A 72089-nucleotide genomic window follows, 5' to 3' on the forward strand; every position below is an offset into this window, starting at 1 on the left:
CTTTCTGGTCTTACCTTTCAGGAGTTCTCCCTCCAATTCAACAATTGATCGAGTGGAGTGATCCTACGTTAGCATTTGCACCAAAGAATCGAGCAATGTTGGGTTGGGTAGCAAACTACGGACTGTGAAGAAACTCTTGAAGGGCTTCACAGTCTATAAGAGCACCCATGAAACTGACTTCAACGATGAGACTTACCTAAGGCAAATAATGGACGGTGAAGTTGCCGTAAAGAGCACCAAAGTCCATCAATCAGCCCGTGAAGGTGACTTGGGACCCTCGATATTCATACCTGAGGTTCACGAAAGGCTAGAAGGTTCATACAAGATGTGATGGACTGTGAACCCATCCGTAAACCTTTTTCAGCCAATTTTCAGTAGCCTCATCACTCGATCCTCAAGTTGATGGACCGTGAATGTCCCCGTGAAGGGCACCATGGTCCGTAAGGTTCAACTTGGACCAGTTTCTGCAATTTACCTAATTCCTCCTACACACATAAGCACATAATGACTCCATAAAACAAATAAACATAAGAAAAAAATTGGAAATACCTAATACAATTACACCTTGGGTTGCCTCCAAGCAGGGCACAATTTAACGTCGCGACACATGTTACTTGACTACTCAGACTTCATCAAGTTTGCATTTCTCCACAATCTTCACCTCTTTTGGACACCCAAATATGCCTTGATTATCTAGCCATTAGCTTTGAATCTCTCACCTTTCTCATTTTCTAACGCAATATCCCAGATTGGAATACGTGACTTTAAAAGGTCAAGACCATTTAGACCTCACTTTTCTCAAAAACAGACGCAGTTTAGACTTGAAAAGTAACACCAAGTCACCAAGAGTTAAGATTCTTTTCTCAATATGCTTATCATGATATAACTTCATCATCTCTTTATAAAATGTTGAACTCTCATAATCTCTCAGAGAGAACTCATCCATCTCATTTAGCTGATCTAACCTCAAGTTAGTTGTTTCACTCCAGATGAGGTTTAGTTTCTTTAATGCTTAGAGTGATCGATGCTCAAGCTTAATAGGCAATTGAAATTCTTTTCCAAACACCAATATATATGGATACATACAAATAGTTATATCGAAAGATGCCCAATATGCCCACTAAGAATCATCTAGCTTTCTTGCCCAATCTGTCATGTTGGCATTTACTGTCCTTGCCAAGATTGCTTTGATCTCCCTGTTGGAGACCTCCACTTGTCCACTGGTCTATGGGTGATAAGTTGTTGTCACCTTGAACTGAACACCTTGTTGCCTAAGTGACAACCGCCATCACTGATAATATATATAGGTGTTCCAAACTTTGAGAACATGTTCTTTTTCAGGAACGCAACAACACTCTTTCCATCATTCTTGTGTAATGCGACAGCTTCAACCTATTTGGACACATGGTTCACTAAAACCAGTATATATTTCTGCCCATGAAAACTCACAAAAGGGCCCATGAAATCAATACCCCACACGTCAAATAGCTCCACCTCCAAAAAGAGTGTCATAGGCAACTCATGGCGTCTAGAGATGGTTATTTGCCTCTGGCACACATCACAACTTCTTACTATGTCAATTGCATCTTGATGAATTGTTAGCCAGTAGCACTTATACTAAAGTATATTATGGGTTGTTCAAGATCCATTATGATGACTATCAACTAGAGATGAGTAACAGGCCTATAAAATGTGTAACATTTCAGTTTCTTGAACACATCACCTAATTATGTTGTCAGTGCACACCCTATACAAATACAACTCATCCCAAAAGTGCTTGCCAACATCATGTAAGAACTTTTTCTTTTGTTGATATGTCAGACCCTCAGGCATCAAATCACTAACAAAAAAATTGGCATATCAACAAACCAAGAAATAAGATCAAGAGTGGTAGCTAAAGCCTTATCATCTGGGAATGTATCATCAATATCAAGCTCAACTACTTCTTTCTCTGCAGCATCCGACCTATATAAGTGATCAGCTACTTGCTTCTAACAGTCTGTCCTATCTTTCACTTCAAAATCCAACTCTAAGAGAAGCATCACTCATCGGATCAACCTAGGCTTAGCATCTTTCTTAGACATAAGATATCTCAGGGCAGCATGGTCTGTATGAATTTTCACCTTAGTTCCCAAGCTCTGAACTTTTCAAAAGCATACACGACAGCCAATAGTTCCTGCTTAGTGATTGTGTAGTTTTGATATGCCCAATTTTGCGACTTACAAGCATAGTAAATTGGATGGAACATGTTGTTCCACTTCTGTCCCAACACAGCTCGTAACGTCGTCCCACTAGAATCACACATCACCTCAAATGGCTCCGCCCTGCCTGGGCCAATATCATTGGTGTTGATATCAGCTTCTCTTTTAAGCACTAAAAAATTTTTAGGCATGCCTCATCAAAAACGAATTTCAGCTCCTTCTCTAAAAGCTTGCACATGGGGTATGCAATTTTTTAGAAGTCCTTATGAAACTCCTATAGAATCTGGCATGTCCTATGAAGCTTTGAACACCCTTAACACATATCGTCGGGGGTAATTTTCAATCACTTCAATATTGGCCTTGTCGACATCAATTCCTTTATGTGTTACCTTGTGTCCATGGACTATATACCTTCTTTTACCATAAAGTCGCACTTCTCCCAATTTAACACTAAGTTTGCCCCTCCTCACATCTTTGTAAAGCCCTGCTAATATTATATAAACAATCATCAAATTTGTCACCTACTATTAAAAAATTATATATAAGTACCTCTAGAGTATCCTCAACCTTGTCTGAAAAGATGGACATTATGCACCTTCAGAATGTTGCTGGTGCATTACACAATCCAAATGGCATGCGTTTAAACCTGAAGGTGTCCTAAGGACATATGAAGGTGGTTTTTTTCTGATCTTCAGGAGCAATTGATATCTGGTTGTAACTAGAATATCCATCTATGAAACAATACCAACCTTTACCTGCCAACCTATCAAGCATCTAATCCATGAAAGGCATGGGGAAATGGTCCCTCAAAGTCCACTTGTTTATCTTCTTGTAGTCCATGCATAATCGCGATCTAGTGATTGGTCTCTGTGGGACTAGTTCATTTTTGGCCTTTTCCACCAAATTCATCCCACCGTTTTTTGGTACATATTGCAGTGGACTAACCTAATGGCAATCAGAAATGGGGTAGACCAACCCAACATCTGACCATTTGATTATCTCTTACTGAACCACCTCCTTCATAGGTGGGTTCAACCTCCATTTGTGTTCAATACTTGAACTGCAATCTTCCTCAAGCTGAATCTTGTGGGCAAATACCTTGAGGTATTCCAATTATATCAGATCTTTACCTCTTCAACACCTTGATCACCTCTTGTACCTTTTCGTCATCTAAATCTACATCCAAAATCACATGTAAAGTGTTATTAGTACCTAAGAATCCATACCTTATATGTCTGGGTAATTGTTTCAGTTCCAGCACTGGTGGCTCTTCAATGGATGGCTTTGATTGAGGTCTTAATGTATTTTTCAAATACAGGTCCAATTTATTGGGAGTGTAAGAATGAGATCTAATTCCATAAAATGCATTCACAGTTTTTAAATAATTAGATAAAAAATTAGCATCAAAGTTCATCAACATTGCCTCTAATGTTTCAACTGACATTCTATCTTCTATGGTAACCGTCATGTATTTATCAACAATTACCTCTATTGCAGATACCAGACTCATGTCATTAAGTTGATTCATTGACCTGTAAATATTGAATTTTACCTTATCCTTGTTCAATCTGAACTTCAGTTCTCCTTTTGGTACTTCAAAGTCTACTTCACAATTCAATATCACAAAGTAAACTAGAAAAATGAAAGTGTCCACCTTCACAAGTACATCAGATAATACTTCCACAGGTCACTTAACTGATCTATCAGCCATCACTAAACTCATTGTTGTGGGTTTCGAAACCCCCAACCCCAATCTTTTTGTAAATGGCTAATGGAATAAAATTGATGTTGGCTCCTAAATCACACTACGCTTTTGCAAAGCTGATTGACCCAATAGTGCATGGGATAGTGAATGCATCTAGGCCTTACTTTTTCTGAACCAGAGATATGGTGGCAATAAACCTGCAATGGTGAACTTCATCAGTGAAACCAAGACTTACAACTTTTTCCTTTGTAACCAAGTCCTTCATAAACTTAGCATATTGGTATCTTCTCCAAGGATTTTACCAGTGGAATATTTACTGACAGCTAATTCAACATGGTGATGAATTTTGTGAACTTTCCATCTTCAGCTTTCTTTCTCAGCCTTTGAGGAAAATGAGGAGGTGGTTGAGGAATATGATGTAAAGGTAGTTTTTCCTTGACCTCTTTCTATTTTCCTCTCGCATGTTATGATTTATGATGATGTTCTTTCGGATCATTTACCTGCACTGTTTCTTTCTCATCTATGCCAACTTTCTACAAAACCTATTCATGTTTAGTGCCTGCACAAATAAGGCAAGAAAGAACTTTACCACTTCTTGTGGCAATGGGGCTATACAGTATCCATCCTTCTTGGGATTTTAAATGGTATCACTTGGAAGTGATTAATTCTTTCTCTGATTATGTGAGTCCAGGAGTTGCCCCAACTGCTGCTCTATTTGTTTAATAAAGGTGGTGTGAGAATCTATCAACTTACTCATGCTTGAAAAGTCACCTCTCATTTCTTTAACCCTTGCATTAGTTGATTCAACTTTCTAAAGTATCTTATCTATCATGTTCTCAAGTTTATACCCTCTAGAACTACCACTCACTCGATCGCTATTATCAGGAGGTACATATACATAACTGTGATCATTCTTATACCCATCTTTGTTTTGCTAGTTTCCTTCATCTCTATTTGTTGGCCTTTAATATTGACCATCCCTAGCATAGCTCGACCTGTATTTCTAGAATTTTAGCCATGATTTTGTGAGTTATAGTTCTTGAAACCTCCTTGATTACATATGTAGTTAGATTCCTCATCGAGTTCAAGATCTTAATCTTCATATTGTTTTTATGTCCTACAACATTAACCTTTTCATACTTGGCAACAATATGTTTTGTGAGTAGATATATTTCAGTTCGCATACGTGCCATGTCTTAGTCCCTTTCTTCTCCTCTCTTCCTTTGTTCAACTGAAAGCTTAATTGTATACCCAAGCTCTCCTACTTTTTCATCTCTATTGTATCATGCTCTGTTATTCTTGGAGACCTCATCCAATAGGTGCATGCTTTATCCAAATGACTTCCTCATAAAATAGCATCCACAAACTGCATCAACAACATGTTTAGTAATATAAAGGCTTGATTAAGATGTCTTAGGTAAGATCATGGTTGGGGCAACTTTTAATTGAATCTCCACCAAGTGTCATGCATTTCATCTCCTGGTAACTGTTTATGTGTAACACCCTAAAAATGGTCTACGTTAAACTAGAGATTAACAGATGTGTCATGATTTTATAAGGTCTAAAAATTGTGAATCATCGTGTTAGAAATCAGTGTGTTAGTCTTGGAAGCGAAACGTCAAAGAACGATCAAGACGTTCAATAGTTTGTCTTGGTGCATGTTTGTGTGTTCTAGTGTGCCTTTGCATGTTTTACGTGTTGTTTGGAGTTCAAATTGATAGGACAACCTTCTAACATCTAGACTAACATGTTTGGAGTTGAAATGTCCAGGAACAACTCCCCAAGGACCACCTTAGCGGTCCTTGAGGAGGACCCAAACTTTGGCTTTAAACTACCTAAGACAATCCCTATCGACGACCCTATGACTACGCCCTGTCGTACTACCTACGCCCCATTGATGGGAGGCCATTTCTCCACACTTAGGTGTGAGAGCATACGACCCCAAGTGAGCAGCCTCTAACCAAAACAACGGCTTGCCAGTACAGCCTGTCGTCTGGTCGATGCTCCATTGCTGTGCTTCGTTGATTGACACCTGCAACTTTCTTCTAGTGTCTCGGTCAAGCGGAGGGAATTATGGGAAATTAACCTTGCATCATACTAGAACTTATATTAGAGTTCATTATTGAAAATTAAAACCCCAAGACCCATAATAGAACTCTCTACACTCCATTAAAGCTAGGAGCAAGGTTGAATCTAGGAGCTTGATTTCTCCATTTAATCTTCATCATTTTCTTGGATAATCTTAATTAAATGTATGGTGCTTCATCCTTGAATCCTCTTCCATTCAATAAGTCAAATTCCATATTCTTTTCAAAGAATTTCTCATAGCATGTACTTCTATTTTGACCTCTAGCCATGGGTTTTTGCATGAAATGATTTGAATAGACGTTTTATGTTATAATTGATATTAATTGAATATTTTAAATCAAAAACTCTATGAACCCATGCTTTTTGTGAATTCCTGTTTTTGTCTCTACTGTAGGTAATTTGATCATGACATGATATTAGTGAATTCTTGTGTAGATTATATTGGGCTGTTGAATTATCTATAGATCATAATAGAATTGTATATAGGCTTCCTTAATTTGATGATATTCATATTTTATCTTGTTGACTCATTGTTATGGTTTGATTTTTTTTTTAGAATTATGTGTTTGGCTATTGGTTAGAGCCTCGGTGAAGTGAAATCATTGAAAAGGATTATGGATGGTCGTGTTAATGATATAAGGGTGGCGAGTTTACCTAATCTTTTCAATATTGTGTAGAATTGGTAGTGAATTGTATTGATTGGTATGGTCCACTTATGATGGCAGTGTTTATGTGTTATACTTTAGAATAATATGGTCTTGCCAACATCATTATGTGAATTGTGATGTTATCATGTTATAGCTTGTATAGGTGATCAATGTGAAGTTTTATGTGTATATGTGTATGTGATGTAAAAGCATGATATCTCCTAATTGGTTATATGCTGATAGGATAGACTAAGGGAATGTCTTTATAGTATATATTGTTAGGTAGAATTAGTAGTTTCCTACATGGTACTTGAATGTGTTAAAAGTGTGATATGATGATGATGTGTATGTCTTGATTAGTTGACCTATGTCCCTCTACTTGATACATGCAAGTAAAGTGAATGTGAACTCTTTACTTAGTAGGTTTAAGCACCTTTGTCATGTATGTGTATGATTGAATGTTGAGTGAAAGTCTAGGATCAGTAGACCTAAGATGGTACCCTTCTAGGTAGAATATGACCTTTATCATGTAAAGGAGGTCAATTACTTGGCACCTCTAATATAGAAAGAAGGTTATGATATCTTTGAAGTTCAAAGTGATAATAGTATCCTTCTTGTGTGAATAATGTACATAGGGATTGGTTGGCTGGAACGGCATGAAACCATATCTAAAAAATTCATTGAGCTATCCTTATTGACCTTGAGTGGCAGCCCTACTGGACCCATCCTCGGTAGGGGTACTATGATTTTGTAGTGACTAAAATATGGTACCTTCTCATATGCCCTTATGGGATTGAACTTATTTTATGAGAACATGGCTAGCACTGACTGAATATTCTCGTGGTAATGACTATACTTAAGATGAAACTAGAGTATCAAAATCCCTTGATATTCTTTAACCATGTGCCAACATGGGATGTGTCCTGGTTCTACCCTTGGAAAGTAGAAAACCCTCCTTGGAGTAGGGTAGACTCCGGATTCCATGCCTAGCTAGTATGGTCTATGTCGGTTAATGCTTCATCTCATCATGTGGGATGCATTTAGTGTCGGAGAAGTTCTACAACATGTAGATAGTGGAATGGGAAATTATCTATACATGGCATGAGCAGGCTTTGGATATGCTAGGATTAGGGTTTCATAGGTCCTCCAAGACAATTTTGTGAAGTCCTCTAAATGCTTAATTGTATCATACTTGGCTTGATGAATGATAATGACTTAAGTTAATGCATATGAATTAAAAAGTTCTTATCTAAGGTAGCTTTGAAGATTGCTTAGGTTGGTTTGAAGAGGCTGTATGGTTGGTATCTTCATGTCTTACTCAAGTGAGGATTAGAGTAACCTTAGGTAGGGAGTCTAAAGATGAAAAGGGAAGAATCTTACTTTAGGAAGTCTTGAGGATCACTTAGGTGTGTGTGAAGGAGTTGTATGGGTGGCCACTTCATATCTTACTTAAGTGGTATGAGGATCACATGAATATATTGTGAAATTTTTTAATTGTGCATTAATTTATGTGTGTGTGTGTGTGTGTGTGTGTATATATATATATATATATATATATATATATATATATATATATATATATATATATATATATATATATATATATGCTATGAATGATGTCTAAGGGATTGTGCAAGACCTCCGAGAGGTCGAGTAGACCGTGTGGCGACTTCAGGATGCCCTAACATATAGGGTGTACTTTGGGTCATGACAAACTTGGTATGAGAGAATAACATTATGAAGTAGTATTTAGGAATCCTAAATTTTATTATAGACACGTATAGTAGAGTCTTGTTCATCGGCATGAGTCATGACACATCTATGAGCGAGCGACTATAGAAAAATAGAGTTTCACATTCTTCATTACTCTTGTGTCGTGCCATAGAGTTGAGGTTATAAGTGTCTTTTTCTGATCTCTTCTCTTGTGTTTATAGTATATCACTACAAGAAGGATGACCGCAAGAAGAGTGGAAGAATATGGGGTGAATGAGAAAGTTCCTCCACAAGTTGGGAAAGTTCAACAAGGTGTTCAAGTTTCTCAAGTTAAACAAGTCCCTATAGTTGGTCAAGGAAATGAGGTTCCGGTTGTTCCCCGGAACATGAATAATAGGAGATTAGACAGGCTCTTCTTTCTCTAGCCCGAGCCATGACAACTTAAGTGAATAGAGACATTGGGCCTAGGGTGAATGCTTATGAGAGTACCGTGACCTCTAGTTTGAAGGACTTTGTGAGGATAAATCCTCCTATCTTCCTTGGTTCTAAGGTGGGAGAGGATACCCAAGAGTTTCTATATGGTTTCTATAAAGTATTGAGTGCTATGAGGTTAACTTCTAGGGAGAAAGCAGAGTTGGCCTCAAGTATGGTACACTCAATGGAAAGACAATCACTCAGTTGAGTCGGGTACTACAGAGTAGGATGATTTCAAGGAAGTTTTCTTAGGAAAGTATTTTCCCCTGAGAGGAGGGAGGTGAAGGTTAAGGAGTTTATAAACCTTAGCCAAGGTAATATGAGTGTTGAAGAGTATTCTTTGAAGTTTATCTATTGTCTAGGTATGATACAACCTTGGTGTCTAACCCTACGGATGAGATTAGTAGGTTTGGGACCGGTGTTGTCAACCTTGGGAAAAAAGATTATCGTACGACCATGCTTCATAATGACTTGAAAATTTCTAGACTTATGGTGTATGCACAATCCATTGAAGAGTCCAAACTTAGTAGGATTTCAAGGAATTTGAAGAGGGGTAGATCCGATGATCCAAAATGACCTAGGTTTAAGAAAAGGGATCCAAATCAAGACAGGTCTAGTGCTCCTAAGGTCAAGATTGAAAGTGTTAGTGGTTCTCAAGTTGTTAAGCCTATTTGACTACTTGTGGGAAGAGTACTAAGGGAAGTGTCTAGACAGTACCAGTGAGTGCTTTGGTTGTGGTAAGGATGGTCAAAAGGTGAGAGATTATTCTACTATTGCGGCTAGATGAAGAGTGCCAATCAAGTTCCTACTAATGCTCCAGATGTTGGTGCACCAAAGAGGAATCACTTATATGTTCTCCAAGCTAAAGCAAATTCAGATGAGGATGGCAGTAAGTTATAGTTTTCTCTGTTTAGTTGTAATGGGTTCCTTCTAAGTGGGGGAGTATGGTGAATAGATGGGTTGTGATTTTTTGTTTTTTCTCTTCTATTCTATTCAAGTTTAAGAGTTAGAATATTATAGAAGCATGTTGCGTGTTGTTTAGGAGTCTAAGTGAAAATGAATTTCATTTATCTCCTTGCATTGTGCATTTCATGAGGTTATGTTTATATGGTAAAATGAGTTTATATGATTTTTTTTCTCTCATATTTTCATGCTTTTATAATAAATTGCTTAAGAGTTGCATTAGTGAACTAATGAGCATGCTTTACTATAAGGTACTTGAATCTTTTTCTTAATTATGTTTTCATGATAAATGGTTATAAGGCGCTTAGAAAGTATGTATATGATCATAATGATATGTGGAGAAGGAAGTTACTCCTATGTGAAAGTTTCTACTTTCTTATTGTGTTTTGAGTCTCTTTATTATGTGGAGTTGATGTTCCTCCTACATATGTGTATTATATATGGTGTGGTATGTTTATGAGCTGCTATTCTTGAGTCTTTATACCTTGATAGTAATGAAAGTGTTTTAGTGTCATTCGAGGATAAATATTGTCCAAGTGGAGGAGAATATAACACCTAAAATTGAGATAGCTTAAAATAGAGCTTAAAATGTGTGTCATAAGTTTATAAGGTATTAATATGGTGAATTTTAGTGTTAGAAGTTAGTGTGTGGGTTTGGAAGTGAAACATCAAAGAACGACCAGGATAAGCGAAAGTTTGTCTTAGTGTGTGCTTGTGTGTTCTAGTGTGGCTTTACATGTTTTACGTGTTGTTTGGAGTTCAAATCGATTAGAGAAGTTCCTAAATTATAGACGAACATGTTTGGAGTTGACACGTTTGGGAAGGATTCCCCAAGGACCACCTCAAGGGTCATTGAGGAGGACCCAAACTTTGGCTTGAAACTCCCTAAGGCAGTCCCTATCGGCGACCCTAAGACTAAGCCCCGTCGATGGGGTCCGTTGCTCCACACTTAGGTTTGGGATCTTAAGACCCCAAGTGAGCATCCTCTGACAAAAACAACGGCTTTCAGTATGGCCCTTCGTCTAGTTAATGCTCCGTTGGTGTGCTTCGTCAATTAACACTTGCAACTTTTTGCAGGTGTCTCGGCCAAGTAGAGGGCATCATGGGAAATTCACCTAGCATCAAATAAAGTCTTGGTCGGTTATTTTATGGGTTTTTGGGTATTTTAAGTTATCTTATAATCCCAGAACCTAGATTAGAGTTCATTACTCAAAATCAAAACCCCAAGACCACAAATAGAACTCTCTACACTCCATTGAAGCTAGGAGCAAGGTTGAAGCTAGGAGATTGATTTCTACATTTTATCTTCATAATTTTCGTGGATAATACTCATAAAAGGTATGGTGTTTCAACCTTGAATCCTATTCCGCTAAAGCATTCGAATTCCAAATAATGTTCTAAGACTTTCTCAAAACATAAACTTCTATTTTGACCTCTAGACATGGGTTCTTGAATGAAATAATTTGAATCAACATTTTATGTAATAATTTATGTTAATTGAATGTTTTTAGATAAAAAAAAAACTCTATGAACCCATGTTTTTTGTATATTTCCTATTTTTTGCTCTAATGTGGGTGAATTGATCAAGACTTGATATTAGTGAGTTCTTGTGTAGATTGTATTGGGCTATTGAATTTTTTATGGATCATGATAGAATTGTATATAGGCATCCTTAATTTGATGATATTTATATTGTATCTTTTTGGATCATCAGTATGGTTTGGTTGTTAGTTTAGAAATGTGTATATGGCTATTGGTAAGAGCCTTGGTGAAGTGAATTGATTGAAAAGACTAATGGATAGTACTGCTGATGATGGAAGGGTGGTGAGTTGCCCTAATATATTCTATATTGTATAGAATTGGTTGTGAATTGTATTGATTGGTATGATCCACTTATGGTGGTGTTGTTTATGTGTACTTTAGAAGAATATGGTCTTGTCGACATTATTATGTGAATTGTGATGTTATCATATCATAGCTTGTATAGGTAATCAATGTGAAGAATTATGTGTATATGTGTATGTGATGTGAAAGCATGATTTCTCATAATTGGTCATATGTGGATAGTATAGACTGTGGCAATGTCTCTATTGATGATGCTAGTGTATCTTATTAGGTAGACTTAGTAGTTTTCTACATGGTACTTTAATGTGTTGAACTTGTGATATGATGATGATGTGTGTGCCTTGATTGGTAGACATGTGTTCCTCTACTTGATATATGCAAGTTATGTGAATGCGAACACTTGACTTAGTAGGCTTAAACACCTTTGTCATGTAAGTGCGTGAATGAATGTTGAATGAAAGTCTAGGATAGGTAGACCTAAGATGGTACCCTTCTAACTATGACTAGAAATGACCTTGAACGTGTAATAGAGGTCAATAACTTGGAACCTTCAAAATAAAAATAAGGTTATGATATCCTTGAAGTTGAAAGTCGTAATGGTATATTTCTTGTGTGGATAATGGACGTAGGGATAGGTTGCAGAAATGGCATGAAACCATCACTAAGGATGTCATTGAACTATCCTTATTGACCTTGAGTGATAGCTCTAGTGGACCCATCCTTGGTAGGGGTACTATGATTTAGAAGTGACTAAAATATGGTACCTTCTCATATGCCCTTATGTGATTGAACTTACTCTATGAGAAAATGGCTAGCACCGAGTGAATATGCTTGTGGTAGTGACTCTACTTAAGATGAGAGTAGAGTACCAAGAAACCCTTGATGTTCCTTAACCATGTGCCAACATGGGATGTGTCCTAGTTCTATCCTTGGCAAGTAGAATACCCTCCTCAGAGTAGGGTAGACTCTGAATTCAATGCCTAGCTAGTATGGTTTATCTCGTTTAGTGCCTATTCTTATCATGTGGGATGATTTCTAGTGTTGGAGAAGTTCTACAATATGTATGTAGTGGAAAGGGGCGTTATCTATACATGGCACAAGTAGGCTTTAAAGGAAATAATCTTAATTTAGGAAGTCTTGAGGATCACTTTGGTGTGTGAAGGAATTGTATGGGCGGCCGCTTCATTTCTTACTTAAGTGGGTCTTAGGATGACCTTTGGTAGGGGGCATATGTGTTTATATGATTTATAAGTGATGAAAGTTGTATATTTTAGATCACTTAAGATATGTATTATATGTGAATGTTGTCTTGAAAGTGATTCTTATACTTAAATTGGAATATTTACATCAAAAAAGCATGAAAGCATACTTTGAAGCAAATATTCGTTTTAGCATGGTTTTATTGCATGTCATCATACTTAGTGCATTCAATGTTCTATGTTTTTAATCTATAAACGTGTAGGTGGCATGTGAGGAGTCTATTCAAGTGAAGCTTGGGGATAACATCCTCTCAAGCAAATCTGGGTATGTCCTCACATGATTCGAGAACATAGTTATGCTTAGCTTTCCTTTTCGAAAAACTTTGTATTAGGCTTTGATATTTCTATTTGTTAATATATGGGTTGTAACCCAAGAAATTCATGTGTCTAAGATGGCTACAAAGAGACTTAGTTTTTCATATGTTCTATAAAAGAGATTTGAGCAATTGTTCTTTTGTTGGGAAAAGTTTTAATTCTACACTACTTTTCAACTACATATATACATACATACATACATACATACATATATATATATATATATATATATATATATATGAGATGTTTAAGGCCTTTTGCAAGACCTCCGAGAGGTCAAGTGTTGTGTGGCAACTTAAGGATGCCCTAACTTCTAGGGTGTACTTTGGGTCGTGACATTATATGTATTGATCTCATCTTTTATGTGGAACTTTTTTTATTCTGGGAAGAATTGTTCTAGGAAAGCTTTTTTCAACCCGCTCCAAGTTTGGATGGATTCATCCGGTATCTCGTTCAATCTATTAGTCGTCTCTCCACTAAGAAACAACGGAAACAGGCGCAACCTTATTGTTGTTTGGTTGAATCCTAGAATCTCCTGTCACTTGCAAGTTCCCAAAGTTCATCAGCTCCTGATTGTAATAATCATTAGCTGCACCCCTAAACATCCCATTTAGGGTAAACAATTGGATCATAGTGCTGGTGATTGTGAACTTCACACCTGGAGGTAATGCAGGTAATGTTATATCTCCAGTAGCTCCAGCTCTATCCAAGTCAACATCATATTCTCCGTACATCATGTGAGCTGGATTCTGAGCTCTACCCGTTTGGGCTATTGGCTGGCGGTGAGGTGGGAGTAATCCTTCTACCCCTCTATTATCCTCTACTACCCGAGGTTGGTTTATCCCGCATGTTTAGGGATACTTGGCCTAGGTTGGTTCATTCCAGCCATCTGTTGAGTATTCCTTGTAGCATTTCTTTCTGTCTCTAAGCCCAGTCTGTGTCTCTAAACCTCTAGTTCATGTGAATCAGCCATCTTGCAAAGATTTTTCTAAAATCCAAGGTCGTAAGAAAGCAATTGGACATCTTTACTTCTAGTATTGGACATGCACAAACAAACTTACTTGAAAGAGACACAAACACAAATAAAAGTAAAATTATGAAATATAACTACTAGTCGAATAAAAGCTAGTAAAATACTTTTGAATTGAAATTCTCCAGCAGTAACGCCAAAATTTGATACGTACGAACTTAAACTTCAAATAAGAAGTACAAATGGTCGTTTTCAATTTATAGATTTCAACTACAGTTGAGTTCAATCCCACAGAGAATTTTCTTACGTATAAGGTTTCACTATCGTGTTTATTCAAATATGGTTATGACCTCCTAAGAAAATAATAACTAAAAGTAAATGCAGCTTAGTTGAAATATTCTCTTTACCAATACTTAGCTTACTGTAAAACTTCAGATTTTGCAGTTACCAAACAATCTTGTTGTGAATTCAATAGAATGAATTTATGTTAAAAGTTGTAACATACAGGTTGTAAATAAAGATTGTCTTTTACTCGTTTTATAGAATCACAACTAGAATATTTTTAAGATCTCATACCCCAAATTAAAGTGTTTAGCCACTCATGCTTTCATGTAAAGAATAAATAATGGATAATGAAAATATGTTAATACATTTACAAAAATAATTGGTAATTCAACAACCATTTTGATAATTTGAAAATCGAAATCCCCACTTTAACTGATAACAAAATATTTGTATTCAAAAGCTAAAACTTAAAGTGATACCGTCTTCACCTTCTAAATTATAAGATAATCAATATTAATCCCGAAAAGGACCTACCCTTCACGGGCTTCATGGTCCATGAAGCCCTCTGTAGTCTTCACTTAGAGCGTCTCAAAAGTGGATCTTCAATCGGGGTAACTAGAATCTCCATCACGAGCTGGGGACCACAGACCTTCATAGGGACCACGGCACATGAATACATCCATGGTCTTTACTTGGAACTTCCAAAAATTTTGGGTCTTCAATGCTGCAAACCGGAACAAGGTCACGAATTGGACCATGAACCGTCATAGAGTCCACGACCCGTGAAGACGCACATAGTCTTTACTTATAGCTTCCCAAATATTTCTCTAAAAAAACTTGGCTACTGGAAAATACACCACGAGAGATACCACGGTCCATAGTGAGGACCACGTCTCATGAAGTAGTTTGTGGTCTTCATTTGTGATTCAACTGTCTTCTACTCTTCAATGTCTTCATACTGATTAGTTTCACGGGCTCAACGACGGACCGTTATGAAAGTCACGACCTGTGAAGTTAGTTGTGAACTTCACTTTATCATCATCATTCTCTGCTTCTTTTACCACTTTTTTGGATATGTCAAATCATGCCTATACCATTAACAAACATAAAAAGTATACAACAATACACTTAAGTCTAGTATTAGTTCCTCATTTTTAAGTATCAAATGTGCCAAGATTTCGCAGCACATCAAAGGATAAAATATGTAAATTGAGAAAGTCCTTGTGTGGACTTAAACAAGCACATAAGCAATGGTATGAAAAATTTAATATCACATTAGTGGATAATGCCTTTGTTGTAAATTCATCTAATAGATTTTTTAAATCTAAGATGATAGGTTCAGATTGTGTCATTATATGTTTATATGTAGATTACATATTAATCTTTGAACCTCATGTAAATGTTGTTAATGAGACTAAGAACTTTTGGTCTTAAAAATTTAAAATGAAAGACCTTGGTGAAACATATGTCATTTTGGGAGTTAGAATCAAATGAACTGTTAATGATTTCTCTTTGTGTCAGTCTCTTTACATTGAAAAATACTGAAAAAGTTTGATCGTTTTGATGTAGTTCTAGTTAAAGCTCCTTATGATCCTAGCATACACTAGAAGAATAATAAAGATCTAGTGTTTCTCAAATTCAATATGCTTAAATAATTGGGAGTGTAATGTTTCTCATGAACTATAATCGACCTGATATAGCTTATGTTGTTAGTAGATTGAGTAGATATACTCATAATCCCAGTAGTGAACATAAAATGTTCTTCATCGGTTGCTAAGGTATTTGGGAGGTACTATGAATTGGTGTTAGCATTTTAACAAATTTCCTTTTGTTTTAGAAGGTTTTTATGATGAAAATTGGGTAACTAACAATGATGATGTTAGCTCCACCGGTGGCTATGTGTTTACTTTTGTGTTATTTCGTGGAAGTCTTCCAAATAGACTTGTATAGCACGCTCTACCATGGAATTTGAATTCATTAATCTCAAGTTGGAAGGGAAAGAAGTCGAGTATCTAAGAGATCTGTTGACGGATATGCATTTGTGGGGAAGACAAGCTTCACCGGTCTCTCTTCATTATGACTTACACACAGTAATTGGAATCGCCAAAAATAGTGTGTACAATGAAAAAAATGTGACATTCACATCACACATGGTGTGGTCAAACAGTTGTTGAAACTGGGTGTTATTTCCTTGGAATATGTAAGGTCCAAATAAATTTTGGTGGATCCTATGACTAAGGGATTGATAAGAAAAATAATCCTTGAAATGTCGAGGGGGATGGAGCTGAAGCCCATTGATTGAGGTAATGTGGTGGACCTGTTAGGCCTCAATATACACCACATTTTTTATCCCTATGGTGTGATGCAGTGTTTTATATGGTTGAGCTAATTTGTCTCTTAATGATTAATATAGCCTTAAGGTGGTCTATTTGATATAGACTTGATGGAATCAACTACATGAGTGTAAAGGTGTGTTAACCTTTTATTGAAGACTTTGGTCCTCTTTCTAGAGCACTCATAAGACTCAAGGTGTGTGTGCATGAACTTAAAAGCACTTTGTATCACGGAGGTTAAGGATATGGTATGTGTTATGAGGGCCTCAATTAATATCCGCTCGGCTCAAGAGTACTTCACTGTGTGGATAGTAAATTGTTGCATCATATCACTACGTGTTCATTCAAATCGAAAGATATTGACACTTAAGTACATTATCTTTCCTTTTGTCCAAAATTTGTTCTTATCCTTTGTCTTTGCATTAGTGGGGGATTGTTGAGTTTATTCTACTGATGACTTAATTATTCTAACTAATTAACTAAATGTAATGCAAAGAGAAAAATGCAAAATACGTTACAAAGGTGAAGATATATATATTCCAAAAACAATAGTGATTTAATAGAATTTAATGTCATTAACCTTGACAATATGTTTCTAAAAATTAAATTCTCCTACTACAACTCCTTTCTTGCAATCCTATATATGAAGAGGCTTTGGTGAGCATGATATATATCACTACCAACATAAACAAAAAGAAGAGAAATTGTTGTCCTCCTTTCTTTTTATTCTTATAATACATTTGGGCAATTGATTTGGAGAAACCTCCAAACCTCTCAGCCATGAGTTCACGTGTTTAAGAGTAATTGTGGAACCTTGGAGAGTGTTTGGCTACAACGATTTACATTGAAGTCGAACCGAAATTGCTTTCAAGGCAATGGCTTGCCATGACACAATATTTGTAATAAGTTATTTATTACTTTATAGTTCGAATCTAATATCAATGTCATAGTATTTTTTGCAATAATACTAACTAAAAATGAGAAAGAAGAAGAAGAAGAAAAATACGCTAAAAATCCACACACATGCCATCGATGAGTGTAGCACACTCACTTTATTACATCAACAAAATGTGTCAAATTGACATAATAGGGAGAGACATAAGGTGTCTAATATGAATAAAGTCTAGTTAAGATGTCCAAGTGAAAGTTGGTGTCAACTTTAGAGGGATACCAATGGGTTACCCTTTTTTTTAACATATGAACACACATACATATATTTACATATACAAACATATATGCATATATCCTATTCACATGCTCTCACACTCTCTTTCTCCTTTTTCAACAGTCATGCACGCCTCTTCGTTGGTTCATCACCTCTGTCAGTTCCTCTCCTTATTTTCAAAGATTGCATACCTCGAAACAAGATTTGTTGACTTTCTCTAGGAGAAATATAATCTAAATTTGATGCATATCAAAAAATATCACATTAAATTTGGATTTTCGGGGGTAGGTTCTCATCTTTCTTATTTTCCGTTGCATTCTCTCCCATCAATGTCTGATCTCCTGCTCAAACAGATATTTGAATTCAAACCTTTATTTTTTGCTATAAATACATCGTATTAGTGTCATTTAGAGAGACGGACAGAGAACTGAATTTGAAGGTTAAAGAGTAGTATTCCTCTAAATCGAACCCAGGAAGGTTTGAGCCTTGAAAATTCAATTTCTTTTACTAATTTGTTGGTGGGTCAAAGGTCTAATCACTCTTTGCTCGTCGTCTCCAAGTTCTCTTTCCCATTCCTGCTTCTCGTTCTTTCTTTTCAAATGATTTGTATTTTATTTTTGTCAGTGTTCGAGTAATATAATTCTTTTCAAGCTTTTATTAGTGATTTTTTACACCTCTTCATACTTTGTTGTATTCACTAGTTGAGTTTGATGTATGGATTATTTGGAGATGTGCTCGATAAAGGTGTATCACTCATATCATTACATATGTTTATCCGTTGGGTGTACTAGTAAAGTTCTCAGGATGTGCTTTGAATTTATAGTGTATATGTTGTTTTCGTCTTAATTTGGAGTGAAGCTCAGCTATATTTTCTTATCCGTGTCTAAGATGGAGTCGAAGTTATTCTTTTTAGTTTACTTAAGGCTTGATTTGATCGGCATATCATTTCATGTTTATAGCCTGTCGATACTTAATCTCACATGAGCTTCCGTCGACTCTAATTCGTCACGTTTATGGCTTCTCTCTTCTTTCTTTTTCCTTTTAAGTAAAAAAAAATCAGCCTATTTTACCTCTCTTAATTTGTAAGATCTTCATAAATTGACATTGATTATTGATTAGATGTATAACAAATTTGAAAAATTACTATTCACACTCTCTATTTCACTTTTTGACTATTTTATTATTATTTCTATTACTTTCTAATTAACATATTATTTTACATATAATGTCATTAATTATATATCTAATATTCATTTTTTTTAAAATGTAATATAATATTTTTAAAATATATTATTTATTATGTACTACTTTCATCTTAATTAATAGTGTTTTAATTTTTTCCAGTTTTGGTTGATAATTTAATTTGATTTTATTATTAATTTTCACTATAAAGAAGACGCAAAATTAAAATAACAATATCAAAACATTAATTTAAAAATACAACACATAATATGATTTTAATTTAAATACAAGATAACAATACAATTATAACATAATAATCTAAACACAAGATAAAATATAACACATAACATAATAATTAATTCGCGATGAATCAAAAATTATGCCGAAAAGATGTTGAACGTGCATTCGAGTTTTTCAATCACGTTTTGCAATTTTTGCAAGACCGTCATGTTTTTGGAGAAAAGAAGTGCTACATGATGTATTCACTACATGTATTATACTGCACAACATGATAATTGAGGATGAACATGATCTTATGCACTAATTCAAGATGTCGTAGAAGCTCCAACTCTAATGACAAAAATGGTGATAGGTGAAAATCTCCAATTTGAACATCTTTTAGCTAGAAATAAATAAATTAAGGACAAAAAGGTTCATTTTGAACTCTGTAATGCACTAATAGAGCATTTGTTGGAGCGACATAATAATTTCAAAAAATTGAGTGTTAATGTAATTGTATTTCACGTTTATTTGAATTTGTCCATTACTTTGTAGCTTATATGATATTTTATTGCAATTTATGCTATTTAAAATTTAAAATAAAATATAATTTTATACTAAAGAAATTTTTTTAAAAAATTCACGTGAAAATTATATAAAGTAATTAGTGCGAAAAGGAAATAAGAAATTATTATGAAATAAGAAAATAAGAATGAAAAAGAAATAATAATATAATATTGAAGAGAAAAAAAAGATTATTTTTTAGAGAGTAAAATAGAGAATTGATTTAGAGTTGATTGTCTGAAAAAATAGAGAATTTTATATTTGGAGAGTAAAATAGAGCGTAGAATTGAAGATGCCAAGTATTTGTTCCCTGTTTCTCTTAGTGCAACTTGCTTATCAGTTGTCATTATTAAGTTTGAGGTGTTTTCTTTGTTGATATATATAATTAGTTCATTTTGCCTTCTTAAAGTCATCTGGAACAATGATTTTTATGACCCTTTGAGATTCGAGATACTTAAGCTATTGTCACCTCAATTAAAATCGTGTCTCACTTTTATTTTTCTTCATCTCAAATGTTAATTTTGTCTTTACTTTTGTTGTGTGAACTCCATTTGGGTCTACTTTGGACTCCTCTCCTTGTATTTGCGAGTATCAAATCGGCTATAGGTGTTTGAGGGTGTAAGGGAAGCTGGAATAGGTCTCGGAGAGTAAAAAAATGAGTTGTATACATTTGATATACGCTAATATACATCAGGAGTATACAAAAATGGGAATTAAGCCTAAAGCCCTAATCAACAACGAGTTTGGCCCAAAAAAAGGGCTCAAATTCATCTTCTCCTTTATTCTCCTAAATTATTTAGTATAACTTACCTAAATCCCATAGTGTAAGATTTAAATTACATTTTATTCCTACTTTTTTAAAATTTACGAAAATTCCTTAAAAATAATGTTATTCATATACATATCAAATAAGTTGAATACATTAAATATGATACATTAAAACAAATTAGTTACACTTTAAAGGAAAGAAAACATATAATTGATTGTTAGTTCCTCGAATCACGCGAATTTAATTGATTTCAATCTCTTCAAAATCTTATCAGATTTAATCAAATCAAAATTTCAATTTTCTTTTTCAATTCTCTTCCAAATATGTCCGCCTTCAATTTAAAATTTAATTTTTTTTTCTTTCAATTTTATTCCAAATTCATATGGTTTCAAACAATTCAAATTTTCATGTTTCAATTCTTTCCCCAATCATAATAGATTTTAAAAATTGAAAACAATAGCCGATACATGATCATGTATACGTTCAAGAATCTGGAAAATCAAGGTGAGTTATGAATGATACATAAGTGGAATTTTAAATTTCTTCTTCCAATTCATCGAAGATCCTTTCAATTTTGATTCAAAATCACAAAAACAATGAGAAGATACATCATTAATATTTTGATTTTGCTAAGACAATGAAGAATCTGAAGAAAAAAAATCTGACATTCAAAAATCTGGAAAAAATATGAGTCTCAATTTGCAATGTATAAAATAGATCAGAGTTTTAATTGCATATTAAAATAGATCTGACGAAAAGAGGTATGGAACTCATATATTGTGTTGTTAATTCGATTTTTATTTATATTTTTGAGATGACTATTCAATCGTGATACATTAGTATATGTGTTTCTTGTATAAATTGATAAGTACTATACTCCTATCAATTAGATACATTGAATAAGTAATCTTGGAATTAAAGATCAACAAGTTACTGTGTGATACATGTAATATTAATTTAAATTATTGTTTCATTACCAAATATCTAACATGATACATTAGTATTTGTATATCTTGTTGTTTGTGGAATACTATACTTTATATATGATACATTATGCATATATTTTGTTGTAAAAGCATCAAAATGTTCAAGAATGAGGTATGTATCAGATTAAAGTTATATTTTGTACCGGATATAAGTATATAAGTTTAGTTGTTTGATTGTTTGTGATTGATGCATAGAAATAAATATTTTATGGAATGTATCACTAATTTCATTAATGTTAACAAGTTTTTGAATCATCAGAGTATCTATATTTAGTCTAATATTCTGGAAGAAAGATATATTGTTTGCCTTAAAAGATAAATATGCAATTGTGAAAGATTTCAAGTTGATCAGATGCTTTTTTCTATAATTTCTTTTTGTTGATAATAATGTATCTGATACAATAAGGTTGTGAAAGAATAGTCTGTGTAAGCTGAAATAAAGTTTATCTGTAAAGGTATTATTTTGTAGTTGATTATGTATTTGATACAATAAGATTATCAATGTTTACGTCTTTATGTATCAAAATATTTAATTTGATACATAATGTTTTTATCAAAATAAATGAAATACATTGAAAAGTAAGTATCTGATTCGTGGAACAAACAACGATTGTAGCAATGATGTATCGAATCAATAATAAAACTAACAAGACTAATTTAAGAGTTAATACCTCATATGGTTACTCAACTATGCACTCTCAGAAAGTCACTCAACTTTCAATTTTTAGTCAAAAGTCACTCAACTATGCATTTCTTTCTCAGAAAGTCACTCAACTTTGAATTTTAACTCAAAAGTCACTCAACTATCCACTATTTCCTAAAAAAAAGTCACTCAATCTATTAAATTATTTTTTTAATTAAAATTTGTTGATATTAATTATTTATATAACAACTCAAAAAATTTTGAAAATAAAAATACCATTTAAACCATTTAGTGATCCACCCACGTAACCCGACCCATTAAAAACATGATATGACCCATTTTATTTTGTCTTAATCCTAATTCAAGGTTTAAAGAGAGGGGTTAATTTAGGATTAAAGATAAAATAAAATGGGTCATATCATATTTTTCAATGAGTCGGGTTAGGTGGGTGGATCACTAAATTATTTAATTTATTTTTTAAACTTTTTGGTTTGTTATATAAATAATTAATATCAATAAATTTTAATTAAAAAATAATTTAATAGATTGAGTGACTTTCTGAGGAAAGAGTGGATAGTTGACTGACTTTTGAGTTAAAATTCAAAGTTGAGTGACTTTCTGAGAAAGAAGTGCATAGTTGAGTGACTTTTGAGTGAAAATTGAAAGTTAAATGACTTTCTGAGAGAAGAGTGCATAGTTGAGTGACCATCTGAGGTATTAACTCACTAATTAAGAATCAAAATAAATGAGATACATTGTGTCTTTGGCAGTGATAATCGTGTAATGATTGATCAAACTATTTCTCTCTTTTTTTGAACTTGTATTTCAATGTAGATTTAAATTTCGAACATGTATAAACATTGCAAATCAAATACGACTTTCTAATTTTTGATTTATAACAAAAGAATTCTAACAATATGAATGAAATAAGAAAAATATTATTTAATAATAAAATAATCAAATATGATAAGAAATCCTAATATAAATAAATAGCAAATATTCCTCCATAATATAGTAATTTGTGATTGATAAGGTATATCAATCAATTGATTTTCTTTCTATTGATTTTAATTTTTGTAGTTATTATTTTTCCTATTTATTTCTCCACGTTATTCTCAAATCTCAATCATTTGTTATTTTTTTAAAAAAAAAAATTATCACCAAAAAGTAAAAGAGTTTTTCTAAATTTTGATTCAATATATATTTTTTAATGATTCAATCAATTTTAATTTTTAGCTTTTTTTTAATAAGTTTTTTGGTTTTATCTTATTTTTTCATTTTCTTAATTTTTTTTTTTTAGAAATAACGATTGATTTTTATCAACTTTGATGTTATTTTTATTTTTTATTATTATGATCTGAAATTCTATTGTTGAGAAATAAAAAATTATATTCTGAAATTTTGATTCCATTTTTGGTGTGGTATAGGGAGTGATTTGTGGATTGAAATAAGGAAGGAATAAAATATTAATTTTGAGAGTTAGGATTTATGTATCAAATGTTTGGAGTTTGGAGGTAAAATAAGGGATTTTGAAAATTTTTAAAACTGGTAGGGAATAATAGAGATTATAAAAAGAAAAGATGTGTATATAGGTAATTTATCCAATTATGATTATATAATAGGAAAATTTTTAAAATAGCAATATTTTGATTTTTAGTGGAACGTCTTGGCAATAGTTTCATTATTTATTAAAAATGTCATTATTTTAGATTGTTAATGAATTAGTTATGTATTTATTATTATTTTGAAAAGAGCAGAAATAATTAATAACAAAATCATGGAACAAAAAAATTAAGAAAAAATAAAAAAAGATTTTAATTTAATAACATACAATCAATTAATAACAGAATAGAGAAAATCAAGGAAAATAATATTTCAAATAAGATAATTTTTGAATCTAAATCAACAAATTTAGTTACCATAAATTTAATCATAATTTTAGTTAATACCTTTAAGTAGATATAAAAAATTTTATTACTCTTAAGATTTTTCATCTTTTATTTTCGGGATTAAAATTTATATAATTTCTTTCCCTACTATACGTGTTTGGTTCCATAATCGACATGCGTTTTTTTAAAAATTAATTATGTTATGTATAATGACTTTGATTGCTAATTTTCTCTTATTTAATTGTGATTACTTGTTGTTAGTTTTTTTATAAAAAAAAAAAAACTTAACTCAAACTTTAAATAACTTAATTGAGTTCTCCAAAGGATGAATGATTTTCTTTTATGTTGGTTTATTTTAATAAAAATTATTTTAACAACCCTTGCACCCTCATTTACTTATTCAAATGTTTTCTATTGAAAACTTTCACTTACTTTTAACTAGTTTAAAATGATTTCTTGGTTTATCAACTAAATTGGTATAAATTATATTTAAAATGATTCAAACAAATGCCAGTTAATCCCAGTTTTGTTAAATTAATCACTTGCAATTTAATTCATATATTTCATTTCGGTCTTTTTTTAAAAAAATAAATAAATGAAAATTGGTTTTTTATTTAAGTATTTTCTAAAAAGTTCGAATATTGTAAATTACATTTTTGTATCAACCTAGTTATTTTTAAAGAATTAGTCAAAAATTATTTTAGTCAATTCGTTGGATAACCACATATTAGCGGCTACTTTAAGTGATAATACCTTCTTAAAGTAGTATTAAGAACTTCCAAAACTTTCCTCCATTGATACCAATTAATCACTATTAAAATACCTTAATATATCTTAATATTTGCACACAATTTTACACAATACATTTCATCTAATTTCATAAAGATATTCAATAATTACTTTTCACCATTCAAAACTACTAGATCTGGACACTTTAACCTAGAAAAATGTAAACGACGACAAATCAAAAACAATGTTGACAGCAAAATAGGTCAAGATACTCATTAGACATATTTCGTCCGATTTTCTGAATTTTCCTTTTGCTGATTATGTTCAATTTTTTGCACAATTGCATTTTTAATTTGGGAGAAGAGAAAACAAAAAAGAAATTAGAAAGGTGCTAGGAAAGGGAGAAAGGGAAAAATGGATGTCTAGGTGGGAAGAACAACAAAAGTGATGGTTGAAGAGGAAAAAAGGAAACATGGATGAGTGGGGAAGAGAAAGAAGTGAAACATTTATTTTTAATTTTGTTTTCTCTTTATATTCTAATCTCCTTTTTTTTGTATTATTTTTAATTTAAATTCTTACGTCATCGCTTCTTTTACGCATGGAATCACATATTTATTTCAGCTCATTAATCTAGTTGCTACATAACCTAATCAATAGTCAGTGGGGTTTAAAATGTTAAGTTTGATTGAGTTAGAGGATTCAGTTGACAAAGTTCTAAGTTGAAAGGTCAAAAATACAAAAATATACAAGTATAAGAGTCCAACAGACAATTCCAACTTATTTGTATTTACATAAATTTAAAAAGCAACTATATTTTGCTTATTTTTCTACAATTATATTTCCACAAAATATATTGGAGATAATTGCTTGTTCAAATAATTATGATATACTATAAGAATTATATTTGTAGTTATTTTTTGTGGGAAGTGATCATATTTTTAATGTTAAATATTTAAATTAATTATTTATTACTACTTTCTTTTTTAGTCAATTTCCTTACAGATTGCTTATATTCATTGTTTACCAATTTAAATTTAGAGTGGTTAATCTTTGTAGGATAAAATTTTAAAATTTAATTTAAAAACCGTTTAAAAAAATAGTTACAAACCCATGTTTTATCTCACATATATCCAAATTATTAGAAGAGTTTTCTAATTCAAAATATACATTTTTCCGTTCCCAATATCTCTCATACGTTATCTTTTTTTTTTTTGGCTGCTCTCTCATATATTATTACACACAATATTCTCATTACTAACATTGATGATTAAACATTTATGTTGATGTATATATTATTTAATTATATCCAATTTTGGATTTTTACAATTTGTAGATTTTTACTGTGCTAAATTTTATGTTTTAATCAAAATACTGGTGTCATAAGGCTAAATTGGAGAAGAAGCTCTCAAATGTAGTGGCAAACAAACAGGGAAGTATGTATTTATAATCTATATAACAAAGTACTAATTAACACTTCGTTTTGTTCTCGCGAGTATTTCCTTGATTTTCGTACTCTATATAAGTTTATTTTTTTCCAATAAGAAAAGACAAAATATTACCATAAACTGTTCTACTTCTCATGAAAGGAAAATATATTTTTCTTTCATACGTGATTTATTCTTTTTCTCTACAAGTCTGAAATCCTATAAATTGAAGATCTATATCCTCAAAGTTGAACATAATAATATCCACAATGTAGTCGTTTAAGGATAATTTATGAGAAGATTTTCTCCTAAACATATTTATGTTTTTTTAAATATTAGTTTTCAATATGCAGGTCGCTTGACCAAATAATATTCATAATTGAAAACTTATGGATTAATCACCATCAAGGAGATGCAAAGAATCAGAAAGAAGAAGATACAGAGAATTATGTAGAAGGAGAACTCATTCTCATTAATCTGAAAGCATCTAAAAAAATATTTTTACATTGCTATGTCTATACAAAAAGAAAGATATTGTGCTAATTACTTCTTAACAACTTTCTAACCTTCTAATTGCTTCTGGTATAATTATAGTGCAAACTACCCTACTTCTAGTTGTCATAAGTCTAACCAACACCCCTCCTCAAGTTGATGATTGAAACAGGTTATTCAATCCCAGCTTGGAAACTAAGTATTCATGTGACAATCTTCCCAAGCTCTTAGTGAGAAGATCAACTAGTTGTTCCTTTGTTGATACATACAGTGTTTGAATCAGTCCTTGAACATTTTTTTTCTCTTACAAAATGACTGTCACTGTCAATGCATTTAGCTCTTTCATGAAATATTAGATTAGCACCAATTTGAATTGCAGCTTTGCTATCACAAAACAACTGTATAGGCTGCTTGATGTTAACTCCTAGCTCTTTGTACAAACCTTCCAGCCACGTTATTTCAGCAAGTGTATACGCCATGGCTCTGAACTCAGCTTCTGTAGAACTCCTTGCTACTGTCTCTTGTTTCTTGGATTTCCAGGATATTAAGGCATCACCAAATTTCACAGTGTACCCTGTAACTGATCTCCTGGACTCAAGACATCCACTCCAATCAGAGTCAGAATAGGCTACTAGTTTGCCTGAGCTATCTGAAGGCATTAACAGTCAAAGACCTAGTTCAGCTTTGACATATCTGACCACCCTTAGAGCTGCCTCCATATGAGATTGCTTAGGCTTGTGCATAAATTGACTCAACACCTACACAACATAAGATATGTCCACTCTAGTCATTGTTAGATACAAGAGTCTTCCAATTAGTCCATGATATGGACCAACATCTTTTAATAATTGATCACTAGATTCCATTTTTTCTCCTTTTATATGGTTGTCATACTCAAAAGAAGTCACCTTAACATTGGCTTCTAGAGGTGTGTTAGCAGGTTTAGCACCTACAAGCTCATTTCTGATATCAACTCTAGTGCATACTTCCTTTGGCTTATATGAATTCCCTCTTGTGATCTAGCAAACTCCATGCTCCGAAAGAACTTCAACTAACCTAAGTCTTTCATCTTAAACTTCAACTTGAGATCATTCCTTGTCTGCAAAATCAACTTAGGACATTTACCAGTCACCAAGAGATCATCTACATATACTAAGACCACAACTAGATGAATTCCAGTCCTTTTGGTAAATAATGAATAGTCAAAATGACTTTGTTCAAAACCAAGCTGTAATAAGGCCTCAGTAAGTTTCTTGTTCCACTGCCTGGGTACTTATTTCAGACCATAAAGAGATTTGTGCAGTCTACACACTTTATCATTCCTCCTGTGGCTGCCAAACCCTTGAGGAATTGTCATGTAGACCTCTTCAAAGAGATCACCTTGAAGGAATGCATTATGGACATCCATTTGGTAGATAAACCACCTCTTAGCTGCATCAAGAGCCACAATAGACCGGATAGTCACCAGCTTAGCAACTGGAGAAAAAGTCAATATAATCTAGCCTCTTTTTCTAATTAAACAATGTAGCAACCAACCGTGCCTTGTATCGTTCAACCTCTCCATTAGCTTTGTGCTTAATTTTGTACACCCACTTGCATCCAATTAGAGACTTGCCTGAAGGAAGATCTACTACACTCCATATATTATTATCCATCAAAGCAGCAATCTCAGACTGCATGGTTGCAATCCGTTTAGGATCTGAAGCAGCTTCAGAATAAGAAGTAGGCTCCAAAATAGCTGAGTAAACTGTCAATGTTGAGCTGTAACAGGGAGAGATCTGACCATAGTTCACATAATTGGAAATAGGAAAATGACAGAAGACCTTTGTTCTTATACGAGCAATATAGTTTTTCATCTAAATGGCAGGTTTGGGAGTTCTATAGGATTTTCTAACTGGCTCAACTGAAGTAGACACAGACAAAGGAGCAGCTTCAAGTGGTATGGAAGGGTTAACTTCAACAGCATCATGTGGAGAAGAATCAGGATCATGAGGAACATGTATAGAATCAGCTGGACAGTATTGAGTGGAACACATACGGGGAGAAATATAGGAGGAAATGTAGTGTACAAGTGTTGAAAAGGAAATATATCTTCCTTAAACACTACATCTCGAAGTCGTAAATGATTTTTCCTGAAGAAGATACATCTTGTAGCCCTTTTGAGTTAAGGGAATAACCAAGAAAAACAGGTGGAACAAATCTAGGTGCAAATTTGCCTGACTTCATCAAGGAAGTTACATAAGCTAGAACCAAAGAACTTTAAGTGAGACAAATCTCATGAGGACTTAGAGAGAATCTCAATTGTTACTTTACCATGAAGAGTATGAGAGGGCAACCTATTAATCAAATACACTACAGTGCCACACAATCCCCCCAAAACCTGAGAGGAGCACTTGCTTGAAATCTGATAGCTCGAGCAGTATCTAAAATGTATCTAAGCCTTCTCTCAACAACTCCATTCTGTTAAGGAGTATAAACACAAGAACTTTGATGCATTATCCCTAAGGATTTGAGTAACATGGAAACTCGAGAATTTAAAAACCCACAACCATTGTCAGTTCTCAAAATTTTAACAACTGCAGAATAGACATTTTCTATCATGAGAAAAAAATTAGTCAGGACAACTATAAATTTTGACTTGGAATTCAACAGAAATATCCAGGTACACCTAGAATACTCATTCCATCATAAGTAGATACCTTGTAGGGACCCCAGACATCATCATGAAGAATATGAAAGCAAGCATCAGATTGTGAAGTACTCAGAGGGAAAAGAGTTCTAGTTTGCTTAGCCAAAGGGCATACAATATAATGTTTGTGATCAAAGTTTACATTGTCAACACAAAAATTCAAGTTGTTCAACTGCTTCAAAGTATGTAATGGAGCATGACCCCATCGTTTGTGCCATAGATCTATGCCTACTTTATTCTTAGAATTATCTACTAAGGCAGAATGACACCTAGTGTTGATGCACTCAGGCTTGACACTTCCTGCATTCATAGAAGAAGAATCCACCACATAGATCTTGAACATGTTTCCCAATCCCCTTCACCCTTCCACTGAAGAGATCATGAAAAGAACAAAAATCAGGATAGAAATGGACTGAGCAATTCAATTCCATGGTAAGTTTTGACACAGATAGCAAGTTATGTTTGAACTCAGGTATATACATCACATTATGCATGTCATTTCTTCCCAAAACTGTAGAAGACCTAAGTGACTCACTCTAGCTGTGTTTCTAGTAGGTAGCATAACATTGTCTTTGCTTGTATTAAGAAGAGTTCTAGTGTTGGATAGTAGATGAGGATCACTAACCATATGATCGGTTGCTCTTGTGTCTACTATCCATTGGTTAGAGTAATTAACCATACCTGCAGATAAGGCAATACCACTAGTCTCACTGTTCTAGCCAATCATCTGCAGAATTTGATTGTATTGCTTAGGAGTAAAAAGTGGAGCACTGGGATGAGAACTCTGAGAAGATATACCCAATGCATTACTGGAGGTAACTGCAATATATGAAAAGTCTCATGTTCAGAAGCAAAATTACCAGTATTTCCATGTCCTAATGATGAAGCTGAGTGAGAATTAAACTTCTTCTTTGAGTTCTATCTAAAATTCGGAGGATATCCATGGAGCTGGTAACATCGATCACTTGTATGACCAGAGTAATGAAAATAATCACACTACAGATGACTATTTTTCCTGTGCTTAGAGCTAGAGCTTGAGGCATTGCCTGAGTTGCTCGACCCAGAGTTAGATCTAGAACCTGTGTAGAAGCCAGACCTAGTATTTTCAGTGTGACCTTGACTAGTAGTTGGCCTAAATTTTACTCCTCCTCCTCCGAAATTAGGCTGAAAATTTCCTTTGCTCGTATAAAATACAGCTCCTTCATTAATACTAAGGTTTTAAACTGATTTTCCAAGAGATCTTTGGCTCTCCTCTGAGATCACCATAGAATAAGCTTGATTGATAGAGGGAGTATAAGTCATCAGCACAATTCGACTCTTATTGGGGGCATATGACTCATTTAGACCAATGAGAAACTGAAGTAAACGTTGATAATCAAAATGTTGCATATTCTTCCTAGATTCAGGACGATTACAGGCTAGACAAGGCATTATGTCATCGAATTCATCCCAGTATTCACACAACCTAGAAAAGTAGTCAGAAACACTAGATGTACCTTGTGTCCTAGAGTGAATCTCCTTGTGTAGAAAATAAATGTGTGATACATCAACCTTATCAAACCTTTCCTTTAGGTCACTCCAAACTTTTGATGCATTCAAAGCATAAATCACACTGCTCAAGAGTTCCTTCCTGATTGAATCGATGATCCATGAGAGAACAATGGCATTATACTTCTCCCATAAATCATGAAGAGATGAAGGAAATGCTTCTCTGGTATGTTTCCCATCAACAAAACCAAGTTTACTTTTTCCTAATAAAGCTATACACATAGATCTACTTCAAATAGCATAATTTTCAGAACCAGTTAGTTGAATCGAAATCAAAGAGCTAAGTGATGTATCTGATGGATGCAGATACAGGGGATGGTAATGATCAATCTCGATCGAATGAGATGGAGCAACTGCTGCCTCATTAGACTCACTAACCGCCATGGATTACATATTGAAATTTAAAAAAAAATTGTCATAAGTCTAACCAACAATAATGTCTTTAGTATGTTTTTATTTGTTATCTGATTTATTATTCATATAATATGAAATTGTAAGTTTCTGCGTGATGCTCTAATCACTCTCGAACCCAACGATGTATTTATTTAAAAAAAAAAAAGTTGAACAAAAAATTGTCTCTGTGGAAAGTTATATTTTATACTTTGCATATTTTATCGAAAATACTTATTGTATGCGACATGAAAGACTTTAAATCTAATTGCAATACAATATTTCATGAGGTCAACATGAACTTGATTAGCATTTATTTAGTTGTGTGAAATGTGTTGATATATCTACTATGAATCACATGTACAAATGAAGCACGACTATGCATGTACTTTTGTGGCCTTTTCTATTTATTATTATTATTATTATTATTATTATTATTATTATTATTATTATTATTATTATTATTATTATTATCACTTAACAGTTTCCTGATTTTTGGAAAAAAATTAGTATCTTTTGATTTGAAATTTTGTTAGCAACTATGAAATGACCGGAGATGGAAACTTTTCAGTTTTCTCAATATAACAAAACAATATTAGTGAATGGCTAAAGATTCATAAAATTACATCCTGAACTGTTTAGTTTTCTTCTACTTTTCTATCCACCAATTTATATGCTTGTTGTTATGGCCTTTAATTATAAATTATTTACCAAATTATGAGTGTCAAAAGTAAGTGATGGAGTTATCGTTTCAAATTATTTGAGAATGTAAGCTTCTTATTTGAGTCATGTTCTTTAGTTATAAATTTATTTCATATTATTATTTATACTTCATAATATTTAATTTGTTTAGAGTAGGGTATAATAGTTATTTCATTATTATGTTGTATTGATGGTCAGAATATTATCCGAGAAATTAACATGGAATTATAAATTTGCAACTTCTAAAACAGGTACTCAAGAGAACCATAATAAGTTTTTTTTTTAATCTATAAATAAAAATAAGTCACATTCTTTGAGTACACTTTGACTTTGCACTTCAAAGGTGACCAATTTCCTTTTTTTTTTACTTCATATATATATATTATATTATAGCTATTAGTACTTGCGATTAGAGATAGATTGTCATAACGAGCTAAGTTATTATAGATAGACCATAATACTACATATATACACTGACATTATATTATAGCTATTAGTACTTTCGATTACAGATAGATTGTCATAACGAGCTACGTTATTATAGATAGACCATAATACTATTTTACTAGAAGATGCTCCAAGTTGATCAGCCTGTAGCTTCTTCTTTACTATATCAAGTGGAGATAGGAGGATACGTAGATTATCGGTCTGAGTTAGCTTGCAACCTAATCTGTACAAAACGTGGGCTACTTTGTTCCCTTGGCGGAGGCTATGGCGGACCAGTGGACTGCCCAACTTCTTCAATGTTGACCTGCAATGTAAAACAATATAATGGAACAGTCAGGTGGCTGCATGTTTTTTAAGAGTTGTATGACCTCTACGGAATTAGTTTCGATTTCAATAGGTGTCAAATTATAAGAATGGGCAATGATCAACCCAGTAAGGAGAGCTTCCAGTTCTGTCATAATATGGTAGTGACTATTGCTTCTTTTGTGGAAGCCCATAATTCAGTTTCCAGTGGCATTCCGAACGACAACACCGATCCCACCCATTTTTTTATGTTTTGAGAAAGGACCATCAATGTTAAGCTTGTAAAAACAAATATGGGGAGGGTACCATTTTACATGAATATCCACTGTAGTTATGATTGCTAGGGGACTGATTGTGGGTAATTTATTCAATGATTTTTTGTCTGACCATGGAGGTTAGGGGGACGTCGTATTTTCCGTTATGGGTATTATGGTGATGTCAAAGAGCAAAGGGCAAAATCTCAATCCATTTGTACAAACCATGGTCATAAGGAGGGTTCAAATCTCTGAGTGTTAGGAGCCAAAGATCCTGCTGGAAAGGGATTTGAGAAATGTTGATGCCTCAATCTAGCCAAAACTTTCGAGCTATATAGCAATCGAAGAAGATGTGGGTAGTACTTTTGTGAGAGTGACAAAAAATAGGACAAGGAGGACTGGTATCGATACCAATAAGGTGGAGGTAAGCGCGAGTGGGTAAACGAAGTTTCCAAATCCAAGAGAAGATGTAAGGCTGGAGACTTGGAGGGGTGATGAGCCTTTGAACAGACTAGCTGGTGAAAATACCATTGTTATTCAGGGCCCAGTAGGGTTGGTCGAGGTCGCCTTAATCTTTATTGGGGCGAATTCCAAGGCTTGGAGAATGAAAGCGTCTGGGAGCTCGAAACAATTTTTCGACCAGCCCCAACTTTCTCCATTCCAAAGAGACACTGAGTTGAGACGATCATTGCCTTTTTTAAGGGGGCCATGAAGGATAGATCTAAGAAGGGGAGTTTCAGGGATCCATCGATTATCCCATATGTTGATAGAAGTTCCTGTCGTAGGGTTCCGGGCAGTAGCTTGGGAACAAATTCTTCCTCTGATGAGGACATTCTTCTAAATGAAGGAATGAGATGAAGTCACGGGCCTAGAGTGGTACCGGTGAATCAAGGTGTGAGCACAAAGATAAGTGTGATTACTGTAAAGCCGCTAGGCGAGGCTAGTAAGGATAATTTTGTTCTTGACCTTGGCTGGCTGAAGACCTAAACCAGCAGAATTTTTTGGGATGCTACTTTCTCCCATGAGACATAGTGCATCCTCCTCTTTTGAGCAGTTGTTCCCCATAAGAAATCCCCTTGGATCTTATCAACGGTGTTGCATATTTTTTTGGGGAGACTGAAGTACTGCATAGAGTTAATAGGAATGGCATTTAACCTTGATTTAGCTAAGGTTAGCTGCCCAGTAGTTGTTAAAAAGTTCAACTTTTCAACTAGCAAGTTTTTTCCTCGTATGATCAATAATATACTGGAAATCATCAGACTTAGCTTTGCGGTTAAGGATAGGGAAATCAAGGTATTTATTAAAGGAAGTGGTAGACGTGATATTAAAGAGAGGATGAACTGAACTTCTACTGTCCACATCCCATAATTTAGACAACATAGATTTCGACTTTGCTGCGTTAATTTTTGGTCCTGAAAGATCGCAGAAGAAGGACATGCTTTTATAAACTGTATGAACGGAATGTTGGTTTCCACTGGATATACGAGTTAAGTCGCCAGTAACAAATAAGTGGGAGAAATGAGGACCTATTGGTTGAATAGAGATACGCTCCCAGAGAAGGGTGTCAACCTGGTGATTTATATAATTGGATAGAAGTTTCATGCAAAGAATTAAGATGTAAGCTGACATGGGTCTCCTTGCCTTATTCCTCTAGACGGGGAGAAGTAATTAGTTTGGGTTCCATTAACAAGGACAACAATGTTGGAAGTACTGATATAATTTATAATTAATTTAGAGAAATTGGGAGGAAATCTAAAGGGACAAAGGGTTTGGTAGATATGACCACCTGAAGTTGGTTGTCCTTCCACGGACACATTATGACTGGATCCATTTGAAATTTCAAGATTTTAAAACTATCAGCGAGTATAACTCTTCCATGTTTAAAATTATCTCACAATTAAAATTATGTGGAGAAAATATCACTGACCATGATATGCTGGAAAAACATTTTCCACTTTTCCTGCCTTGAGTATGCTTCTGCAACAACAATACCGAAAAATGGGATTTAAAAAGTATTCCGAATTAATTTCACATCTCCTTATTGCTGAACAACATAATGACTTACTGATGAAAAACCATGAAAGTCGCTATGCCATTTCCTGAAGTAAATACGGTAAATTTTCACCAATCTAGGCGTGAAAAAGGTCGTGGCCTAACTCGTGGCCGTGGTCGTGGTCGAGGAAGAAATTTCAATTGTGGTGATCGTCTTGGACTAAATAATAACCTTCAACACCAGCAATGTAAAAATGAAGAATGAAAAACATGACGTAGTGCAGAAGAAAAATTCAGACAACAAATGTTATCGATGTGGAGGAAAAGGACATTGATCACGTACCTGCCGTACGCCAAGACACCTGATTGAGCTATACCAAGCATCCCTGAAGGAGGTGAAAAATAACGCAGAATCCAACTTTATCACGGAAGATACTGTTAAACCCATGCATCTAGATGTAGCGGATTTCTTTGAGAATCCCGAAGGACACATAGATCACCTGATAGGTGATGGGTCTGTGATAATGTATATATATTTCATTTTCGTCGTTTATATGAACTAGTATGAATATGTTTTCCTAGATTTGTAAATAACAAAGGTTGTGTAATGTTTTTTGTTCAGTAATAATATTATAATATTTATTTCTTTTATATCATTCATCTTGAAGAGTATATGGATACCTCAATGATCAATCATGAAGATATTTGTGTAATTGATAGTGAAACAATGCACACCATATTCAAAGATGAGAAATACTTCCCCTACTTGCTTACAAGAAAAGCAAATGTTACTACAATTTCTGGTAATTCAAACTTAATAGAAGGCTCCAGAAGAGCTACTATACTCCTGCATAAGGGGACAAAACTTGTCATAGAAGATGCTTTGTTCTCTTTTAAATCCCCAAGAAACCTGTTAAGTTTTAAAGATATTCGCCAAAATGGATATCATTTTGAGAAAATGAATGAAATGAATGTTGAATACCTTGGTATTACCAAGATTGTCTCATACCAGAAATATGTGTTGGAGAAATTATCAACTTCATCTTCTGGTCTGTATTATGCAAAAATAAGTAAGATTGAAGCACACTCTATCGTAAACCAGAGAAAGACTTTTGTGCTTTGGCATGATCGAATATGTTATCCTGGATCAATAATGATGAGACGAATCATTGAAAACTCAAATGGATGAGTTTTCGTGTGTTGCTTGTTCTCAAGGCAAATTGATTACTAGGTCATCACCAATGAAGGTTAACATTGAATCCCCTCAATTTTCAGAACGAATACATGGGGATATTTGTGGACCTATTCACCCATCTAGTGGGTCGTTTAGATATTTTACGGTCCTAATAGACGCATCTTCAAGATGGTCTCATGTGTGACTCTTATCATCTCACAACCTGGCGTTTGAAAAATTATTGGCACAAATGATACGATTAAGAGCGCAATTTCAGATTATCCCATTAACACAATTCGTCTTGATAATGCCGCCGAATTCAAATCTCAAGATTTTGATGCTTATTGCGTATCGGTAGGGATAAAAGTTGAACATCCCATAGCTCATGTTCATACTCAAAATGGCCTTGGTGAGTCATTTATTAAGCACTTACAATTGATAGTAAGACCTCTACTTATGAAAAGTGAGTTGCCTACTACTGTTTAGGTCATGGTATCTTGCATGCAACATCACTTATTCGTCTCAGACTGGCTCATTATAATAAATGCTCCCCATGACAATTGGTATTTGGCCATCAACCAAATATTGCTCATCTTCAAATTTTTGGATGTGCTGTATATGTGCTTGTAGCACCACCTCAACGCACCAAGATGAGCCTTAAAAGAAGGTTAGGCATATATGTTGGGTTTGATTCACCCTCCATGATTCGCTACCTTGAGTCATTGATGGAAAATTTATTCACTGCAAGATTTGCAGATTGTCGATTTGATGAAACAAATTTTCCGCAATTAGGGGGAGACAAAAATAAACTTAAAAGTGAAATTGCATGAAAAGTTTCATCATTATCTCATTTTGATCCACGCTCCCCTGTATGTGAACAAGAGGTCCAAAAGATCATCCATTTGCAAAACATAGCAAATCAAATGCTAGACGCATTTACTGATTCAAAAAGGATAACAAAGTCACATATTCCTACAGTAAATGTGCCTATCTGAATCGATGTTTCAAAAGGACCATCTACAAGTGTCATAATTTCTGAATCACAAATACGCCTGAAGCGTGGTAGACCACTGGGTTCAAAAGATAAAAATCCTAGAAAAAAAAGTACAAAAAATGACACTACAAAAGAATCTCACGAAGAAATTCAAGATCTGATTAATCCTGATATTCTTGAAGAGATCAATGAATCCGAGACTCAAGTAAATGAAGAATCTCTATAAGTTCTACAGGTGATTGGATAAGTTTAGAGGATATTGAACCTCTATCTGTCGAAGAATGTCGAGAAAGACGTGATTGGCCAAAATGGCAAGAAGCAATGCAATAAGAATTAAATTCACTTGCTAAGCGTAAGGTTTTTGGACCAGTAGTCCAAATGCCTAATGATGTTAAATCAATCGGCTATAAATGGGTCTTTGTACGCAAAAGAAATGAGATTGTAAGATACAAGGCACACCTTGTTGCACAAGGATTCTCTCAACGACCCGATGTCGACTATGAAGAAACATATTCACCTATTATGGATGCAATAACTTTTTGATATCTCATCGGTTTAGCTGTACATGAAAATATTGAAATTCATCTAACGAATGTGGTTACAACTTACCTTTACGGTTCACTTGATAATGAAATTTATATGAAAGTTTCGGAAGGACTTAAAATCTCCGAAGCATGTAGTTCAAAATCTCGGGAAATGTATTCAATTAGATTACAAAAGTCATTATATGGACACATGTGGTATAATCGCCTCAGTGAGTACTTGATAAAACAAGGTTATATAAACGATGTCATTTGTCCTTGTATATTTATTAAGAAAACAGCATTGGGGTTTGTTATTCTTGCTGTTTATGTTGATGACATTAATTTAATTTGAACTCCAAAAGAGGTTCAAAAGGCAATTGAATATCTAAAGAAAGAATTTGATATGAAAGACCTTGGAAAGACAAAAATTTGTCTTGGACTACAAATAAAATATTTAGTAGACGGGGTCTTCATCCATCAATCTGCCAATACTGAGAAAATATTGAAACGATTTTACATGGACAAAGCACATCCATTAATTACTCCAATGGTTGTCCGATCACTTGAAGTGAGTAAGGATCCATTCCGACCTCAAGAAGAGGATGAGGAACCTCTTGGTCCAGAAGTACCTTAGTGCAATCGGGGCACTTATATATCTTGCTAATGCTTCGAGACCTTACATAGCATTTTCTGTTAATTTGTTAGTAAGGTATAGTTCTTCCCCTACACGAAGACATTGGAATGGAGTTAAACATATATTGGGATATCTAAGGGGAACTAGTGATATGAGTCTGTTTTATACTAACAAAGATAGTGCAGATCTTGCTGGTCATGCAGATGCAAGTTATTTATCTGACCCACATAAAGCTCGATCACAAACAGGCTATCTGTTCACATACGGAGGTACTGCTATATCATGGCGATCTACGAAGCAGTCATTGTCGCTACTTCTTCAAATCATGCTGAGATAATAGTCATTCATGAAGCAAGTAGAGAATGTGTATGATTAAGATCAGTAATACATTTTATCAAAGAAAGATGCGGTTTGAAATGTGACGTCAATATACCCACAATACTCTTTGAAAACAATGTTGCATGCATATCTCAATTAAAAGAAGGCTTTATAAAAGAAGATAGAACGAAAAACATTTCACCAAAATTATTCTTCACACATGATCTCCAGAAGAATGGTGATATTGATGTGTGACAAATTTGTTCGAGTGATAATCCAACAAATTTATTTACCAAATTTTTACCGGTCTCAACCTTGAGAAGATGCTTCACAAAATTGGAATGTGGAAATTTAACCATCTGAATCGTGATTTTTATCAGGGAGAGTAAAATTCGCACTGTACTCTTTTTTCATAGTCTATGTTTTGTCCCACTGGTTTTCCTAGAAAGGTTTTTAATGAGGCAGCAAATAATGCGCATCAAAAGATATGTGTACTCTCTTTCCTTCTCTAGAGTTTTTCTCCACATGGTTTTTTCTAGTAATGTTTTTAACGAGGCACAATATCTATGGACATCCAAGAGGGAGTGTTATAAATCCATTGAATAAGTGGATAGTCTATAAATCTAGTACATGAACAACCATTCATATTCACTAAGTGACTTTGGGAGTGATTTCTCACTCTATAAATAGGGCTGTTCATTCACTATTGTATGATATACATATGAAACTTACATATACTTGAATAAGAAGAAAGTCTTCTCCTACATCTACTTCTCTTGTGTTCTTCTTATAAACTTGATTTTATAATAAGCGCAATATTTTAGAAAATATTTTGTATTCAAATTTTATTATTTAATTTTTTTTATCAAAGAATTTCTACATTAGGCCAAATTCTAAAACCAATAAACTTTTAAAAAGAAAAAGAAATTAAGCCACTATCCATTAACCTTCTTTCTCCATGTTTCACACTCTCTTCTCACGCTTTTCATGTTTTCTAACTCCTCTTTCTTCAAGATTCTTTCAAATTGTTCAACAAAATCTCTAGTTTAATTCAAGAGATTTTTATTGGCAAAAGTGATTTCGTTTATTTACTGAGATTTATTTTTATTTTTATTTTAAAATTATCGATTATGGTGTAGATCCGATAGTGAAGAGGAAAAATCTGAATTTCAATATGATCCTACCCACCTGACTAAGGAAATCAACAGTTCTAATAAAAAAATAAAAATTATGGATATCGAAGAAGTTGAACAAATTGTTGAAGACAACTTTACGGCATGTTGCATTTTGTATTTAAATTATCATAATGTATTCTTTATTGTTTTTATGATTTATTGCATTTTGTATTTATTACAAAATTAATACGGTATCTTGCTAAAATTTGAGTACTTTAAGTATAACTTGTATCTATTTTGTAGGTGACATTCATTTCAAATTATTTATATGTTTAATTTTATAGTATATTATAAAATAGTATATAAATAGTTTTAGAGAATTTGTACACTATTCTAAATTAGGCCTCATATAATTTTGTATTTTTTTAAAATTTGTATTCATTTTAACTATATGTCAAAAATTTTTGTATTTTTTTGTGTTCACTCTTTATTTCAATATCACTTTGTATTTCAATCTCACTTTGTATTTCATTCTCACTTTATATGCCAACAATTTTTTTACATTTTGTGATGACTTTGTGTTTCAATATCATTTCATATTTCAATCTCATTTTGTGTTTCATTCTCACTTTTTATGCCCACAAGTTTTGTATTTATTTTGTGCTCACTTTGTATTTTATTTTCATTTTATATGCTAATAAGTTTTGGTATTTTTTTATTTTTTTTATATCAATTTTAAATGTATGCTAACAAGTTTTAGATTTTTTGTGCTTACTTTGTATTTCAATTTCACTTTGTTTGCCAACAAATTTTATATTTATTTTTATTTTTTCATCCCAAAATCTTCTTTACTACCCTCGAAAATCTTAAATCAATCGACTTCAATTCTACATAGATACAATATTTTCAATGAAGTGTTAAAAATTAATATTGTAAATTTAAGGAATAAGGGAGAAAAAAATCATGTCCATTATGGAACCAAACACATATAATAAAAAAGAAATTTTGCAAATTTCGATCACAAAAATGAAAGATGAAAAGGCTTAGTAGTAAGGGAAAAAAATATGCCTAGTTAAAGTATACTAAAATTATGATTAATAATTACGGTAACATAACTTTATTGGTTTATATTCAAAAGTTATCTTATTTGAAATATTATTTTCTGATTTTCTCCATTATGTTATTAATTAATTGTATTTTATTAAATTAAAATCTTTTAAAACTTTTTTATAAAAATTTTGCTTCGTGATTTCTATGTTCTGTTATTAATTATTTGTATGCTTTTCAAAATAATAATAAATGAATAACTAATCCCTTAACAAACTAAAAAAATGACATTTTTAATAAATAATGAAACTCTTGCTAAGAATTCCCACTAAAAACTAAAATATTGTCATTTTGAAAATTTTGTATAACTGAAACATTGAAAATAAAAGTGAATAATTAATGAACAATTAAGAAATGAAATTAGAATATAATTTTTGAAATACAAAATCCATTTTAGAATACAACTTTTTTATTTAATCAAAAGTACAAATAATTAATATACAACACACAAAGTACATTTATTTTGATTAAAAAAATAGTTGATAATTGAACTTGAGCATAACATACAAAATGAATGATTTAAATGCACATGAATACAATATAAAATGTTAAAATAAATACAATATTACAAAAAAATACAATTGAAATATAAAGAATACAACTTACTATTAGTATGAATACAAATTTAAGTAAGAACATATTTTATTTAATTTGCTTATGATTTCATTCAAACAAATGTAATGTTCAGAAAACATAATTGACATATGAAAATACAACTGACAATATGAATATGAACACAAATTAATTAGTAGTGCGGTTGAAAAAAATATAGACCCAAAAGAAAATTTACGAAATAAACGATTTTATATTGAAACACAAAAATACATAAAAGACTCAAAATATACAAATTAAAACTAAAAAATACTGATATAAACTTAATAAGAATTTATCCGATCAAATGATAATTCGATGCATATATACTGATATGAACCTAATAAATATAAACCCAATAAGATAGAGAGAAAGTGAGGTTGAAGGAGAGTGAAAATTGTGGTCGAAGGGAAGTGAAAATAGGATTTATTTTAGGAGCATAATTATAAACATATAATTTGCTATATATGAGAGAGATAAAAATTAAATTGAAAAAATATGAGAGAGAATATGATAGATACACTTTATTTGCTAAACTATTGACATATTGATATTTTAAATAATTATTTTAAAATGTAGATATTTTTAATAATCATGTTAGAAATTTTGACTAGTTAATTATGCATATCTAACACTTTGTATTAACATAAAGATTTCACTTTCCTTTTTCATGTTCTTTATAAGAAACCGCGACAAGAAAATAATTTAGATTATGTGATACCAAGATCTTCGAAATTACTGTTAGTTTTTTTAAGTATTTGTATAAGGTAATATTTACTTTTGAAAGAATGCCCTATGATGTAACAATGTGCAAAAATTATTTTTGCCATATTATGGGAAAATGCATAAGTATCTCTTTAACCTATATTCGAAATTTCACAAACATACTTATACTATATTAATGTCTTTTTATCCATCTGAACTTATTTTATAAATAATATCCTTTTTTTTCTTACGTGGCACTAGCTTGAAAAAAAATATCAACACGCGTTGGACTTACAAGATAGTGCCACATAGACCGAAAAGGGGTGAAAAATTTATATAATAAGTTCAGGAGGTAATAGGACTTTAGTATAGCATAAGTGTGTCTCTGAAAATTCAAACCTAAATTAAAGTGATACTTATGCATTTTCCAGGATATTATTAAAAAAACTATGCACATACCATTAAGCAAAGATATAATTATAACTAGGAATGATGAATTTATATAAAAAGAACATTCAAAATAGTTATTTTCTCCCAAGTGGCAGTCTAAATCAAGACACTTGATAGTTCTAGAACAAGACAAAAACAAAAGAAAAAAAATTAATAAACAACAAAATACTATTTAAATAGAAAATAAATTTAAAAAATTACATGATAGGAAATAAATAATAAATATAACAATTAACTAAAAAAAAGAAGAAAATGTTGTAAAACTTGGAACAAAAGAATAATATAAAGATGAAGAAACGAAAATGTGACACAAGAGGAACAATATGAGATAACTTTTTTTTTAAAAGTGTTCACCGAATCTTTAAGCGTATAAAATATAAAGTCTATGCCTCTATTTATAGTTTAACATAGAGGCATACAAAAAGTTAGTCATAAACATGACATTAAGATGAATATAATGGGAAAGGTTACAAGAATAATGATTATAAAGGTGGAGGTTATGAAGGTTATTGTTATCTTCATAATGGAGGAAAGTAATGGAGTAACTTCTTGATGTAGTGGACATCCATAATATATTACTCCCCCTTGAATGCTGATAGAAAATATGCCTCGTTAAAAACTTACTAGAAAAAAATCTCGTGAAAAAAAATCTTAGTTAAGGAAACCGTGTACACATATCTTTCAGTATGCTTTGAATGTTGCCTCGTTAAAAATCGTACCAGAAAAATTCAATTGAGATAAAACCATGGTTAAGGAAAAGAGTACAACACGTATTTTTCTCCCCCTGATAAAAACTTTACTTGATATCTTGGAAATAATGCATTCCAATCTTGTATTACAACTTCTCAAATATTTATGTTGGCAATCTTTAGTAAATAAGTTTACACGATTATCATTTGAATGGTTCTTTGAATGTCTATCTCATTATTTTATTCAACATCATATGTGAAAAAGACTTTTTGTGAAATATGCTTTGTCCAATCTCCTTTGGTTATATCATCCCTTCAATATTATTTTCGTATATGGTGGCTGAATATACTTTACCAAAGAAAAATGAAATATTTTCTAAATATGATTGATTATGATTCCAACCAAACACACTCCCAACTTATTTCTTAGACTTATATTATTTCTTCCTGAATTTGAAAAAGTGGTTACCAATGCTTGATTCTTTGAGCGACAAGATATTGTTGTGCCTTCATAGGTAAATAAATAGTTCATTTGCGATCAAGCTTTATACGGATCAAATAAATATTCACATCTACATTATCAAATCATTTCTGACTCGGATATTGATCTTTTCAATTTTATTGAAACTCATATTTTCTTCTCAAAGAAAATCATTCATCTTCTATGCGTTGAGTCACTTGCTTTGTTAGTTTCCTGTCATAACTTGAATGATAATATGACAATCCTTTCATAAAACTTTCGTTATGTATATCAAATAATCTTCTAGCATTTGCAGAACCAACAATCTGTAAGTTCACCAATTGCACCTATACATGACCTTTTTAATTCTTTTCATGAGGATGAAAAGATTCTTTTTCTGTGTTAAGCAATCTCAGAACCATTAGGTATTTAATGGAATTGTATTAAAACCTTCTAAATCATTTAAAACTTTCATACAACATTCATCGTGTAGTTAGATATGATAATTAGTCATTATACATAATTCAGTATTTCATTTATTGCCAGACTGAAATAAGTCTCATTGCATTCACCTTTGGAGAACATATCTCCATTTAATAATGTAAAAACTTCTACGAAAATCATTTGTTCACACCATGATTCATTTGTACCCCCACTGACATATATTTTGATCTATGAACTATATGTTCAACAACATCACTTTTCTAAGTGAAATAAAATATACTTAAATAGTGTCAATCATTTATCTGACCACGCTATATGATATATTCGAATTTAACATCCTCGTAGTTACTAATAGCATTGAGTGATACATCATATCAAATATACCGTTGACGACCATTTTGATATCGATTCCAATACGACATAACTTATCGAGATCTCTTTTTTTTAATCATTTTCAGGTACCTGAACCTTTGCCAAGGTTTTATGAAATGTTATGTCATAGTGATCTTTCAAAGCACTTGCCTCATTAGCAATGATCATTTTGATAATTTGCTTCTCTACTTTATCAAGGAGTTTTATATTAGGAATCGATTGGTTTATCACGCGTCTGGCGTACCATAGACTCTTTCTTTCAAGGAATATTTCTTGGAGCATTTATAACTTAATTAAAATATTGAATCAACAAATACATCTGACAAATTACTTGCAACATTTAGGAAATGAATTATCTCTTGAACTTCAAGTTCACATTTTTAAAAAATAAAGATCTAGATAATTCATCCCACATATAATTTTCAACTACTACACATATCTCCCCCTAATGTTAGGGAATCTAACATTCACCCTCAACCTCATTTGGGTATCCATTTTGGTGTGTGGTGGAGCAATAAAATCATATTTGCGCACATCAAATTTTTAGATGGAATGTATTTAGTTCCTGACCCTAAATCAATTATGTTGGGAGAACCTTGTTAGCTTGATCCATACATGTTAAATAAACTCATGTCATACCAAATTTTATTAAAAAGATTTGTCATCATAATCAATGGTCTAGGTATAATTGGAGGCATAGAATTTCTGCTAATCCAATCCACATTATCAACATGACACTGTGCACTTAATTTAATAATTTGTTAGTTGATACAAATGTACATATGACCATACCATAGATGCATCTGTTAAATCATAATAGTAAACGGTCCACATGGCATATGAACATGCCCATATTCATTTTTTTATATGTTCCAAATAATTTCAGGGGGTACAATCCCAACCTTATATGGTACAATGGTCATTTATCATGATAAAAAGCTATAAATGATAATTCTTGAAGAATCTTTTATTTCTTCAACATATAGTCATATGAATTGTCAATTTCTCTTGCATCACATTTGAATCGAAATGGCCATCTGATTTTCATTCTAGTGAACTTTTAATTTAATTTTGCATGTGATTTCATCATCATGCACATATTTGTATACAACAAACAACGGAAAAAAGGGTTCATTTTATATGTAAATATTTGTAACCCAGATTATAGTAATTTGAAGATATTAAATCTTTCCATAATTTAATCTCAATATTATATTTATTTTCTATTCTTCTGAAACTTAAAAAGTTTCTTTTCAGACTTACTATAATCCTAGTATTATGAATAATTTCATTCCTTCTTATAGTAAGAAATTAGCCCTTTCGAAACTATCAATTAATTTTGTGTACTATCACAATTTTCACAATGTCATTCTTATGGTGACCATCTCCTTCAAGGAAAAAATTATTATTACTGTCATGGTTAAAATTATTACATTCAAGACTTATTTCTTGATAACCAATTATAAATTTGTGTTGCCACACAACAATATTTATTTTGATCATGACCACAACCTTTACAAAAAAGATTTATTTCTTTTCTTTTTTGTACTCCAATAGTTCATTTTAAGACATACCACAATATTTGTGTAGTACTCAAAGTATATGTATTACCAAAATGATCATTTATGTCAAAATATTTTCTTTCAATCTCTCAAACTTCCCGTAAAGGTGAGATGTGACATTCATCCAACAATACATGAATATGTTCTTATTCATACGAACACAAGTCACATTTTCTTCAAGAAATGAACCATAGTCATTTGTACGTGTTTCACAAGTTTTTATCAGATTCTCATTGTCATGTTTTGGAATTATGTGACTCACCTCAACATCACTTTAAGATGTCAAATGTGTCACACCCCGAGCTACCCCCGAGATACGAACATGGAACCTAGGACCACAAGTGATCCCAAGCTAACCCCGCTGGCATGATCATGAGCATACTAAAGATAATAAACTGTTGCGGAAGATAAATCATACTTAATGTCACACCCCTTTTTCACGCGGCGGCATAAGGGTTTTTCCAATTTAAGTGACGTTATTAATTAAGGGATTATTTTGATTTTTTCAGAGTCGCCACTTGGAATTGAGTTATGGTGTTCTAAGTCACCCTTTTTGTTTAATCCCTAATCAAAAGGAAATGACTCTTTGTTTGGTCTGCGAACGAGTTCGGGTAAGGAATTCTGTTGACCGAGGGGAAGGTATTAGGCATCCCTCGTGTCCCGTGGTTCTAGCACGGTCGCTTTATGGACATTTATGACTTAAACTAATTTATGAATATTGTATTATTAAGACAAATGTATTTACCCTCTTTCTTTGATTTATTTAAATATATTAAAAACTACCTTATTTTATTAATTCATGCCCTTTAATTAAAAATATATATATACACATATAAATTAAATCAAGCAAAGCAGAATAAAATAAGATATTCTTTATTATTTTTATTTCTTTTGTCATTATTATTATTTTTATTTTTTATTTTTTATTCTATTTTTTACATTTTTTTTCTTTTTACTTTCTCATCTTTTGCTATTATTATTATTTATTGTTATTATTAATTTTTATTCTTTCAAGGTTTCATTTGTTTTGATTTTTTTTTTATTTCAACTCTTTTTTTTTGTTTGGACAAAGGAACTTTAAATTAAAAAAAAAATTATTTCCTCTTCAATTGATTTTTTAATATTATTTTTATACTTCTTTTCTATTATTTTTTGTTTTCTCTTTTCCCCTCTTTTTTATTATATTCATTTTCACTGTTTATTTTTTATTTAAACTTTTCCCTTTTTCTTTTTTTTTTTTTATTATTATTATTATTATATTTTTTCTTTCTTCCACTTTTATTCGATTTTTTTTACGTCATTAACATTACACGAAAATTCTACTAACTAAAATTAATATTTACATAATAGCTACACATGTTATTATTATAAACTAAATATTAAAAATAAGAATAAACTTAGACAATAATTTTACTTAGGCATGAAATAAACTATGAATTATTTAATATGATATAAACTACGGTTTGTTATAGCAATTTCACACAAAATAAAACTATATAAAGGATCTAAACTAAACATAAAGTTGATATTAAATATTTGAACAAACTTCATATAAAACATAACGGTTTAACCACATGTGAAACTTGACAACTTTAATATATTGTAATCAGTGCTTGTATAAACATGATATTAAATTATATAAAAAATAATTAAAAATGGTACCTCTTGCGAAAATTCCACCAAAAGAAAACAATTCGAATAAAGAACCGCGAAAGTAAACCTCCACTTCAACCTTTGTTTGTGATTTTCAAACAAAAAGTAAGAATATGTTGCCTTCTTTTCTCGATTTTTTCCCTCCCTTTTGTTCTTTTTTTTTACCTCTCTGATCTTTTTTTTCGTTCTCTTTCGGATCCTCCTTTTTTGTTTCTTTTTCATTGTATGTATATAGTAGTAGTAGTAGTAGTAGTGTACGTGTGCAGTGTGTACGTGGGGGGGAATGGGGAATGGGGAGTGGGTCATGGGATCGTGTGTGTGTGTGTTTCTCTTTTTTTTTTAATATTAATATTAAATATATATATAAAAAATGATAATTATATAACTATTAATTTTTTGAGTAAATAAATAAATAAAAGCTAAATGGGTAATTAAAACAAAAAATATAATTAAGAAATATTAGTTTATTTAAATAATATATGTTATTTATATATATATATATATATATATATATATATATATATATATCTTCTTCTTTTTTTTTACAATCAAAAACAAACTTTTCTAAATAAAAATTATATTTATGTTGTTTATTTTTATATCTTTTAAATAAAATTAATGAAAATAATAAAAGGTCAAAATATATTTAATTTAGATTGATAAAATTATTTATGCTTTAAATATTAGTGTTAAAATTAAATTCGGTCAAAAATTACGTGTCTACAGTTTGCCCCTCTTTGACTGGAAACACGAAGAGTTTTTCAGACAAAGAAGTAGACAAAGTGACAAGTTTTGACCGAACTCTTGTTTGAAAAACTAAAATTTGTGTGACCGAATCCTTGTTTGGACATCCTACATATCCCGGGTGATAGGGAATCAGGCCACTTGTAGTTCGAGGAGATAAAGTGAGGAGTTGGAAGTTAAGTGAGGTTCTATCGAGGCTCCAGATCGCGGCTCTTATCCTTACATATAAATTGAAAACTATTAGTCAAAAGAAAAACAAATGTACAAACTTCCATCCACGCAGATTTTCTTGAATCTTCACTTGAATTTTGACTTTAAGATATCGCCTTGATTTTTGAGTGAATATCTGAACTTAGAATTGGAATGGAGGCTGAATTTGCCACTTAGACGGAACTTTTGACATTCTTCAAAATGACAACTTGAAAAATGCTCTTGAATGAATGCGTGTTTTCTTGATCAAAAGTTGACTAGCAAAAGATGTGTGGAAATCAGACTGCTACATGCATTGAAGAAGCTAATTCTAACCATCATGGAATTGATTATTCTAAGAAATTTGAAACTTTGTTCTTGAATTTCAAATCCAGGTCTCACTTGAGAAAACCTGAGAACCACCACAAACAAAAAATAAATAAAATTTTTGCCCCAGTTTTCAGTGGGAAAATTTTATGAGTTATTAGCAAATATAAATATAAAACATAAACTTCGGCTAGGAAGTGTTTATTTCAGGAGAAAATAAAACTAAAAATCTAGACTAGGAAGTGTTAATCCTATGAGAAAGTAATCTAATCCCATTATTCAGGAGGGTCCTGCTAGTCCCATTATCCAGGAGGGTCCTGCTAGTCCCATTATCCAGGAGGGTCCTGCTAGTCCCATTATCCAGGAGGGTCCTGCTATTCCCATTATCCAGGAGGGTCCTGCTAGTCCCATTATCCAGGAGGGTCCTGCTAGTCCCATTATCCAGGAGGGTCCTGCTAGTCCCATTATCCAGGAGGGTCCTGCTAGTCCCATTATCCAGGAGGGTCCTGCTAGTCCCATTATCCAGGAGGGTCCTGCTAGTCCCATTATCCAGGAGGGTCCTGCTAATAAAGTTTTCAACAAACTAATAATACCAACGAAATATTGTGAATGCTATCTTCATTATTTGGAAGTTCCTTCAAGGAGAAAAATGATAATAATAATAATAAATAAAATAAATATTTCAACATTCAAGTAATTGCTATTTTGATATATGTTAGCCAACTTTCATATAATATTCCACAAGTCTTTATTGTAGGGTTTCCATTTCGCTCGCTGCAGACTAGGTTGAAGATCTAGGTTCCTCGAATCCTTAATCTTGAAATAACTTGTGTCCCTGCTTCAACAAAGAAAATTTGTGAGTTTGAAAAGGTGGTGGTTGGTTTGTAGTTCCATCTTTCGACAAAGGCGGCTCAAACACTTATGACGCATTGGTTGTTTCCAACGTTCAATACTTCTTACTGATTGATTGTACTTTCATCCACATTTGCTTATTTTGCGACCTAAATCCAATGTCTTCATCTCATAACACTCATTGTTTAGCCTTCATAGGATCAGAGAATTTTCGAATTCAACACTTAAAGACAGATTAACTCAGTGGCCTGATGCTTTGTCTAGTACCGATTAGAGACTTGGTAGCGAGTCTTGAAATTCCTTCATAGTTTTTTTTTGTTTTGTTTTTTTGACAAAGATTCGACTCAAATACATACCAAAAAAGTGACAAAAAAAGTATAATTAAGTTACGAACTATATGAGAATAAAAGAAAAGATTCGATGAAGACTCTTTTTTTTTGTAAGAAGAAGAAAGAAAAACTTATCTGAGTGTGGGAGCCGAGTCTATTGATCATGCCATGCACTTTGAATTGATTTCCAGACTTGGCTATCCAATCTATTTATCAACCATTATTGATTATTCAATCTTGATGTGGAATCCCAACACTTAATGAAGCCATAAATAATCTGAACCCTTATAGAATTTGTGGTATTAATGAAGGTCTTTGCTGCTAAAACTCAATCATGTTAATTGCTCCAACTCACGTCTGCCTTAGGGTGCATGTCAGGATTTTCACCAATAAGACTCTCTTATATTCAACTCCTTTTCGCCTTACGGTGCCCACTTAGGGTTTTCACCAATAAGACTATCTCATTTTTATTTCTTTTTACTCACATTTGTCTTATGGTGCCCATTCAGGATTTTTACCTACCTTTAACCAACTTATTCTCGACATATCAAGGGCTGATGCAAAGACTTTTTTTTTGACTTAAGATGATGGGGTTGATTTTGAGCTGTGAGATGAGAGACCGAATAAATAAACAAACGACTTTTGCCCCAGTATACTTCAATATGAATTTTTGGATTTGTATTTGGTTGAACCGAACCCAATATTAGGGCTGCCTACGTATCTTGCCGAAACAAGAATCAGGTTAAACGTAGTTCAGGCAATTTGTTTTGTTTTTTTTGTCAAGGACACAGCATAACCAAGAGATCCTATTGAATCAACCCTTGAAATATCAAGCCCAAACGTAAGGGTTTCTAATGTCGAAACTCAATCATATGTAATATCTTTTCACAGCATCAGCATTGACGACCGTTTCTGTCACTTTGCCTTCTATATCTGCTAAGTAAAGAGCACCATTGGGTAATACCCTTTTAACAACGAATGGTCCTCTCCAATTTGGAGAAAATTTGCCTTTGGTTTCAGCATGATGTGGCAAAATGCGTCTCAACACTAATTGACCCTCTTCAAAATGTCTGGGACGCACCTTTTTGTTGTATGCCCGTGCCATTCTTCTCTGATATAATTGTCCATGACATACTGATGTTAGACGCTTCTCATCAATCAAACTTAATTGCTCTAACCGAGTTTTGATCCATTCATCATCGTCAATTTCAGCCTCCACAACGATTCGTTAAGACGGGATCTCAATCTCTACAGGTATAACTGCCTCAGTCCCATATACTAGTGAATATGGGGTAGCGCCCACTGACGTACGGACTGTAGTGCGATAACCCAACAAAGCAAAAGGCAACTTTTCATGCCATTGTCGAGAACTTTGCACCATCTTACGAAGTATCTTTTTTATATTTTTGTTAGCAGCTTCTACAGCCCCGTTTGCCTTTGGGCGATACGGAGTCGAATTTCGATGCTCAATCTTAAATCGGTGGCATACCTCTTGCATCAAGTGGCTGTTGAGATTTGCAGCGTTGTCAGTTATAATCACCTTTGGAATACCAAACCGACAGATGATGTTAAAATGGATGAAATCCACCATGACCTTCTTGGTCACTGACTTGAAAGTTACTGCTTCCACCCACTTTGTAAAATAATCAATAGCCACTAAGATGAACCTGTGACCATTCGATGCTTTTGGTTCTATCGGTCCAATCACATCTATTCCCCATGCCACGAAAGGCCATGGAGCAGACATTGCATGCAACTCAGAAGGGGGAGAATGTATTAAATCACCATGTATTTGACATTCATGACATTTACGAACAAATCGTATGGAATCCCGCTCCATGGTGAGCCAATAATACTCTGCTCGAAGTATTTTCTTGGCTAGAACATATCCATTCATATGAGGTCCACAAACTCCTGAGTGTACTTCAATCATGATTGTGGAAGCCTCTTGAGCATTTACACACCTTAGAAGACCTAAATCGGGTGTCTTCTTGTACAGTATGCCTCCGCTTAAGAAAAAACCCCTTGCTAGTCGTCGAATAGTCTTTTTTTGATTACCAGTTACATCTGACGGACATTCTCCAGACTGAAGATAAGTTTTGTTATCATGAAACCAAGGCTTACCATCAAATTCCTCCTCAATCATGTTGCAATAGGCATGTTGATCACAAATTTGTATGTATAAAGGGTCGATATGGGCGTCATCAGGGTGTTGGAGCATCGAAGATAAAGTGGCCAATGCATCTGCAATCTCATTGTGCATTCTGGGAATGTGTCTAAACTTTATCGACACGAATCGTTGACAAAGACCTTGTAAACAATGTTGATATGGTATGAGCTTTGGGTCTCGAGTTTCCCATTCTCCTTGAATTTGATGAACTAGTAAGTCTGAGTCTCCTAACACTAACAATTCTTGGATGCCCATGTCAACAGCTAACCTCAGACCCAAAATGCACGCTTCGTACTCAGACATATTATTAGTACAATAGAATCTAAGTTGGGCAGATATGGGGTAATATTCCCCTGATTCAGACATAAGAACAGCTCCTATTCCAACTCCTTTCCTGTTAGAGGCACCATCAAAGAATAACTTCCAACCTTGATCGTTATCGTGAATAACTTCGTCGATACAAGATATCTCTTCATCTGGAAAATAGGTTTTAAGTGGTTCATATTCTTCATCAATAGGGTTCTCTGCCAAATGATCTGCCAATGCTTGAGCTTTCATTGCGGTCCGCGTTATATAGATAATGTCAAACTCTGTGAGCAATATTTGCCATTTCGCAAGCCTGCCTGTGGGCATGAGCTTTTGAAAAATATATTTCAACGGATCCATACGAGAGATGAGATAAGTAGTGTAAGATGAAAGATAATGTTTCAACTTCTGTGCTACCCAAGTTAGGGCACAACACGTTCTTTCAAGAAAGGTGTACTTTGCTTCGTAAACGGTAAACTTCTTGCTGAGGTAATAAATGGCCCGCTCTTTCTTCCCAGTGTCATCATGCTGACCCAGTACGCAACCAAAAGAATTATCCAGTACTGACATATACAATATCAAAGGTCTTCCCGGCTCGGGAGGAACCAACACAGGGGGATTCGATAGGTAACTCTTAATTTTTTCAAAGGCTTCTCGACATTCTTCGGTCCACTCGACTGTGGCATTCTTTTTCAACAACTTAAAGATAGGCTCACAAGTTGTTGTGAGTTGAGCAATGAATCTGCTGATGTAGTTTAACCTTCCTAGAAGGCTCATAACCTCAGTTTTGTTCTTTGGAGGTGGCAATTCTTGGATTGCTTTAATCTTTGAAGGATCCAACTCGATACCTTTTCGACTGACTATAAACCCCAAAAGCTTCCCCGATGGTACTCCAAATACACATTTTGCAGGGTTAAGCTTGAGATTATACCTGCGGAGCCTTTCGAAGAATCTCCTTAAGTCTTTCACATGATCTGACTGTTTTTTAGATTTAATGATAACATCATCTACATAAACTTCGATTTCTCTATGCATCATATCGTGAAACATGGTTGTCATTGCTCTCATATAAGTTGCCCCTGCATTTTTTAATCCAAAAGGCATAACACGATAACAATATGTACCCCATGGAGTGATAAAAGATGTTTTTTCTGCATCTTCATCATCCATAATAATCTGATGGTAGCCCGCATAACAATCCACAAAAGATGCAACCTCATGTTTAGCACAACTATCCAATAAAATATGGATGTTAGGCAAAGGAAAATCATCTTTTGGACTTGCCTTATTCAAATCACGATAATCAACACACATTCGAACTTTCCCGTCTTTCTTCGGGACGGGTACGATATTGGCTAACCAAGAAGGATATTGAGAGACTTGAATGACTTTGGCCTCAAGTTGTTTTGTGATCTCCTCTTTAATTATTACACTCATGTCGGTTTTGAGTTTTCTCAACTTCTGCTTTATCGGAGGAAAATTAGGGTCAATTGGCAACTTGTGAACAACCATGTCCGTGCTTAATCCAGGCATGTCATCATAAGATGACTCAAAAATATCTTTGTAATCAAACAAGGCCTGGATTATATCGTCCTTTTGATGTTGAACATGTACACTTATCTTAGTCTCTTTAATAATTTCCTGATCCCCCAGATTTATCGTCTCAGTTTCACTCATGTTTGGATTTGACTTATTTTCAAAATGATTGAAATCCCTCCTTACTTCTTCAAATACTCTGTCTTCATCATGTCCAATTTCTTGACTTATTATTTCAATATTAGGTCGAAGATTAGATTGGATATTAAGATCTGGCGAAAAATTCTGCATGCATGTCATATCACTAGAATCGGCATAGAAAGAACTGTATAAAAGAAAACGAACAAATATATTAGACTGAAATAAAGATGCAATTACATCCTATTGAAAAGGGAAATAGAATGTTTGAAATAAAACGACAAGATAAAATCCGAATTACAATCCTTGAATGAATCGGATGATAAAAGAAAAAACAAGACAGACTACCAAGACTCGTCTTTAACGGGGAGAGGGGTGGCCTCCCAATTGTTTAGATTGACATCAGGACCAATGAATTGCACATCTTTGTCGCTAGTGCCTTCTCCGAGTTCCACCATATCAACCTCGACAAATAAATCTTGAAAATAGTTGATCATTTCTTCGCTAACTTTCATCACTGGCTCTGGAAAAGATGATTGATAAGATTCTGTTGCGCGGGCTTTGATGAAAGATTTGTAGATTGGTTGTATAGGCTTGGTAAGTGACCATACATCTCTCTTCTGCTTCTTTGCATTCATTTTGTCCTCGACTCTAGGTTGGTAGCCTAAGCCAAAAGTACCGATGCTCTTTGGTAGACTCACAGGATAAGCTCTTCCTTGCAAGCAGATTCCTAAGCCTTTACCCGGCTCAAACCCATGTTTCAGCAATTCATTCACCACCATTACAGACGCGATGGACATATTTGGTTTTGGAATGACACTCCCCTTGGGGACATGCTCAATAACCACTACCTCAGAAGCCTGATAAACTAGTGCCTCATTCTCATTATCCGCATTGATAAAAGGGAAGGAAGAGTCTTTGTGGATTGACAAATCCCCCTCACCATGAACAATTACCTCTTGTCGGTCGTGTTCAAACTTAATCATTTGATGCAACGTTGAGGGGACGGCTTCAGCCTTATGCACCCATGGCCTCCCCAACAATAGATTGTAGGACGCGTTGATATCCAACACTTGAAAATTCACAGCGAAATCCACATGCCCTATGGTTAGTACGAGCTCTATCTCACCAATAACATCTGTTTTTGACCCATCAAAAGCTCTAACACATACATTGTTGGGTCGGACCCTTTCAGCACAAACATTCAATTTCTGTAGAGTTGATAAAGGACAAATATTTGCTCCAGATCCTCCATCAATTAGAACTCGAGTGACATATGAAAGCTCACACTTTACAGTGATATGTAGGCCTTGGTTATGTCCTGTGCCTTCTTTGGGTAGTTCATCATCCGAAAAAGTGATGCGGTTTACCTCAAATATTCTCCCAGCAATCTTCTCTAACTGACTCACTGTAACTTTACTAGGAACACGTGCTTCATTCAAAATTTTCATTACAGCCTTACGATGTTCATCAGAATGTATTAGCAAAGACAACAAAGAGATTTGGGATGGAGTCTTTCTTAATTGTTCCACCACGGAGTAGTCTGATAATTTCATCTTCGTTAGGAATTCCTCTGCCTCTCCTTCAGTGACCGGACTCTTCATTTGTATTTGGTCATTTTTAGTTTTCCTTAATTCCACTGGGACATAACATCTTCCTGAACGGGTTATTCCTCCTATTTCATCAATTTCTTCATCAATTTCTTTTCCCTTGTATGTCACGACAGTAGGCTCATAATTCCAAGGAACAACTTTGGGGTTAGTCATTGGGAGCTGGGATACTGGCTTGATAATCACCGGAGGAATATGGGCCCCTCGCACGATCAAGATAGGCTTGTTTGGCCCTTTTGGAACAAACGATTTTGCCTTACTCGGACTTGCCCAAACATCTTCAAGGGCTCCTTTCACAGTTAAGATGGGTGTGTTTGATGGACTCAACTTTTCTAACACACTTTCCGCCCCTAAAGGCATCGTTTTTGTTAAATCAACAACATTTGCTGACTTCTCAATGCCATTTCCAACCCTAAGGATTGGCTTATAAGGAGATGCAAACTCTTCATGACCCTTCATCATTTCCAGCATGTTTGTTTCAGGATGCCTCGGCAATGGATTTTGATTGATGTTGGGTCCACTCGGACTTTCAACTATAATTCGATTAGAATCGATCAAATCCTGAATGGCCCTTTTCAAATACCAACATCTCTCTATGTTGTGCCCTGGGGCATTAGAACAATATGCGCAATGTTGAGAATAATCCAAATTTCTCGGGGGAGGATTCGACATCTTTCTCTCAATAGGACTCAAAACATTCAACGTCCTTAATTTTTGAAACAAGCTAGCATACGACTCCCCAATAGGAGTGAACTCACCTTTAACGCCATTTCCCTTTTTGTATTGTGGTCTAGGACGGAAAGGAATTCTAGCAGTGTTTTGATGAACTTGAGGGGGTGGTGGATGATTTTGTGGAGTTGGTGCACGCCATTGTGGATAAGAAGGGGTGCAATTGGTTGTGTATTAAAAACATGATATGGAGTGTATGGCATAGAATATTGTGGAGCTTGGGAAGGAAAATAGTGTTGTGGGGAATTACCTAGAACATGAGTCCTAGGCGCTGATACAATAGTGGCCACATCCTCCCTTCTCTTCTTCCCTCCAATATTTCCAGAACCATTTTGAAGCACTTGTGTTGTGGCTTTTAGGGCAGCCTGACTTACAATCTTTCCAGACTTGATGCCATTTTCCACCATTTCCCCCACCTTAATAACTTCAACGAATGTTTTCCCTACGGCAGAAAGCAGATAGTGAAAGTAATCAGGTTCTTGCGCCTGGAGAAAAACGTCAATCATCTCTGACTCCTTCATCGATGGTTTAACCCTAGCAGCTTGTTCCCTCCATCTGATAGCATATTCACGAAAATTTTCCGTGGTCTTCTTCTTCATGTTAGCTAACGAGGAGCGATCTGGGACAATGTCAATATTATATTGGAATTGCTGTACAAAACATCGAGCCAAGTCATCCCATGTGTGCCAGTTGGTGATATCCTGATCTATGAACCATTCAGATGCAATCCCTACTAAGCTTTCCCCAAAATAGGCCATAAGTAACTCTTCTTTGCCCCCTGCACCCCTCAATTGGTTGCAATATCTCTTTAGATGAGCTATGGGGTCTCCGTGACCATCATATTTTTCAAACTTTGGAGTTTTAAAACCAGCAGGTAAATGGACGTGAGGAAACATACACAAGTCACTGAATGAGATGCCTTTGTGGCCTCCTAGTCCTTGCATATCTCTTATACTCTGTTCCAAACTCTTCATTTTCTTAGTCATTTCTTCATGTTCCTCATTCTTGACCATCCTCTCAATTTCAACAGGGGAACTATATTGATGAATGTGGGGATGAGAACTTGGAATTTTAATGGTCTCTTCAAGAGTGTAACTCTGCTCACGCCGAACTTTGGGCGGAGGATCGCTGTTGGATTTGGGCACCATCGTTGGCTGCGGGATGCTGTTAATCGGGGCAGTTGACACAAAGAGTGGATTACTTATTACAGGCGTATTCGAAGGGCGCGCCATAGAAGTTCCAGCGACATTGGATGTGTTAGCATAGGGGTCGAATCCAGGGGGATATATCGGATCGCTTGTCGACACCTGGATAGGGTGAGACATATTTGTATTAAAATAGTCTCGGATTGAAGATGGTGGAGGTTGTCCACTCATCCAAGCCTCGTACATCTCTGCCATTTGTTGTCTTAACACCCTTATCTCTTCTGTTGTCCCTGTTTCTTGTGAAGTCATCTGGTTTTGGATCTCCTCATCATTGTCTGATTCATTTCCGTCTCTGGGGGCCATTTTCTGTTTCCCTTTCGATCTTGTGTTGTAAGGATGTGATGCCAGTTTAACCACAAACCAACCACCTTTAAGCTAGTATGTCTCTCTCTCTTTCTCTCTCTCTCTCTCTCTCTCTCTCTCTGAATAGAGTAATAAACCGATTAGTGTTAAGAAATTATGCACATTACATCCACATACATACTTCTAATATGGAGGACCTCATGTTTCATCCCGGCTTACCTAGGCATTCTTCTGTTCATTAGTTTTTTAATATTTCATTATTATTACTTATGTATTTACTTATTTGTTTATTTATTTATTCTCATTATGATTATCATTTTTTATTATGGTTATCATTTTTTAAGAGAAAGAAGAAAGAAAGAAAAGAAAAGAAAAGAAAATAATAATAATGATAATAATTTGGATCGAACCCCCCTGGGTTGCCTACGTATCATGTTTGGCCCATGAATCAGATCTTGCGTAGTTCGAGAAAGATATTAATAATAATTTTTTTTTGCATGACATATGCACACAAGGTGATCGAAAGTAAATCTTTTTCATTCATTTTCAAATATTTGAAACAATGATTTGGATAAAAGAAAAAAAAAACAGAAGTACCTAGGACTTAGATAGATTCTAAATGAAATAAAATAACAAAACGAAAAGAAAGAGAAAAAACTAAAAATAATAATAATAATGAAATAATCACTACTAAGAGAATAGACTCTAAAAGAAGCTGAATCCTCGAATCTCAATCATCTCCAAGGCCCTTATAAATCTTCGCCAACGCTTTCGGTAGATATGGAGCCAAAGCACGGGCCTGTTGGCCCAACCTCTCATCGTTCTGGTGTAAATATCTAGCATAAACATTGTTGAGTTCATCCCTGAGTTGCAGTATTCGGTCTCTAGCTTCATCCATATTGTCATAACAATTCTGTAACCAGTGGTGAGCAGTATTGACTTCATGCGTCAAATTTTCCCTTTGTTCTTGGAGCTCTTCAATTTGAAGGTGGAGTGCATCTCGCTCGGCTATCCTTTGACCTCTCTCAATCTCACAGTCTGCCTGATAAGCACTGAAACGCCTTGCTATTTCTCTTTCTCGTTCCATAGAGGCTTTAACTTGAGTTTGGAGCCTAGACTGTGCGCAGATAAGTTGGGCCTTTTCTTTCTTATACTCTTCTTCCTGTTGCTCCATAGCGCCTGTGGCAATGCCCAAGTCTTCTTGTAAGGTTAGAATGGTCGAGCGGTGTTTTCTAACTCTAACTTCAAATATCGCATCACGTTGGGCCAACTCCTCTTTAGCGTTTTTTAGGTCATTACTTAGGATATCCAGAGTAGACTTGTAGCTTCTTTTGACTTTGAGTCGAGCTTGCTTAATCTTAACCTCAACTTCTGCTTCTCGATCTATAGGTCCTTTTATTGACCCTTCTGGCATAACCTTAGGAAGGGGCTGATCATGAACCCAGTCTAAGTATGCTTGGTCCACCTCGCCTCTTGTGCGATCCTTCACCATATCGTGGGGACTTGAGAGTATGCATCCCCCCCAAATCTTAAATATCTCTGATTGCCTTAAAGGTATCTTGGGATGAAACTCATACATGAATTCACGCATATCTTCATTGGGTGGTATAAACTGGCATCGCCCAAGTTGTTGCATGACTCTAAGTGGCATGTAAGGTTGGACACCTCGAAGACCCATTAGAACAATGAACGATCGAAAAGTAGACATGTATATCACCTCGGCCGATGGAAACCAATGATAATTCCACACAATATTGTCAGCAGTCAGATTGTTGAGGTGTTGCTTCCAAGCTTCAATACCCTTCGGAAAACTATGATCTTTGATTCTTTCTTTGTGGCCTCCAATATAATCATTCCATTCTACTTTAAAGTCCACTGCATAAGGGTGATGACGAATGTGTTCAATCATCCATAGTTGTAATAACATATTGCATCCCTCAAAGTAGTCTTTTCCATCCTTGCACATAGTTAAAGCACGATAGATGTCTGCCAGAATCATTGGTACGAGGGTGATATTAGGCTTTTTCTCAAAAGCTGTAATGACTGCAGCTAAGTTCATGCTAATCTTTCCTCCCTTTTTTGGAAATACCATGATCCCCAAAAAAGCCACCACGAAGGCATCATAACTGTGTGCTTCCCAGGTCAGACGACACCCATTATTACGGAGTTTCTTTCCATACACTTCGAATCCATCACTTTTGCCATATCTTTTGTACAAAAATTCTAAAGGAACCCATCCATTATCGAGACAACCACCTATATCATTCTCATTTATATGCAGTAATTCTAGAAACCTCCTCCCATTAATATGTTTTGGTATCATAGGCTCTTCTATGTGAAGATGTTTACCCTTTCCAATGAACGCCCCTATCTCCTCAAGGGTGGGGGTGAGTTCACAATCAGAAAAACGGAATACATTTCTTAACGGGTCCCAAAAATGCACTAGTGCTTCTATCAAATCCCGTCGTGGCTCAACATACAAAAGGCTTCGTAGAAATCCCATGCGTTTGAACACCATTCCTCGTCCATGGTTTGTCATGTTTTCATACCATGTCTTCAAGAGTGTTGAGGCCTTATCCACTATCATGAATCGAGGTGATTGGTCCTCTCTTTGTCTCTTATCTCCCTTTCCATATGGATTCATATTTCCTATATTAGGATAGTGACAAACTAGGCTTAATAAAATATATATTTTTTAACAACAATAATGGAAAAACCATACACACAAAAAAAGTATTTTTTTATATATGTAATAATAATATATATATATATATATATATATATATATATATATATATATATTTAAAATAAGAATAAGTAAAAATCATACACACACAAAAGCAAATTTTTTATTTTTTTTAATTATTTTTTAATTTTTATTAAAATGGTTATTAAAGGAAGAAGGAGAAAAATAAAATATTTTATATATATATATAATAACCCTTAAATTTTTTCCAAAATTAAAATATTAGTGTATTCGATTGTATTTTATTTTTGTTGATTAAATTTTCAATCTTTTTTCTTTTATATAAAAAAAAACTTTGATGGTAATGATAGATTTTTCTATTTGTAAAAGAAATATGAATTTTGATTAAAAAAAATCATGTTTAATAAGAGGATTACATCAAAACTTTAATTTGATATTTTTCGTTATAATTAATTTTTCATTATGATTCATTCATCTAAAGCCGATCAACATTTGTATAGTCTTCCCCATAATGCAACAAATAACACAAAATAATGTACATGATAGTGTCAAGTAGGGATATTTCTCCTAGACAGGCTCGACCCTTGTGGCGAGCTCCCCATTAATTTAATATTATGCATGATACAGATAAATTGAATCCTATTAGGGATAGTCATTGTTGAGGCTTGTTTTACTAGGAACAACCTAATAGGGAAGGTGTCTAGACTGGCCATAAAACGAGTGGACTACTCGAGTCAAGAAGGGACAGCTTACCAGTAGCAGGGCTTTCTGGCCTCACTGTTAGTCCTTCCCATCCTAAGACATGTGTTACTATAGAAACCTTCCCAGGAGCGTTGCCGCATCTCTGGTATCTCATGGCTCGGGAGCGTAATCGCATCTCCGAATAAAGTATCTCAGAAGACTCAGATAGATGCGCGAGGAAAGACAATTACATGATAATTAACATACTATTAAGAAGGGTAAATAAGCAAACAAATAGCATATTGTGCAATTAAACACAATATTCACAAATCGATAAGTACGTAAATACATAATAAAGTCATATAGAAGTCCATGTTTACAAGCTCGAATTCTAAGTCCCCAGCGGAGTCGCCAGAGATGTCACACCCCTTTTTCACGCGGCGGCATAAGGGTTTTTCCAATTTAAGTGACGTTATTAATTAAGGGATTATTTTGATTTTTTCAGAGTCGCCACTTGGAATTGAGTTATGGTGTTCCAAGTCACCCTTTTTGTTTAATCCCTAATCAAAAGGAAATGACTCTTTGTTTGGTCTGCGAACGAGTTCGGGTAAGGAATTCTGTTGACCGAGGGGAAGGTATTAGGCATCCCTCGTGTCCCGTGGTTCTAGCACGGTCGCTTTATGGACATTTATGACTTAAACTAATTTATGAATATTGTATTATTAAGACAAATGTATTTACCCTCTTTCTTTTATTTATTTAAATATATTAAAAACTACCTTATTTTATTAATTCATGCCCTTTAATTAAAAATATATATATACACATATAAATTAAATCAAGCAAAGCAGAATAAAATAAGATATTCTTTATTATTTTTATTTCTTTTGTCATTATTATTATTTTTTATTTTTTATTCTATTTTTTACATTTTTTTTTCTTTTTACTTTCTCATCTTTTGCTATTATTATTATTTATTGTTATTATTAATTTTTATTCTTTCAAGGTTTCATTTGTTTTGATTTTTTTTTATTTCAACTCTTTTTTTTTGTTTGGACAAAGGAACTTTAAATAAAAAAAATAAAAAAAAAATTATTTCCTCTTCAATTGATTTTTTAATATTATTTTTATACTTCTTTTCTATTATTTTTTGTTTTCTCTTTTCCCCTCTTTTTTATTATATTCATTTTCACTGTTTATTTTTTATTTAAACTTTTCCCTTTTTCTTTTTATTATTATTATTATATTTTTTCTTTCTTCCACTTTTATTCGATCTTTTTTACGTCATTAACATTACACGAAAATTCTACTAACTAAAATTAATATTTACATAATAGCTACACATGTTATTATTATAAACTAAATATTAAAAATAAGAATAGACTTAGACAATAATTTTACTTAGGCATGAAATAAACTATGAATTATTTAATATGATATAAACTACGGTTTGGTATAGCAATTTCACACAAAATAAAACTATATAAAGGATCTAAACTAAACATAAAGTTGATATTAAATATTTGAACAAACTTCATATAAAACATAACGGTTTAACCACATGTGAAACTTGACAACTTCAATATATTGTAATCAGTGCTTGTATAAACATGATATTAAATTATATAAAAAATAATTAAAAATGGTACCTCTTGCGAAAATTCCACCAAAAGAAAACAATTCGAATAAAGAACCGCGAAAGTAAACCTCCACTTCAACCTTTGTTTGTGATTTTCAAACAAAAAGTAAGAATATGAGAATAATATTTTTTACGTATGTGTTGCCTTCTTTTCTCGATTTTTTCCCTCCCTTTTGTTCTTTTTTTTTTTACCTCTCTGATCTTTTTTTTCGTTCTCTTTCGGATCCTCCTTTTTTGTTTCTTTTTCATTGTATGTATATAGTCGTAGTAGTAGTAGTAGTAGTGTACGTGTGCAGTGTGTACGTGGGGGGGAATGGGGAATGGGGAGTGGGTCATGGGATCGTGTGTGTGTGTGTTTCTCTTTTTTTTTTTTTTAATATTAATATTAAATATATATATAAAAAATGATAATTATATAACTATTAATTTTTTGAGTAAATAAATAAATAAAAGCTAAATGGGTAATTAAAACAAAAAATATAATTAAGAAATATTAGTTTATTTAAATAATATATGTTATTTATATATATATATATATATATATATATATATATATATATATCTTCTTCTTTTTTTTTACAATCAAAAACAAACTTTTCTAAATAAAAATTATATTTATGTTGTTTATTTTTATATCTTTTAAATAAAATTAATGAAAATAATAAAAGGTCAAAATATATTTAATTTAGATTGATAAAATTATTTATGCTTTAAATATTAGTGTTAAAATTAAATTCGGTCAAAAATTACGTGTCTACACTTAAAATGAAAAGATGGGGAATACCCATATTCTATAATCGAGATATTTGAAAACAATGAGTTTAATACAAAAGAAATATTGACTCAATGCTAAGTTGAATCCAACTATGTCTGAAAGCCTCTAAACTAGACTAGAAATACTGGGACAAGCCCCAGTTAAATCTAAAAAAAAAACTGAAACTAAATGACTAAAGACTGAAATGAAACTCATGACTGATGTCCTCGGAGAATGAGGACTCACCACAGAATCTGCTGAACTGGAAATCACGAAATTGATCTATGCATGATCTGGATGATGAGAACCTGAACCTACACCATGAGAAGATGTAGCGCACGTATGCGTTAGTATTTGAAGGGTACTGATCATGTAGGATAGAGTAAAGCTGAAATAAAACATAACTGAACAAACACAAAAACAAGTATTATAATCTGAACGTGATGTGCTGATTTCTGAGCTAACTGGATGCAATGACCAATTTATAACGTGCTAAAACTGAATACTGAATATACTGATACATGATCAATGCAGAGAGTTTGACTGAATTTTGGGAGCTACTAATAACCAATAATAAAACAACATTAGCTAAATGTGGAGTCCGATGTATACGCCCCATTGAGAGGACCCAATATACCCTGCCAAAGGTAAAAAGGCATGCTGGCGTGATCACTAAACTGATTGCCCATAGACGGGACTTACAACCTACTTGGCTAGTAGTTATGGGACTATTGAGTACGCTAAACTCTAGTCCAACTCGGTATTATTATGCTACTCCCAATGAATTCAATAAATTTATTGTTTATGTTTGAATTTATGTAAATACTGGATAGCTCGAAGCTGAACATGCAAACTAAGAATGCCATAATTGATCTAGAAATTATGCATTTATAACTCAGGCATGTATATCCGAAGTGTCTGAAATATCTGACCTAGTATGTCTAATTCAAGAACTAAAGAAATACAAAGTTAGGATTCTGAAATTCATGCAATAAACTGAATAAAAATATGATAATCTAATTTGGAACATAAAACTAATAAATTCATAAAGTTCTAGAAACCCTAGGTTTAATCATGATAAGAGAATCAAGAATCTGACTGAAAACTAGATACCTAATGGGTGAAAGGAACCCACTAGTGAAATCTCACATACCTGGTGATGAAATCCATGAAAAAATACTTAGTTTCGAGGCTGGAACTGCTGGAGCTTGTGGTGTTCTTGAACTAGGGTTCTTCAGCTTTTTTCTCATGTCTTCTAATTTTTAAGTTTTGATTTAATGAGTTGACTTAGATATGTTTTAATTATGTTTCTAGGCTTAAACTGACTAAAATCTCATGATTTAGGGTCAAAACGACGTAACTTAGGGTTTAAACAGAGTGAGAAAGGTCAAATAAAGCCCTAGGATAGTTGTTGTCGGGCCTCACGACGACCAGGAGTGACGGTCCGTCGTGCGCCCGACGCCCCGTCGTTGGGTCCGTCATGAGGGCCTGTTCGACAGGCCTTTACTTAATGGGCATAAATTTTTATTCAAAGGTCTGATTTTTACCAAGGTCGGTGGCTATGAAAAGATAATTCAATTATCTATCTGTAGGTAGGTCATGAGAGACCTAATTCATTTTGTGCTAAGAGTTATGATCATTTTAAGTTGACCCAACTACATTTCCCTTTAATTGGCTGCAAATTTTCCACCTACGAACTATAGGTCCACCTACGAACCATTCTGGTCATCCAAAGCTCTCGTCAGAGAGTGGTTGAAGGGAGTCTTGATCGACGGTTACGGACTATGGACCATCATTTTACCTACGGACCGTAAGTCCGTTCGTCGTCCAAGACTTAACCAATTTTTCTAGGTTTAAATTTTTGGGAGTTTCTGATCCCATCAATGGTTGTGCAAGACGGACCGTGGTTCCGGCTACGGTCCGTCGATGCCATCATTTATAGCACCTGCAGATTTTTCTGAAAAACTAATTTTTGGTCTAATTTTATTACGGGGTGTTACAAAATGTACCAATATACTACCACTTTGTATTCATTTATTTTGATGGAGGACTTACAAAACTTTTTAAATTGGGTTGCACAAAAAATAACGTGTCCAACTTCTTATACAACTTTGATGAATAAAAATTACTTTTAACAATTACCTTCGCATTTGAAGGACCTTCTTAAGAAACAACATGTCCAATAACCTTTTATACAATTTTAATGGACAAAATTACCTTCAAACATCTTAAGAACCTATAATGTTCTTCCTTTTAATTATCACAATGATGACCATTAACATTTTACCATCCCATATTCATACATTCAACCATTTGTCATTTTCTAGACATATTAATACACCATTACCACATTCATTAAAGAGAATGGAACGATTAATTGGGTACATTTCATGACTTTCAGTCTAAAGTATAAAATTTTATGTTAGTCATCATGATATGACCACTATAATGTATTAGGACTTTAACCCAATGTATTACCCATATAAAGATACCTTTCGTCATAAATCAATGGAACTTGAATCCAACTTCTTATTATCATGATTCACCAAGACTTTAACTCGATGTCTTACCCACTTTGTGCGGTGATACCAAAATTCACAATCTTACCCTCAACAAATGTCTTAATAAACCAATTGCATTACCAAAAAAGAACTATTGAAAATCATATATATAATCTAAACTTGACTTAATTTACAAGAAAAATGAATAAAATCAATTAATTAGAATAACATGTTAGAAACATATAAAAGTCTCAAGTTAAAATAAATTTAAACATTTTAATAGTCCCTATCAATATTGTTATGAAGATTATTATAATTTACTAACAATTTTAGAATACCCACAAATACAAGCATTGTTAGTACAAATAGTATGTTAATAACTCAACAAGTAATTGTTTAGATAAAGAAAAACAAAGAGGTGCAAAAGTAACCAAAAATAATAATTCAATCAATATGTATATGCCATATAACTCAACAAAACATGATCATAAAGAACAACTTCTTTACAAATTGTTAACTTATAAAACTAATTTTACTTTTTAAATATATAAGTGATCAAATTAAAAGTTTGCTAAAAGTAAAAGTAACTTGTTGGACTCATATGATTTTAAGATGGTAAGAAAATTAATAATTTATAATCAAAAGTAAATATAAAATAAATTATATAATAATTTATTTTTACCTTCTTTATATTTTCTTTGTTGCAATCCTTCAATAGTAGAACAATCGTGCTGATAACGTGTTGTAAAACTTAAGAACAAAAGAATAATATAAATATGAAGATAAGAAAAATATGACACAAGATGAACAATATGAGATAACTTTATTTCTTTTAAGCGTTCATCAAATCTTCAGGTATGTACAATATGAAGCCTATGCTTGTATTTATAGTGTAATATAGAGACACACAAAAGGTTAGTCATAAACATGACATTAAGATGAATATAATGGGGAGATTTTGAAAGTGAAAGGTTACAAGAATAATGGTTATAAAGGTGGAGGTTATTGTTATCTTCATAATGGAGGAAAGTAATTGAGTAAATTCTTGATGTAGTTGACATCCATAATATATTATTTTATAACAGAAAAAGAAAACACTAATATGTAGGTCATTTCTTTAAAAAACAAGACGAAGATGATAATAGTAAAAAAGAGTAACTTATAGGTGTAACAAACATGAAAATTATATTTGTATGTTATAACTATAGTTTGCATAATACACTTTATAGTAAATTTTATATTTGCTATGGAGCATCAGAGTTGTCTAAAAATCGGAGACAACTTTGATTTGTATAAAATTGCTTTGTATAATCGCAACGATTTGTATAAATCGGACATCTATGCCTATGAAAATTGTGTTTGTATATGTAGATGTTCTTTATGTTTGTATATCTGCATAAAATTTTAATGTATATAATTAAATTGATATACAATATTTATACATCAAGTTTATCTCTCGCTTTATACAACATAAATTATACATAGTAATTTGTATAAAGCGAGAAAGAGAGAAAGATAAAATAGAACTGGTAGTGAAAAATATATTTTTGTATAATTATAAGTGTATAGGACGAAAATATATGCATTTATATTTTTATATATTGTTTTCTCTCGCTTTATTAAAACAAATACACAATTTATACATTTGTGTTTGTATAAAGTGAGAGAGTCAAGAAAGAGGGGTGATGTAACAACCCGAACCGTCGTTATTTAAGAGAAGCAAAATTTCACAAAAAATTTGGGATATGTATCGCTACAAGGAGATAGATGTGATGTCGCGGTGGCACTGCAACGGCAATTTACCCCGCTAAAACGGGATTTATGAGGTAGAACTGTAATTACGAGAAATTCTTATTTTTCCATCTTTCTAAAATAACCTACTAGGTCATAAAGTACCCTAAAAACCTCTAAAAATTATTGCAAGTTAGGAAAAGAAGGAGAAGGAGCTTCTAGCATAGAGATGTTTGAATCTTGCGAGTTCATGACCAAATTCACTATAGCAAATCAGGTAAATATTGAAAATAGAATCAAAACCAATTAAAATTGCTTGGAGCCCAGGTAGATTAGGTTTATGCATCGAGCAGTTCTAAATCCATGCTTACCAAGTAATATATGAATTCAACCGTATGAGGTATGTGTAGATCTTCGTGAACTATGTAAATTCAGTGGAAAGTTGTTATAATTCAATGTTTATGGGGTTAGTGTCATGTTTATACCGTAACCAAACGAGGTTCTTATTTGTGATCTTGAATGAGTTTTTGTTAAGTTATGGTACCAGTTAGAGGAAGGATTTCGGAATATACTATTTCTGAACGTTGTAGTGATGATTGTGATAAAGAGTTGTAGTTATTTTTTTAAAAAAACTAGTAACCAAACCTTATGAAGAACTAGGATTTGACTTGTGTAATTTCGTAAGAAAAAATCGAGGGAACCCATATGTAATTAAGCATGCGACTAGGTGATGACTGTGAATCTATGATGTTGTGATATACAATTATTTTGTTCTGTTGTGATACTTTTATATGTATGCATGTTGCAATAATGGTCTTAGCTGTTTAAAGAGATATATTAATTATCGATGCTATGAAAGTTTTGCTTAGATGTGTGATCTCGATATGTTATTGTGATGTGCGATTGGGATCACATTGCCACATTTCGGCATACTAACTTGGATCAAATTTTCATGTTCTTACATATTAACTAGAATCGGTTACCACGTTCCGGCATAAAACTTGGATCAGATTGCCACATTTTTACATACTAACTGGAATCGATTACCACGTTTTGTCATAAAAATTGGATCGAATTTCCACGTTTCGGCATACTAAGAGTTTGACTTTTGCTCCCGTGAGAGGGTCAACTACTTTTGATACAATGGGTACGGTGAAATATGTTATGCTCAATATCATGAGGTGTGTATATGTATCTATACTTTGGGGTGTTTTATTTACGTTTTAATGGAAACTTAACGGTGGTTGTGGTATGTTTAGTATACATTATGTTTATGCTATGACCTAATTGAATTTTTAGGGTGGTTGTGGTACTTGTTGTATACAATATTGTTAGTGTGCTTAAGGTATGATATAATGAAACCTTAAGGGTGGTAGTGCTACTTGTAGTATACAAAGTGGCTAGTATTGTTAAGCTATGAACTAATAGAGTCTTAAGTGTGGTAGCGATACTCGTAGTATATAAGGTGGTTAGCGTATTTAGGTTGTAAACTCGTAGGAAAAATATAGTGTTAATTGGAAGGCGTTTAATGAAAAGGCTAAGGGTGGAGAAGCGAGGAGTCCTGACACGATCTTTTATTGTTCAGTTCATATATTATATGGTGGGCGTCGGGTTGAGCGATGTGCCTACCTGTATATGTGGTTGTACTGATAGTACTCTTGATATGTCTTCTAACGTAATCTGGATGCAAAATTGGTGATGTTTCCTTAGGTGAAGAAGAAATTCTCCAGTGGCTTTAACTTTTCATTTGTCATGGTGGAAGTTGTGTCTCTTGTTTAATTGACTCTATTATTCTCTTAGTGGATATTGTACTTGTTAGACTAGGTCCTTGAGAATTGGTAAACTATTTAATATAATTTAGTCAATTTGTATTTCGAATGAGTTAATTTTTAAACTTTCTTAGCTTGCCTTCGTTTTCTTTAAATTCCACATGCTTTCTAGTTCTTGGGTTATGAAGGTTCTCCTATGTAGGTGTTAGAGTAGGTTGCCACACGGTCCGATTACAAGAGCAAAATGTGTACTAGAATCTTCTAGATTGGTGTGTTGTCGTCCACATCTAATGTACAAGAGGCTAGGAAACATTCTAGAAAGTTTTTTCAATTCATTTACTCCTTTCATGCAAGTGTCGCTTGTGGTATGGGTTGAGTCCAATTGGTATCTCTTGATTCATGGTATCTTGATGATGATGAGGAAGGTTTAATTGTTATCTATCTCTAGGGGCGATAAACAACATGGATAATCGTAAAGGGTTATCTATAGGATGAACTAATTAATAAACTAAAATTGTGTGTATGTTGTGTCTAGTAAACGATGAATGTGTGCTTCCTTGCAGCCTGAAAAATAATTGGAAATGTGTGGTTTTTGTTAGAATTGGACTGTTTATGCGTTGTTGTTATTATTCATATGGTACAATCCTCGTTAAATGAATTGTGTATGTGGGAGTAGTTTTAGATGGCCTAAAATTAGTCACTAAAGTGTTAGTTTTATGCAGGTTGTAATGTCTAAGTGTATCCTGGGATGTGTAGGTTGTAGTCAAGTTATTTTCCGCTTTACAACTCGAACCTCGCATATTCTAGTCGAATAAATTGAGAAGCCCCATGGTATGGTAAAAAGAAAGGTCGGAAAAAATTGGAAAGTGAAAAAGTACCCAGAGATTCCTGTTAAGGTTCTTGTTTCGTCTTAACCACTGGAGCAGGATTTTCGCCGCTGGCGTAGTGCCGCTACAACATGATTTTCCCTCTAAATCGGGATAGAGAGGGACAAGACCTCACCCAAAATTCCCCGTTCTTCCCTGTTTTCAAATAACAACCCAGAATGAATCTGAACCAATCCTCTGCAACTCCTGAAATAGTGTTCAACAACAGTAATAACTAGGAGTGATTACAAATTAAAAATGGGCTGCTTCAAACAAACAAACATAAGCATTGATGTGCTACAAAAACTTAGTACTATTAAAGAGTAAAGATAAAAACAAGTGTTTTAAAATATTCATAAGTAAGTCGAAAAAGAAAGAAAATCAAGGACACTTACACTGCGTGGTGTCCACATCAGAGTCCATGTCCTCGGGGCACTCTAAGCCGGCCTAGGCCTCTTTCAACATCCTAAGCTAGTAGAAATCCCTCGGTTCTAGTTGGGAATCTCGGCTAGGGCCACACTAGTGAAGATGGCCTTAATAGTCTTCTACATCCGATCCATCAAATAATCCCTCACCATGCCCTTCCTCCTCTCCTTGCGCACAGAAACCGAAAACCTCCAGAGCAGTTCTGGGTGGGACCACAGAGGGCTAGTAGGAATGCTCCCCATCCTTCATCGGACAGCCGTTAAATCTTCCTCCACCCATGCACTAGAAAGTGGGTCCTCGATGTCAGAACCTTCGGCTGCCCTGCTGCTGCTAGCTCTGATGATCCTCCTTTTTTTTCCTGTAGAGTAGAACTTAAAAGAACCAAAAGAGGGTGGATAGGGGGATCCATAGGCAATATATTGATTGCATCGAACAAGGGCACCCTTGGCCGCTTGCATAAGGAAGTGATAAGACCAGAAAGGAAGAAGGCCTTCTTGTTGACTCGATAGAACATTTTCCACTTTGAGATAATTTGTGCCCCCATCCGACTGAATGCCTTGGTATAGCGCACACCACCACCAGAGCCCGAGGATAAGTGAC

General features: G+C 33.6%; 2 protein-coding genes across 2 annotated transcripts; both read right to left on the bottom strand.

The window, feature by feature from the left end:
* Nucleotides 1–30767: 30767 nt before the first annotated feature.
* Nucleotides 30768–31481, bottom strand: LOC138347982 (uncharacterized). The gene is made up of 2 exons (XM_069296588.1): nt 31352–31481; nt 30768–31309 (listed from the first exon to the last, which is right to left on the bottom strand). The coding sequence occupies exons 1-2, from the start codon at nt 31479–31481 to the stop codon at nt 30768–30770; spliced, it is 672 nt and encodes a 223-aa protein (XP_069152689.1).
* A 20165-nt stretch (nt 31482–51646) lies between these two features.
* Nucleotides 51647–58415, bottom strand: LOC138347983 (uncharacterized). Its single transcript, XM_069296589.1, has 3 exons — nt 57158–58415; nt 54917–56783; nt 51647–54755 (listed from the first exon to the last, which is right to left on the bottom strand). Exons 1-3 carry the CDS (start codon nt 58413–58415, stop codon nt 51647–51649), a joined length of 6234 nt encoding a protein of 2077 aa, XP_069152690.1.
* Between the last annotated feature and the right edge of the window lie 13674 nt (nt 58416–72089).

This window comes from Solanum lycopersicum, chromosome 4, assembly GCF_036512215.1.
Source record: "Solanum lycopersicum chromosome 4, SLM_r2.1".
Taxonomy (NCBI): domain Eukaryota; kingdom Viridiplantae; phylum Streptophyta; class Magnoliopsida; order Solanales; family Solanaceae; genus Solanum; species Solanum lycopersicum.

Coding starts and splice junctions, on each gene's coding strand:
- LOC138347982 (XM_069296588.1), bottom strand. CDS start 31,481: ATGGCGGTTAGTGAGTCTAATGAGGCAGCAGTTGCTCCATCTCATTCG. Junction 31,310..31,351: donor GATTTCGATTCAACTAACTG/GTTCTGAAAATT, acceptor CTATGTGTATAG/CTTTATTAGGAAAAAGTAAA.
- LOC138347983 (XM_069296589.1), bottom strand. CDS start 58,415: ATGGCCCCCAGAGACGGAAATGAATCAGACAATGATGAGGAGATCCAA. Junction 56,784..57,157: donor GCCTAGGACTCATGTTCTAG/GTAATTCCCCAC, acceptor CTAATGCCCCAG/GGCACAACATAGAGAGATGT. Junction 54,756..54,916: donor CCCGTTAAAGACGAGTCTTG/GTAGTCTGTCTT, acceptor TCTTTTATACAG/TTCTTTCTATGCCGATTCTA.